Source organism: Varanus komodoensis, unplaced genomic scaffold, assembly GCF_004798865.1.
Source record: "Varanus komodoensis strain SLA01 unplaced genomic scaffold, ASM479886v1 scaffold145, whole genome shotgun sequence".
Lineage (NCBI taxonomy): Eukaryota > Metazoa > Chordata > Lepidosauria > Squamata > Varanidae > Varanus > Varanus komodoensis.
Window position 1 is genome coordinate 96073 of NW_025335425.1, and position 71592 is coordinate 167664.

Below are 71592 nucleotides of genomic sequence, written 5' to 3' on the forward strand. Positions count from 1 at the left end.
AGGAAGGAAAGAAACAAAGACAACCCTGTAAACTGAACACAATATCTTGGGAGGAACAATGAAAATAAGCATTCTCAAACACATGTAAGAATGCATTTGATATTACTTCCAAAGAAATTATACTCAGGTGGTAGTACAGAGGATCAGGGGGTCTGTTTCCATCAGGAACAGTTACATGTTGGTGCTTACAAATGCTGGAAGCCACTGCAGGTTCCCTTTGATGAAGGCTTTCTGATCCTAGATGGACTCGCCTACTCATTTCTCCATCTGTATCTGCCCCCTGTGTTCCAGAATCATTCAGCTTCCCCATTTTTCCCAACTCACACAACAAGGAAAGGCTTCTCCAACCACATTTAACCCTCCCTTGGTGGTAGGTTCAAAAGTTCTCCAGCACATTTTCCTTTAAAATGCAAACAAGGAGCCAAGGTTGGTCATGCAAGTCTCTCATATAGTCATTCCTCGTTTTCTCAGTCATGCTCCCAGCAGGAGAAATCAATTTCTGATCCTTTTTTAGCCTGTCCTGACCATCCTTCCTGCCCTGTGCAGTTTTGCCTTCTGCATTCGGGTAGTGGTTGAGTGTCCAAGAATGAGATGGATTGGGAAAAGGGCAGTCTCAAGTGGTGCCATCAGAACAAATCATAAGAAGGTGCGGAGGGTTGAGCAGAAGGAATCCACATTGCATTTATCCTTCAGATTTTCCCCTTGTTTTTCCAAATACTTAATTCTATCTTTTGGAGGACCCTCCACAGAATATCTATTGGGAAGCAGACTGGTGCAAAGGAGCCAGTAGACTGGTTTAGGCTCAGGGTTACCAGAAAAGCCCATCAAGCCATCTACATTGTAATAGTCAAAACAACCAGACTTGGCCACTGATGGTCTGAGTCCCTTTGGGCAGACAAACCAGCCTCTTAAGGGAGGTGGCCAAGCACTTTTTTGCCTATAGTTCCTGACTGTTTGATCCAAGAGACACAGGTGGCATGTGGGAGGTCGCAGGTGCCATTTTCTGTCCCTTCCACCAAAACCAAAGCAGCAGCAGCAACCATTGTGGGACTGGACAAAAGAAGCAAAAGGAGTACATTCATGCCCCCTTCTGTTCTATGATTCTAGGACTTTTCAAAAAGCTCTGTCCCCTAGCTTTTTTGGCTGACTTGACTTGGATGGTCCAGTTTGATTCTTTGTTTGTTTATTCACATTATATGCCACTTAAAACTGCTGAGACCTTCCTAGGTGGCTTACAATACATTAAACATTCTAAAACATGATAAACCACATTAAAAACCTATTAAAACACGAACAAATTAAAACATCTATAATAACAGTATAAAAAGGGCCACATCATTCAGGGGCTAAGCATTAACTTTTTCCTAAAAGATATGTCTTCACCTGGCACTGAAAAGAAAAAAAAAGACAGTTCAGCCCAGTTCAGGGGAACTACTACTGCAAAGATGCCGCCTAAAATATGATAGATCTGATCTAGCATTCTTTACCGTGTTCATGATGGTTCTATTAGAGTCACACTGCAGAAACACGAGTGCAAGACGGAAGGATTCGAGACACCATCCCCATTTGTCAGAAACCAAAATTTATGCATGTCGCAATTCCTAGCAAACCAATGGGGAAGAAATAGAGGTAGTGACAGATTTTATTTTTCTGGGCTCCAAGATCACCGCAGATCACTGCAGCCAAGAAATTGAAAGTCACTTGCTTCTGGGGAGGAAAGCTATGGCAAATCTAGACAGCATACTAAAAAGCAGAGACATCACCCTGCCAAAAAAAGTGCGTATAGTCAAGGCTATGGTTTTCCCAGTTGCAATGTATGGCTGTGAAAGTTGGACCATAAGGTAGGCTGAGCACCAAAGGACTGAGGCCTTTGAATTGTGCTGCTGGAGGAGACTCCTACGAGCACCTTGGACTGCAAGGCGATCAAACCGGTCAGTCCTAGATGAGATCAACCCTGAGTGCTCTTTAGAAGGCCAGATACTGAAGATGAAACTCAATTACTTTGGCCACCTAATGAGAAGGAAGGACTCCCTGGAGAAGAGTCTAATGCTGGGAACAATAGATGGCAAAAGAAGAAGGGGACAACAGAGGATGAGGTGGCTAGATGGAGTCACTAAAGCAGTTGGTGTGAGCTTAAGTGGACTCTGGGGTATGGTGGAGGACAGGAAGGCCTGGAGGACTGTTGTCCATGGGGTCGCGATGGGTCAGACATGACTTCACAACTAACAACAACAACAAAGCCTGATAGAAAAGCAAAACGAAGCACACAGGAGTTTCCCAGGTTACTCTCCCTACACTGTCTCTATAAAGAAGACTTCCTGCTAATAGCAAAGCATCTCTTAAGGAGAAACAGGAGTCGCAGTTATTGAGTACACAGGCTCACGCAAAGCTTCCACTCTTGGTTTTCTGCTTCTTTCCCTCACCTACAAAGTCCCTGCCATTCTGACCTACTGTCTTTCTTCCCTGATTCCTCACACAGCAAAATCCCAAGGTGGCATGACAGCTTTGAAATGGATCCCTGGAGAGGGCTGAGCAAGGGGGGGAAAAGGGAGATGGAGGCACTTCCCAATGCCAAATGCAAACCTGGAGGGGATATCCCAGTAGCATGTGGGGGAACAGGAGGGCTGAGGAGATCCTTGGGCCACACACCCTCCCTGCACCACCTCCTCATCCGTTCGTGGAGTTTCTGTGTGTGCAACCAGAAGCACTCCAGAGGAAGCCTTCGTGGCATCCAGGATGCCGGTTTCCCTCCAGAGACCTCAAATTGGCTGCCAGTGGATGATGGTCCCATTTCTGAACATCATGGTTGCCAGCCAAAACAGGAACTTGTGACTCTGGACTGGGACTATCTACATGGCTGTCTCGATGTGGCATGAATTTGGAAAACTTCTCAATAAGCAGGCTGTTACCTGTCAGCCTGGATGCTCTCCTGGATTATGACTGCTCTCTGAAGTGTTTTCTGGTTAATTTTCATGATGGAGTAATTCTATTAATATTCGTCACATTATTGTCAGTATTATTGTTAATATCATATTGTACTTATATCCTGTCCTTTTCCACAGATGAGAAAAACAGGCAATTTGTCTACTTCTCCTCTTGATCCTTTTCCTGACAACAAGACCCTGTCTGGTAGGTTAGCCTGAGAGTGGGCAACTGACCAAAAGTCATCCAGGGATCTTCAAGGATGAGCAGAGATTACACGTGGATCTCACAGCCCCCGTCCAGTTTATGGCACTGTGGATCCAATAGATGGATGCATAACCAAACTCCCTCTGCTTCATCTTGTCAAGCCATTGTTCAGGTTCTGCTTTTAGCCATGCCCATCCTAAAACTGGCTCCCTCTCCTGGAGACATCAGTGGGAAACACGCAGTCCCAGCACACACACCCCAAGGGTAACAGGATGCCAGAGATGGACAGTGACCTTTACTGGTAGCAAAGGAGAAACATTTTCCAAGAGAAATAGGAAAGGAGGGGAGAATGCAGAGGGAAATTGGCTTCTTTCCCAGTCCTTCAAGATAGCTGGGGTGGGACTAAGAGGATCGTTCCTCCAACAAGGACATTCTCTCATAATCAGAATCACAGTCTGCCCCATCTCTAGAGCACAAAGAGGGTCAAGAGGAAAATTATTCTGCCTTGTGAAGATAGCAGTTGTCTGGGCTAGAGATGGCCTGAGTGGGTCATCCAGGGACCCAGCAGAGCAGGCCAGAAATGGGGAGGAACAAAGTACAGCACAGTTTTGGCTGCCCCAAATTCCCTCACTACAGAGGACATAATGGGTGCAGGGTAGAATGGCAAGTGTGCGCTGCAGAAGCTCAACCTGCGAGGCCAATTACAGAGCACATGACCAAAGGAGTCATTTGATCCTGCTTGCCTCCAAGGGACTGCAGCAGAGAATTCCCAGAAGAATTCTCAGACGCATGCCTTTCTCCAGATGGATCCTTGCACATGGGACTGAGGAAAGTGTTCAGGGAGTCGCAGAGGTGCTCCAGCCAGGTGGCTTTATAATTGTGGAAATCATAATTCATTACTGGTCTCCTTGCTAAACCTCCTGGGGTCCCTTCCCCCAACACCATCCTGAGCCCACTGATGCACACATCAGATTGCAGAGGTGTGTCTTGCATCCAGCCAAACAAGTGAAGGCACAGAATCAGCTCCCATCCTGTTCAGAGCTGGGGAGAGGTTGAGAGCTGGGGAGGAGGCCTCCATGCAGAGCACTTCTCATTTCCTTCTGCTGAAGACGTGGCTGGCTAGACTCCTCCTCAGCTTGGAAAGAAAATCATGCTTCTAAGTATTCCTCTAGTTGATTGAAAAGGTAGTGGAGAGTCCATATCAAGTGCCTACTAAGATGATGCTATTTCGCCTGCTGCTGTTGCTGCCCCAACAGGCCTCCTGCAAGATTCTGGAGGCCAAATGCCCCTGGAGCTGGGATCAGGATGAGCTGCAGCCACGAAATTTCTACCAGCCAGGAGACTATGTCTTCAGTGCTGGCCTCTCTTTGGCACATGGCCATTTTAGACCACACACTTTCAAGAAACCTGCCTCTCATGGAAAGCTTTGGTAAATCATTGATCTGGTTCCCATGATATTAAAAAAGGCTGTGGCAGCTGGGCAGCATGGCTTGCAGTGGCATGCAAAGCCAGACCATTTTCTTCCAGGTGGTTTCTTTCTCATGAATACCTTGCCAGCAAACTGAAGGACAGCAAGAGCCAGGGGAGAGTCCAGGGCAATGGGAGAGCACTGAGCCCCATAACATGTGCCCCCTTTCTTTCCTCTGTTCTACCGATCTCCTTCAGTGTGATTGGCTGCACAAGCTGGACTGGGTTGCCATGGGTTATGTCCCTGTGCAGCAGGTCTCTTGTAATGAGGAATGGATCTGCTCTTGGATGGGAAAGAGGCCCACTCACCCACTGGATTCCCACCAGCAAGTCTGCTGGAAATGGCAGCTGGGCTTCACATTGGGTTGGGACCAGGCTGAGCATGTGGAAGCCCAAGAAGTAGGATGCAAAGGTTAATGCAACCTCAAATGGCAAGGACTCATCAAATGGGATGAGAGGGGGACCCATTTCTTTTCTTTTTCACAGGATGGGATCCACCTCTTACTGGAACGTCCTCTCCTTAGTGTTTGCCATTCAGGAGGTCAACCAGAATCCCAGCCTCTTGCCCAACATCACCCTGGGCTACAACATCTACGACAGCCTTAATGATGCTAGAATGACTTCGGATGCAGCCATAGACCTGATCTCGACTACCCAGACCCATGTTCCCAATTACAAGTGTGGCAAGCAAAATGATTTGCTGGCTGTCTTTGAAGCATTAGACTCAGATAACTCCATCCAGCTTTCCAACATGCTGGGCATCTACAATATTCCACAGGTGCGGGATATGGGGGAAGCAATTGGAGGTGCCATGTAGAGAAAGCAAAGATTCTCCAAATACTTTTGATGCCTGATAGCCCTCCAAGGATAATAGACAATCCTAATCAATCCTGGGATGAAAAGGGTAACAGCCCCCTTTGACCTACAAGAGGAACCATAATGGTGGTCTTAGGACCAGATGGAGAGTGAAAAATTCTGCACTTCAGGACCAATCATATCATGGACATCAAGGCTGGTTTTCTTCTACTTCCCTTGTATTACAGAAGGGAAAGGAGGGCTCTGAAACTCCAGGAAGAAGTCCACGGCATCTCTGTTGAACCAACTCTATGAACCAACTCAGACACTTTGTGTCCAATCACCCCTATGAACCCATTCTACTCAGATTCATCCTAGGAACATTATTCTCCAGGGTGGAGAATGAGATGCTCAAGAGTCCAGGCAACTCATGGCATCCATTTTTCAGGGTTGAAAATTTATGACGATTAAACATTGGACTTTTCTGAAATTGTTAGCATTGCTTCCTTTTGAGTAATGATTCATGCAGATAACTAAAGGTTAAGTAATTTAGTTTCATGAGATAAAAAACATTGATATGGTGTCTAAGTGAAACAGTGCATCACTCTCCTCTTTTTTTTTTTTTTTTGCAGGTCACGTATGCTTTCACTTCTCAGGTCCTGAGAGATAAAAGCCACTCCCGTTCCTTCTACAGGATGGTCCCTGAAGAAGGCATCCAGTATCCAGGAATTGTCAAACTGCTGCTGCATTTCGGGTGGAGGATGGTGGGTCTCTTTTCAGTGGACACTGAGAATGGAGAAAAGTTCATGAGAACCCTGAAACCGGAGCTCCTCAGGAATGGGATATGTGTGACTTTTTCACACAGCATCTCACAAATGAAATCGGGTAATATTCTAATTGATGTGCCATCACTGGAGGAGCTGGTTGAAATCAGAGTCTTCATTTATTTTGCAGAGATCTATATGCTGTTCTATGCAATTGAAATTGTAGAAATGTCTATTGAAATGTTGATGAAACCTGTTAATGGGAAAGTCTGGATCACCACAACTTTGTCCAACTTTGCCTTTGATTTCATTTATACTGGCATACCTTTTGCACATGTGTATACATATTTTTCTTTCATTCCCCAAACAAGAAAAGGGATGAACTATGATGGTTTTGATGATTTTTATATCTCTATGGAGGAATTCATGAACAGAGCATTCAAGTGCTCTTATTCAAGACATGTGCTGTCAGTGAAAGTGTGGACAAGATGCAGAGAGAAGGAGAAACCCGAGGGACTGCCCCAAGTGGAAAAGGAGAGAACACTGTCTCTGGACAGCTTCTTTTCTTACAACACAGTCCAGGCTGTGGTTCGTGCCTTGAACTTGGCTGTTTCCTCCAGATCCAAGAGGAAGCAGATGGAAGTTGGAGGAAAGTTTGATGTGAACCATCTTCATCCATGGCAGGTATTTGCTTCCCTTTCTAGTTATCTTTGCTGAATATTCTGATAAATTAACATCCCTTCATGCCTTGCCACAGTGAAGGGGTAGCATAGTGCAATGAATCTATGAGCTATGACATGCAGGGGCACCCAAGACGGACAGGTCATAGCAGAGAGGTCTAAAAAAACATGATGCACAGGAGAAGGAAATGGCAACCCACTCCAGTATATTTGCCATGAAAACCCCATGGATGGTACCAAAAGGCAAAAAGATATGATGCTGGAAGATGAGCTGCTCAGGTTGGAAGGTGTCCAATATGCTACTGGGGAAGAACAGAGGGCTAGTACTAGTAGTGCCATAAAGAATAAAGTGACTGGGTCAAAGCTGAAAGGACACTCAGTTGTGGATGTATCTGGTGGTGAAAAGAAACTCTGATGCTGCAAAGATCTATAATCCATAGGAACCTGGAATGTAAGATCCATGAATCAAGGTAAGGTGGGTGTGGTGAAACATGACATGACAAGACTAAACTTCGACATCTTGGGAATCAAAGAACACAAACAGACAGGAATGGGTGAATTTAATTCAGATGACCATCAGGTATACTACTGCAGGCAAGAATCCCTCAGAAGAAATGGAGTAGTCTTCATAGTCAATAAAAGAGTAAGAAAAGCAGTACTGGGATACAATCTCCAAAATGACAGAATGATCTCAGTTCGAATCCAGGCAAACCATTCAACGTCACAGTAGTTCATGTCTATGCTCCAAGCACCAATGCCGAAGAGGCTGAAGTTGACCAGTTCTATGAAAATATACAAAACAAGGACCAACACCAAAAAAAAAAATAATGTCCTTATCATCATGGGAGATTGGAATGCTAAACTGGGAAGTCAAAAGATAACTGGAATAACAGGCAAGTTTGGCCTTGGAGTAAAAAATGAAACAGGGCAAAGGCTAGCAGAGTTATGTCGAGAGAACATTCTGTTCATAGAAAGCACTCTTTTCCAACAACTCAGGAGACAATTCTACACCTGGACATCACCAGATGGTCAACACAGAAATCAGATTGATTATGTGCTCTGAAGCCAAAGATGGAGAAGCTCTATCCAGTCAGTAAAAACAATTGAGGCAGTGACACCTGAAGGGATGTTAATTAATTGGAATATACAGCAAAGATAACTAGAAGGGGAGCAAATACCTGCCATGGATGAAGATGGTTCACATCAAGCTTTCTTCCAACTTCCATCTGCTTCCTCTTGGATCTGGAGGAAACAGCCATGTTCAAGGCACAAACCACACCCCGGACCCAAAGAAAAAGAAATTCAAGAAAGCAAAATGGCTGTCTGAGGAAGCTTTACAAATAGCTGAGGAAAGACGGAAAGTAAAAAGAAAGGGAGAAAGGGAAAGTTATACCCAATTAAATGCAGAATTCCAGAGAATAGCTAGAAGAGCTAAGAAGGCCTTCTTAAATGAACAGCGTAAAGAAATAGAGGAAGGCAATAGAATGGGAATGATCTCATCAAGAAATTTGGAGATATAAAGGGAACATGTCTTGCAAAGATGGGCACCATAAAAGACAAAATTGGCAATGATCTAGCAGAGGCAGAGATTTAAAAGAGGTGGAAAAATTACACAGAAACACTTTACAATAAATATTTTGATGTCCCTGATAACCACGATGGAGTGGTCGCTGACCTCAAGCCAGACATCCTGGAATGTGAAGTCAAAAGGGCCGTTGGAAGTCTGAGCAACAACAAAGCTAGTGGAGGTGACAGTATTCCAGCTGAGTTATTCAAAATCCTAAAAGACAATGTAGTTAAAATGCTGCACTCAATATGTCAGCAAATTTGGAAAATTCAACAGTGGCCACTGGATTGGAAAAGGTCATCTTACATTCCAATCCCAAAGAAGGGCAATGCCAAAGAAGTTCAAACACACTGTACAATTGCACTCTTTTCTCACACTAGCAACATTATGCTCAAAATTCTACAAGCTAAGCTCTAGCAGTATGTGGACTGAGAACTACCAGAAGTATAGGCAGTGTTTGAAAGAAGCAGAGGAACTGGAGTTCAAATTGCCAACATATGCTGGATCATGGAGAAAGCTAGGGAGTTCCAGGAAACCATCTACTTTTGCTTCAATGATTATGCTAAAGCCTTTGATTTTGTGGATCATAACAAATTGGGGCAAGTTCTTAAAGAGATGGGAGTACCGGACCATCTTATTTTTCTCTTGAGAAACCTATATGTGGGTCAAGAAGCAACAGTGAGATCTGAACATGGAACCACTGAAGGCTCAAAATTGAGAAAGGAGTTTGGCAAGGCTGTATATTATGGTCCTGCCTATTTAACTTAAATGCAGAGCACATCATGAGAAAGGTGGGGCTAGATGAATGCTGGGAATGATCGATGGGAAAAGGAGAAAAGGAAAGCTGAGGTTGAGGTGGCTGGCTGGCTGGTCACTGGAGAGGTGTTTGTGGGCTTTGGTGTACTCCGGGGGATGGCGGAAGACAGGAGAACCTGGAGGAATATTGTCTGTGGGGTCATAAAGAGTCAGGCACGACTTTGTGACTGAACATGTACATTCGTAGGAAAAAGGCAGGATATAAATCAATCAATCAATCAATGACCATGACCATGACCTGATTAATTGAGCAATTCAAAAATCATAGCCTTGAATTTAGAATTTTAGAAATTGAGATGAGATTTTCTATATGCATAGGGCAACTGGAATACCCTCATTGCTGGCTCCTGTTTTTGTCCCTTCACCTGATATTCTGGGATGGAGTCCATCTAGTCCTGGTCCCTTGATTTCTTTCAAGCCATCCTGAAACAGGAAGATCTTACGGGTCCTTGCTCTCAGATTTTTTGGGATAACAATACTTGGGCTTGCTGATTTGTCTGGGGTGAGAACACAATCTGTGTTTAATATCCTGTGCCTCATTGAGCACAAGCTACACTTAGTTGAGTCTGGATTTCTGATACCAGAAAACATATTGGATCCTCACTTAACTGTGCAGTGGATGGTGCCCCAACTGATCATGGACCTTCCATACAAGCAAGCAAGCTCCCAGAGAAAGAGCAGAAAAGGAGAGTTTGGCAGTGGAGGTGTAGTGGAAGAGGAGAGCGAGGCAGGGGACTCTGCTGGTCACCTTCTGGGAAGAGAGGAGGAAGCGCATAATGTCACATCTTGAAGACCAAGTTTGAAGGCAGAGCAGTGGAGCTGCAACAGCTAAGTGTAATACAGGGCAGAAGAGCAACAGGGGGCTGTGGCCAAAGAAAAGAGTCCTGAGAAAAGGGGAAATGAGGAGGGAACTTCTTGGAAAAGGGGGATAGTCAGGAGCGAAGGAACTAGAAGAAAGCAAAGAAACCATGTGACTTCTTTCAGCTCCCCAAGAATCAGAATCGCAGACAATATGTAAACAATAGGGAAGCTCTAGTGGACAAAGCAGCAACTACAGGAAACCTGGGGTAAGGTGACTACACCATACAAGACTTCTTCCAGAAGGAACGTCAAACCCTGGTTTTTGGAAAGCTGGTTTTGAGAAACTCGGGGAAATCGACTTATAAAGGAAGAGGAAAGAAGGGCAGGCTACAAAAGAAGAATATGGGCGGGCAGTTGAGAATTGCAGGGATGGGATCAGGAAGGCTAAAGTGGAGAATGCATGGAAGCTAATGTGGGATGCTAAACGCCTCAAAAAGCCTTCTCCAGGTATGTCCAGTGGTTCAGGAATTCCCTGCTGATGGCAAACTGATGACAGAGGACAAAGGAAGTCCAAAGGTCCAGTTCTTTCTTTGACTCTGTCCTCTCCCAAAACAGGAATAAGGAACTCCCTGAGGAAGGGAGGGGCAAGCAGAAGGAACATGATGGGGGCTCAAGCCGGAAAGGCTACGGGTCAAAGATCTTCTACTCATAATGAAAGAGTCAGTCTCTAGACCCTGATTCATTTAACTTCATTTAAAAGTAAGAAAGGAGCTGGCAGAAGAAGTCTTGGAACAATGTTCTTACTTTATTTGAGTAATCCTGGAGGATGGTAGAAGTGCCAGATGGCTGCAGAAGTCCTAATTTTGACTTCATCTTGAAGAAGGGAAAGAAATAGTCCTCTTGGAACTACAGACCAGTCAATCTAAGTTCAGTTTTTGGGAAAATCTGGAGCAGATTATAATGCTGTTGATCTTCAGACATCTTGAAAACAATGCAGTGATGCCAAGAAACCAAAATGGAAATGTCAGGAAGAAAACCTGCCAGTTGAATCAGATTTCACTTTAGATTAGGTAATTTCGGTGGACTGTGGAAATGCCTGGGATCTCATGGATGTGGATTTCAGCAAAGCAAATTGCAAATCAGACCATGGACTTCCAGGAATGAAATCAGAAATGTGTCCATGACAATCATTATACCAAGCCACATTAAAGTGGAACCAGTTCTTAGCAAAAATTGGAGTATAAAATGTGTCCTGTCAAATGCTTGTGCTTTCTGTGTTGTTCCAGCTCCACCCTTTCCTGAGAGACCCCCAGTTTCACAATCAATCTACTGATGGGATGTATTTAGATGAGAACGGAGACCTGGCAGCCAACTTGGACCTTGTGAATTGGATAAAGTTTCTCAACAAGTCTATTGTAAGAGTGAAAGTTGGGAGTCTAGAAAGACGAGGGTTGCCTGGCCTCAAGTTCACTATTCAGCAAGGTCCTGTTGTGTGGCCCACATGGCAAGATCAGGTGAAGAAAACCATCCACTTCATTTCATTGTTTTAATTCCCCATCCCATAACATTCTGGCTATTCTGACATGAAGATGGTGTATTGAATATAGGTGATGCACCTAATTTGCAGGGAATGCTGAGCTGCTCCAGCCTCACAGGGTCACAAGGTGGGCTTTTGTTGCAGAATCCACTGAAATTATGGAGGTCCTCTTCTCTCCTTCCTTTCCAGCTCTGTCTCCCCAATCCACACTTTCATCAGCCCCAATTCATCTCCCTTGATACTTCTCTCTTGCTCAGCCAATGCCCCTGTCCAGGTGTGTGGAGAGCTGCCGCCCAGGATCCTTCAAGGTTGCTCGGGAAGGGGAACCTGTTTGCTGCTATGACTGCCTTCCCTGCCCAGAAGGAACCATCTCCACAGAGGAAGGTGGGTGAGAATGGAGGAAAAGGCAGTGTTACTGGGAGGGAAATATCCATCCAAGGTATGGGTTGCATTTGAGGGTGCAAAACCATTCTGCAAGAATTTAGGATGGGATTGTTGTTTCTGCAGTATTAGAGCAGAAAATCATGTTTGGGGTGTGGTTCACTCAAAGCCATGTCCTCCTTGGCCTTCTGTCCACTCCAGGTGTGTTAACACCTGATGCCAAACCTACCCTGCAGTCCTTCCACTCCTCTTTCACAGCAACGGACAGCTCCCTGTGCAGCTCCCCCAAGGAATATTCATAGAAATTGATTCATGGATGGGATCTGGGCCACATGGAAAAATGAGTCACCGGCAGGGAACATGGGGCTTACTAGCTTTCTGCCTTGCAGAACAACTGTTTCTAAGGGGATGGGCTTGGAAGGTGGAAGGATGGTTTATGGAGTGCAGCTGAAGACAGTGGAATGAAACTCTCTGTGGAAGAAAGAGGATTGAGCCAGGATTGGAGAAAGGTGGTGGCAGACAGATCTCAAGTTTTGATCGGTAGACTTTGGTGGGAATTTTACTCCTGTGGAGGGGTGCAGCAGAGATTCTTGGTAATTCTTGTCCCTTGATTCATACACAATATCCTGGACCCATGAGGGGAAAAAACAGGTTCTGTGTCTGACACACCAAATGAACACGGCTTAAACTACCACCTCATGGAAAGCCAAAGATTGGCAGGTGACTTGATTCCCTGGACTGAATCACCTTAGGAGAAGCAGTGACTAGGGGTTTACATACTGTGAAAACTGAAATGGAAAACTCCCAAGTCATTAAGGAATGGTGCAAACCTGGTCATATTTTATAGCGGCTTTAGTGTGGTCATTGCTAAACCATTTCACAAGGGAGTCTAAAGATGAATGCTGGAGAATGTCACCTTCCACGTGGGTTTCTTGGTGAGGCAACAAATGGCCATGGATCGGCCCCATCAGACTGCATGGCCTCCCTGCACTTCCAGGCATAAAACAGTCCTCAGTGCTTCATCCACATATGGTCACCCTACTGCATTGGGAGGAGTGAGGGATGCACTGCCGGCCAGGGTTATACATTTTCTAAAGTTTGAGCTTTCACATGATGGCTAAAAGGAATATACCACGACACATGCTAGTCCACTTTGAAAAGTGCTTCCATGTTGCTGGCTAACATAATTTATGTGAGGAAATTTCTTGACTTTGAAGAAGGAAGTGGCCCAGCAAGTTCATGACCTGAAGGAAAGCAAAATCTGTTGCCAATCACACCACAATGATGCCATTACTACTGCTACCAATGATTGTAATAGTAATAATAATAACAATACTGAAGCTCAGTCCAGACAAGATGGAGGTCCTATTGGTAGGCAGTTCGGGCTTGGGGTGGAGGACCTGGACATTGTCCAGCTTGGGAGTGCTCCTCGACCCAGAGCTGACTTTGGAAGCTCAAGTGTCGGCAGTAGCGAGGAGCGCTTTCCATCAGCTTCGGCTAATCCATCAGTTGCATCCCTACCAGGAAGACAACTGCCTAGCGACAGTGATGCATGCATTTGTTACTTCCCAATTAGACTTCTGTAACACGCTCTATGTGGGGCTGCCCTTGAAGATGATCTGGATACTTCAGATGGTGCAAAACAGAGTTGCCAGGTTGCTGACAGGGACTGGGCATTGTTCTCACATAACCTCAGTCCTTCATCAGCTTCACTGGCTCCCCATCGAAGTCCAGGCCCAATTCAAGGTGCTGGTCATTACCTATAAAGCACTAAACGGCTTGGAACTTGGTTATCTAAAGGAGCACCTGCATCCATACTTGCCCTCCCACTCCCTAAGATCGGCGGCAGAGGCCCTTCTCCAGGAAGATATTAGGAGGGTGAGTACCGGAGGAGGGTCTTCTCTGCGGTGGCGCCCCACTTATGGAATGCACTCCCCAGAGAGGTCACCTGGCGCCATCGTTATTTGTTTTCCGGCGCCAGGCCAAGACCTTTTCATTTAAATGTTATTTTAATTGATTGTTAATTTACTGATTGATTTTAACCTATTGCCTGGATGTTTCCAGTTTTTATGCATTTGTATTGTTATTTATTTGCTGGAAGTCGACCCGAGGCTCATGCAAATGGGGCGGCATACAAGATTCCCAAACAAACAAACAAACAAACAAAATACTGAATTGCACTGAATTAGTCAATTAATGAATAATAACAAGAACAATAATTACGAGTACTGAAGTAGGAATTAATGCATAATAACAAAAATAATGAATTGTACAAAGCAGGGACTGCTACAGATGTCAGGGTGCTGTTCCTTTCACTTCCAACAGATGCTGAACTTTGCCTGAAGTGTCCAGAAGACCAGCATCCAACCCAGGCCAGGGATCAGTGCATCACCAAGGCCGTCACCTTCCTCTCCTATGAAGAATATTTGGGGACCTTCCTTACTTTCTTGGCCTTACTTTTCTCGATAACCACAGTAAGCATTCTGGGAATCTTCAGAAAATTTCAAGAAACACCAGTAGTCAAGGCCAACAACCGAGACCTCTCCTACATCCTTCTTGTCTCCCTCTTGCTTTGCTTTTCATCCTCTTTCCTCTTCATTGGTCAGCCAAGAAGCATCACCTGCCTCCTCCGACAAACAGCCTTCAGCATCATCTTTACAGTAGCCATCTCCTCCCTCCTGGCCAAAACCATCACCGTGGTGCTGGCCTTCCTTGCCACCAAGCCAGGGAACTGGGCAAGGAACTGGTTGGGGAGGAGTTTGGCCAACTCCATTGTCATTTTGTGTTCCAGTGTTCAAGTTGTCCTCTCCACCATCTGGCTGGGGACATCGCCTCCCTTTTCTGACTCTGACAAGCACTCCCAGGCTGGACACATCATCCTGCAGTGTAATGAAGGCTCTGTGGCCATGTTCTATGCTGCCCTCGGCTACATGGGCTTGCTTGCTGCCATCTGCTTCACGGTGGCCTTCCTGGCCAGGAAGCTGCCTGGGGCCTTCAATGAAGCCAGGCTGATCACCTTCAGCATGCTAGTCTTCTGCAGTGTCTGGGTGTCCTTCGTGCCCACCTACCTGAGCACCAGGGGCAAGTACATGGTGGCTGTGCAGGTCTTCTCCATCTTGACCTCCAGTGCTGGGCTTCTGGGCTGCATCTTCCTCCCCAAGTGCTACATTATTTTAGTGAGGCCTCACCTGAACACCAAGGAGTATCTTATGTCGAAAAACAAAACATAATTTGCATTGCTATTGTTTGTCAGAAGTTCAAGGATTCTGACAATGGTGAAATCCTCACAAATCCATTTTGTGTACATGGGCAATATACAATTAAGTAAATAAATACATAAATAAATAAAATTATTTTGCAGTTTTCAGGACAAACAAAAGAGCATCCCTTTCAACCATGGGGAAGCAGCAAGTGAGATATATTTTCACTGTAATCTCATTAGAGATCTTTGTGTTTTATATTTTCTTGTTTCTACTAACAGTTTCTGATTTCAGTGTTCGATATCTCCATGCAATGTTTTGAAGTGTCACCAGACATATTTGATTTGCTTCTCAAACTTTTAAACAGTTTCTTCTGCGCCAGGAGAAATTTTGTTATGAGCAATGTGGGGGGTTAAATTTCCCTTCCCAAATCTTTTTGGACCTGAATTCAGGTCCAAATTCAGGCACAATTCTACCCAGTGTCCAATCAATTGTGCTACCTTCATAATTTTGTTGTGAAAAGGGACAGCACAAGGAGCATTGAGAACATTTTCTTTAAGAGTCATGAACAAAATTAAGAAATCGTCCATCCACGCATCCTAAGATGTTTATCTTAACCACACTCAACCACACTCTGGAAACATGGCACTCAGATGCCAAAGGAGGACAAAGCAGTCTCTGGCTTCCAGTTCTTCCTGCATCCATCTCCCCCAGCCTCCCTTTTGCTCCTGCCCTGTTGAGCAAGCTGCCTCATCCTGAGCAGGGCAGGTACCTGAAAGAGGAATTTTGCATATCCCACTGAGCTGTTAATGGAATGAGAAACAGCATAGATGGAAAGGCAGTTGTGGAAAAGGAAAAGGAAAAAGGAAGAGAGGGAGGGAGGGAATCTAATTTCTAAGGAAATTTGTGATACGTCATTTAGAATGGAAAAAAGCAGAGCAGCCCGTGGATGGAGGGATTTTGCACCCCCAAAGAGAACTCAATGGAGGGGGAAACTGCATTAATGTAAAGGCAGGTGTGGAAAAGAAAAAGGGATGGAGGGAGGGAGAGAGAGAAGAATAAAGCTTTTAGGAAGAAATGGGGCACATCACTTACAATAGAAGAAAATGAAATGTGTGCCAAAGAGAAGAAATATAGCCACCTTAAATGAATGAATGCATTGAAAAACCAGTTTTGTTTTTTATGGGAAGACATTTAATAGAGTTCACTTTCTGTGGTACTTGTCTTTTACAATTTCATGAAGTTTTTGGGGTGGGGGGCAGCTTACACAGTGAATAAACAAGAACTGAAATGGTGGAAAATCATGAGCCAGTGCCTTTTTAAGAGATATTCCCAAAGTCTCAGGGACCATCAGCAAGTGTGTGTATTGAAAAAGAACAGATTTTAAGGACTACAATTGAGGGATGAGAGAGTCTGAGCCAAGTGTTAAAACAGAGTCCTCACACACGAGTGAGCAACTGAAGGTGAACACCTGAGGGCTGCTAGTCCTGGGACTGAGATGTTTTAAAGAAGGCTCCCTTTGGTTCCTCTCCACTTGAGGACTGGGGGATGGCCTATGGAGCACCAAGCTGTAATATGTTTAGAAGAGGAAATCTGAGGAATGCCAGGCCCATCAGTTTAACATCTGTTCTGGAAAATTGCCTGAAAGCATTCTTAAAGAGCCAATCAGCAAGCACACAGAAGGACTAGCAATGCTGAAAATAAAATCATTAGAGCTTCTGCAAAAGGAAATCTCTCTAACCTCTTAGACCTCTTTGGCAGTGTCCACAAATACATGATGGGGGAAATCCGATAGACATTGTTTACATGAAATACAGCCTGACTTTTGAATGAGTCACCCACCAAAGTCTTCTGGGCACATGTAGCAGCCATGAGATAAAAGGCACGCGTTGTTGAGAAAGACCAAATAAATCCTCAGATCAGACAGTGGGTGGTCACTGAATGAAGGGATTCTTCCAGATTTCCTGACAACCTCTGAATTCTGGCCAGTGTATTGGTGGCCAAGTCACAACTCTGCAGGGCCTCCCTGCATTGCTCAGTTTAGTGCCCTAGAAAGGCTTCCCAGGTGGGCCTATGGGGACAATCCAGACTGGAGAAACTGTCACTTCCAAACCCCTGCGCAATCCAGCCATCCTGTTGTGCAAGGAATGAAATGTGCAACCCTTCTTTTCCCCTCACCTCTTAGTTAATTGTCCGGATATTTCCTGGGCATGCAGTGATTGTGCCGCCCAGAAGCCCCTTGTGTTTGATCTTCCCCCTCACCTCTTCTCCCTAGAACTGCTTTCCTTTTGCCTGGATGCCAAAGTTTGGGGGTGAGGGCTGTGAGCATCCCCACAAGGTTTCAGTGCTGGTTCCCCCAAGCCCCCTTCAAGTTCGTTCGTTCGTTCATTCATTCATTCGTTCATTCATTCATTTTAGTGAGTCTTTTTGGAGAAGCATGCTTAGTGTATTTGACTGTTGTCAGCTTGACCTTTCCCTTCATAGAATCAAGGAATGGTAGAGTTGGAATGAGCTGCAAGTCCATGGGGTCCAACCTTCAGCTATTGCAGGACGCTCAATCACACCATCCCATTCAGATGGCTGTGCAGATGCTTTTGGAATGTCTCCACTGAGGGCGAGCCCGCAACTTCCCCAAGGAAGCTCACAACTTGCTCTTGCCCATAGCCTCCAAAACTCCTGACTGCCTTTCTATAAATACAGAGTATAAGGTCTTCTTTTATTTCTGGGATGCCCACAAAGTGTGGCTGCTGGGCTCATTCCTACAGTGGTTTCACTGCTCCCAGTGATCCAAGTGGACTTGCCTTTCCACCATCTGTGCTGCCAGCAAGACATTTCCCCTCACTCTGAGCATCTTCCTGGGCTCTGGAGCCAAAGGTATCCTTCCTCTTTCCGGATTTGCTTCTAGCCTTGCTTCCCCTTCCCCTTCAGACAGCTATGGAGAATGCAGGAGAGGAACAGTGGTGGTGGTGCTGGTGAAGCAGCTCCCAAAGGGGTCCATGGGATTCCTAATGGAAAGGGGTGTGGTAGAGAGACAGAACCTTCCCAAGAAAGAACTCTGACTTGTGGCAGACCTGATCCAGTGTGCAACCCTACAGGAATGCATGTTGGGATGAAAGGGCCAAGAATGCCCAGGATGCTCCAGACAGTAACACTACCTTGGCATGCTCCAAGCTGTTCACTTTCTTTTTATCTAAACGTGCATCGGATTGCCCCTTAGGAACTGAAGTTTACAAGTATTTTTAATACAACCAAATGGGGAAGGATCATTAGGAGAACCAAGCCCACCACCAAACTATTTCAGTCCTACCACCTGTGGAGTCCTCCCCGAAGTTCATTGTGCTCTGAGCTCTGGTGAATGGAGCAGTGGCAACAGACATCCATGGTGCCTTCCAGGGAAATCATGCACACCTTTTCTTATATAGCAACCACATTCTCATAGAAGACATGTGGCCAGGACTTCTGGCAGGAGCATTGTCCGCTTATTGAGGAACACCATCCAGCTTCTTGTACTAATTTGGCTGCAGCACATTCTTCCCTTGTCTCATGTTGAAGGAAAGTCAAAAGTGGAAGATGAGGATGTAGACCAAATAGGGCTGTCAAGAACACTACATTTTGGAGGACCTTCATTTGTAGGGTTGTCAGAAGACAGACACCTGTTCCTGACAGAAAAGGGCCACCTGGCCCATCTGTAATCCCACCTGAACTTTATTCCATAGAATTCCTCTGGAAGTCACATCATCAGCATTATTTGGAATATTCAAGAATGGTTATTTTCATCATTCCTCACAAGATGTTATGTTCAACTTCCATGGTTGCCTTTCTTTGTTTCAGTCCTTTCTACCAGAAATGTAGCAAGAAAGAGGAAACATCAGTCGAGGGACCAAATAGATGCACCCTGACAGCCTGAGCATTGCCCGGTTGAAGCATGTCGGGGCAGCTTCTAACTACAGCTGCCTTTGCTCCTACTGCTAGAAATCACCTGTTGTTACTTTTGCTGTTGTTGCTGATGAGGCAGGAAGAGTTTGTAAAAGATGGATTTGTATGTATAAATCATGCACAGAAGTCATCCTGCTAGACTGACGCTTAGAGCACAGCCAAGGCAATGGACAAATACAAACAAAATGCATTTAGGTTGTCCAAAAAGTTCCCTTGATTTTGTATTGCAGAACACGGAAAGGAAAAGCAAGTGCTGGGAACCTGTGCAGGCTCCCTTTGAGGGATGCCTTTCCAAACCTGGAGGAGGGACATGGCTACTCATTCATTTCTCCAGCTGTACCTGCCCACTGGTCCATGGCCATGTTCCAGAATAATTCAGCTTCACCATTCACTGCAACTCACTCAGCAAGGAAAGGCTTCTCCCACCACATTTGGTGGTGGGATTAAAAGTTCTCCAGCATTTCTGAATGAAAGGCAAACAGGGAGCCAGTGTTGGCCATGGGACTCCCTCTTTCCTTTCCAGCCTTCCTGCCTTGCCCAGCTTCTCTTCTGCATTTGGGGAGAGCTTCTTTGTCCATACACTGGGGATAAACTGTTCTTTTTCTAGGAAAGTGTAACCTTGTCATCTGTTCTTTCTTCATCTCTTTCCCACAGTTTCCTAGACATTTATGCAGTTTCCCTTCCATGGTCCGCTCTGTGGAAGAGAAAGTTCTCCTTTCTTCATGTGCTGCTCTGCTGAAATTGTGGTGACTCTCAAGGCAAGGAAGGAGAAAGGCAGGCTAAGCTGACTGCACTAGACAAAAAGAGAAGAAGGACCCTTTGGGAGGTGGTGGCTCTGGCAGTGAAGGTGCTTCCTGTAGGGTTTTGCACTACTTTGAAGGAGTTCACTTGCAAGCAAGGGAGGTTCTGAAATAGGGGGTTCCATGTGCCAAGCATTTAAGAATGTGACCAAAAAAAAAGTGTTGATTAACCTTGTGGCTCTTCCTCCTCACAACAAAATTTTAAAAAGGAGTACAAATAATTAAACATTAGGAAGGGTGCTTAGCCCAGAATTCAAGCCCGGGTAGATTTTGGAAGGAAATTTGAGCTCCTAGCATTGCTCATGGCAACATTTCCCTGGGGTAGAAAAAACTTTAACAAATGAGAAAATGCACTCCAGTTTCCCCCTCAACTTCTTGTCAAATTTTAGCTAAAAAAATTAAAGAGGGAAGCTTGCCTGAAGCTTCCCCATGTTTGATAAGGATCCTCTTTTTAACCAGGAACTGAAAATTGCAAAAACAAATATTTAATTGTATATTTGTTGAATATCAATACTGCCCAAATACCAAAAATGGGTCTCTCAGCTGTTCAGAAATGTAGAATTTGGAGCTGTTGATGAAAAAGACTACAATTTACTCTTTGTTTTTCATCATGAGATGCTCCTTGGTATTCAGATCAGGCCTCACTAGAATGATGTAGCACTTAGGAGGAAGATGCAGCCCAGCAGACCAGCAGAGAACATGATCACAGAGCCTTCATTGCACTGCAGGATGATCTGCCCAGGCTGGGAATGCATGTCAGAGTCAGGAAAGCGGGGAGATGTCCCCAGCCAGATGGTGGAGAGAACGACTTGGACACTTGAGCAGGAGATGACAATGGAATAAGCAAGACCTGTCCCTAAACAGTTATTTGCCCTGTTTCCTGGCTTGGTGGCCAGGAAGGCCAGCACCACTGTGATTGTTTTGGCCAGGAGGGAAGAGATGGCCACTGAGAAGATGATGCTGAAGGCCGTTTGTCGGAGGAGGCAGGTGACATTTCTTGACTGGCCAATGAAAAGGAAAGGGCTGGTTGAGCAAAACAAGAGGGAGATAAGGAGTATGTAGGAGAGGTCCCAGTTGTTGGCCATGACTACTGGGGTTTCCTGGAATTTCCTGAAGATTCCCAGTATGGTTCCTGTGGCTATGGATAAAAGGAGAGCCAAGCAACTGAGGAACATCCCCAGATATTCTGCATAGGACAGGAAGGTGATGACCCTGGGGATGCAGTGATCCCGGGCCGTGTTTAGATGCTGTTCTTCTGGACACTTCATGCAATGATCTGCATCTGAAAAGAGAAACAGAGAAACACGGCCCTTATAGCCTGAGCAGTCCCTGTTCTTTCTATTCCATTCCCTTTTCCCTTTCCCCAACTGGACCATCAATTTGAGCATCCACCTCTGACCCTCCGTCTAACATGGGAATGGGGAATCTCTACTCAGAAGGGCTTGTAGAGTTTGGCATGTCTTGATTTTGAAATGGGAAAATAGTTAATTGGGTTCCCTTTCGGTGGTATCTTTCTCTTTTAGAGCTACATGCTGTTTTCAGGGTTGCGGGGGCTGCTTACTCAGTGAATAATCAGAAAAAAGGGCTAGAAAAACATGCCTGAAGATCTTTTGAAAGAGAAATTTCCAAGGCCTTAAGACTATCACAAGCTCTGTGCACCAAAAAGAGAATTGATTCTACAACCCTATTATCTTCAATTGAGGAAAGAGAGAGTCCCAGCCAAATTTTCAACAGTGAAAGATCTAAGGCTGCTACTCCTGGCTTTGAGGGAGATTTAAGGAAGCATCTCCATACTCCCCTGGAGGACTGGCCAATGGCCAATGTATCACACATTTTCAAAAGGGGAAGGAGTGCAAAGGAGGGAAGAGCAGATCAGTCAGTTAAAATTAAGTTCCGAGCAAATCACTTGAAAGCATTCTTGAATAGCCAATCAAAAGTACATTGAAGAGCTAGCAATGCTGAAAAAGATTCAACAGGTCTTCTGCAAAAGGAAAGCTCTCTAATGTGTTAGACTTCTTTGATGCTGTCTACAAACATATGAGGAAGGCCAATCTGGTAGACCTTCTTTACATGAACTTCCACATGACTTTTTCCAGTGTACCGTCCTGTGCTGAGGGAATTCTTGTGGCTATTCTCAGATTGTGCCCAGCAGCCATATCCCTCCACACATCCAGTCCTTGACCTGTCAGTGGAAGAAGATTGTTGCTGGGATTGTATCTCATTGAATGTGGGAATTGCTTTCAGGACATGGATTAACCATTTCCAACATCCCTTAGCAAAACGAAAATGCCTTCATAGCTGAGCCAAAGTCTCTGAGCAACGGAAGCAGCAATAGTCACCCTTTGCTGATGGAACCAGGCCACCTGGCCAATCTGTGCCACACCTGAACTTTCTTGCACATAATTCCTCTGGAAGTCACATCATATTGGAGCTGAGGAATATTTAAGAATTTTTATTTTCATTCATCCTCTGAAGGCGTGATGGTCATGTTCTAGGTTGCCTTTGTTTCTTTCTTCCTTTTAATGGAATCTTCGCAAGTAAGAGAGAGCGGCAGAGTTGCACAGTGACTCATGCTCAACTTCCAGCATGCCAGGGGCAGCTTCTCACCATATTCACTCTTTCTTCTGAGGCTAGAAGTAACTTCTGTTGTTGCTGATGTTATTCCTAAATTGATCAGAATGAGGGGCCAAGGTTGTAAAAGAAGGATTTGCAGGGAAAACCTTCACAAGTCATGCATAGAAGAAACACTGCTGCACTGACAACACACAGCAAGGGCAATGCACAAATTTGCAGAAAATACATTTAGCTCTTCAAAAAGGTTCCAAGCCTGGAGGGAGATGCCTACTCATTTCTTCTCAAGCGAAAGACCCCTTTGGGCAGGTGGAGGGCTCTGGCATAGCTGCTGCTATCTGTAGGGCTGTCCTTTGAAGGTGTTTGCTTGCAAGCAAGAGAGGGGTTACAATTGGGGGTACTGCAGCCCTCCCACACTGACCTCCATGTGCCACATTTTTTGGGTGGGCAGACTGGTAAATTTCCAAATGAGAGTGAAGGGACAATTTTCTTCATCTGAACATGTGACCACAAAGAGGGGTGGGGAGAGTTCTGAATTAACAAAGTGGCTGTTCATCTTTACAACAAAATTATAAAGGGAAGTACAATTAATTTAGAATCGCAAAGGATTTGTACCCTGAATTCAAGTATGAGTAGATTTGAGAAGGGAGATTTAAGCTCACCATTTTTTATTTATCTTTTTATAGTTTTTATATGCCGCCCGAATATTAAAAGTCTCTGGGCGGCTTATGAAAAACAAAAAACCATAAAGTAAAGCAACCATATTCAACAAACAACAGACAACACACTGCCTCCAATAAATGATGATAAACAACAGGGATAAAACCAATTAACTCTTTAAAATATTAATAAACTAAAAAGGTCATTGCAAAATTATCCATGGAGTAAAGAATGTATCAAGAAATAACAAGGGACAGTTCTGTCCACCATGTCAACTTCCTGTCCAGAAGGATTTCTCTAGTGACTCTTCAGAATATAATGTGAAAATGTCAAAGGAATGAAAACAGAAATTATTAGTAGAACCAAGAAAACGCAAAACACAGAACTTAGCTAATGATAGTAAAGTGGGAAGAGATCTTCCTACTGTTCCCACCTGTTTGAAATGGAGCCTCTTTTTTCCAGGTACTGAAAACTGCAAATGTTTTATTTCTTTATTTGTTACATTTCTGCTCGATCCATATATGCAAAATGGATCTCTGGGTGGTCCAGAAGTATCAGAATCTTGAGCAATAGAAAGATGAACAATGGAAATGCCATTTATGCTTTGTTCTTCATCATAAGATGCTACTGGGTAATCAGGTCAGACCTCACTAGAATAATGTAGCACTTGGAGAAGAAGATGCAGCCCAGCAGCCCACTGCTGAAGGCCAAGATGGAGAAGACATAAACAAATAAATAAACAAATAAAAACAAGCACTTATTTCTAAGCCAGTAAAATTACAATGGGAGAAATTCTGCAAGAGATAGAATTTATTGATTATGAACAAACTAATGAGTAAGAAAAGAATATTTCTGTGTTGGTACAGCACAATGTGAACTCAGCCCTTGGTCTTCACCATGAGATGCTCCTTGGTATTCAGGTCAGGCCTCACTAGAATAATGCAGCACTTGGGCAGGAAGATGCAGCCCAGCAGCCCAGCGCTGGAGGCCAAGATGGAGAAGACCTGCACGGTCACCATGTACTTGCCCCTTGTGCTCAGGTAGGTGGGCACGAAGGACACCCAGACGCTGCAGAAGACCAGCATGCTGAAGGTGATCAGCCTGGCCTCGTTGAAGGCCCCAGGCAGCTTTCTGGCCAGGAAGGCCACTGTGAAGCAGACGGCAGCCAGGAAGCCCATGTAGCCCAGGGCAGCATAGAACATGGCCACAGAGCCTTCGTTGCACTGCAGAATGATCTGGCCAGTCTGTGAGTGCATGTCAGAGTCAGGGAATGGGGGAGAAATTCCCAGCCAGATGGTGCAGATGATAAGTTGGATACTGGAAGAAGAGATGACAATAGAGATGGCCAAGCTCTTCCCCAACCAGTTCCTTGCCCTGTTTCCTGGCATAGTGGCCAGGAAGGCCAGTACCACAGTGACAGTTTTTGCCAGGAGGGAAGAGATGGCCACTGAGAAGATGATGCTGAAGGCCATTTGACGGAAAATGCAGGTGATGCATCTTGGCTGACCAATGAAGAGAAACGAGCATGGAAAGCAAAGCAGCAGGGATACAAGAAGGATGTAGGAAAGGTCTCGGTTGTTGGCCTTGACTACAGGGGTTTCTTGGAATTTCCTGAAGATTCCTAATATAAATCCTGTGGTGATGGTGAAAAGTAGGGCCAAGCAAGTGAGGAAGGTCCCCAAAGGTTCTTCATAGGACAGGAAGGTGATGACTTTGAGGATGCACTGATCACGGGCCTTGTTTGGATATTGGTCTTCTGGACACTTCATGCAATGTTCTGCATCTGCAAAGAGGAACATCTCCCTTTTATCTTGAGTAGTCCCTGTTCTTTCTATTCCGCCCTCATTATCTCTAATTGATTGTCTTCACATAGTACTTTTCATCATCCATGATACTCTAACCTGGGAATGGGGAATCTCCATCCACTAGGTCTTTTCTGGTTTTTTTTTTTTTCTGCAGGATGTTGTTGTACTTTTTTCTTCTAGGAGATTCCCCACGTTTTCCTGGCTGTTTTACTGGGGATTCAAGCAGGTAACCCAGCCAGTGGTCCGTGGCACTGAGCAAGTCATTGCAGAAACACACACTCATTTTGAATGGGGATCACATCTGTGGGATCATCTCCCAGGTACCTGAATGTGGATGGGGCCGCTCTGCAGATTTAGCAGGGAAGGATTCCAACCTGATCTGGCAGTAGGAACTTCTGAAATTCTGTAGGTGGGCAGGCGAAGCAGAATAGGACCAAAGTCCAGCTTTGGTAATGAGCCATATACATGGTTATATATAATTTAAGAGGCAACATTTCAAGTGTACAATACATACTATTTAATGTAAATCTATGTTTGCTTAATACATGGAACAAAGGGTGAATAGAGCCTGTGAGCTGATGAAGCATGAACTGAAGCTGCAATTTGGAAGTACAGTAAAACCTTGTATTGCAAGTAACTTCATCTGCAAGTGTTTTGCAAGATGAGGAAAAAGTTTTTCTAAATGTTAACTTGATGAGCATGCAATGTCTTGCAGTTCAAGTATTACACGTGCTTTGCCTGATGAGTGTCACGTCACAACTGAGTGCTGGTTCTCTCTCTCGCTGGGGGTGTGAGTACAGCATCATCTACCCTCCACTAGCGCGCCCATGATCGTGCCTGACTCCCCCCCCCAGTGTGCCCAAGATCACACTCACTCCCCCCCCCCAAGTGCACCTGCTTCAAATTTTTGTGATTAAAAAACAAAAAGTTGCAGAATGGATTAATCTCATTTACACTGAACCGTATGGGGAAATTCGCTTTGATATACAAGTGCTTTCGATTACAGGCATGTTTCTAGAGCAAGTTGTGCTTGCAATCAATGGTCTTACTGTATGGAATTTGTTAGTAATAGTGATAGTAACAGCCAACAACATGGTCTGCTTTGAAAGTGGACAATGACATAGAAACACAGAACCAGAGCAAGTCAGAAGGGGTCTCCCAGGCCATCTAGTCTGACCCCCGGCTCCAGCTAGCTCTGCTCACTACATGCCCACCATGTGCATGTCCAGCCTATCCTTGAACACCCTCACCAATGGGGCCTCAACCACCTCCTGTGGAAGCCCATTCCATAACCTCAGGGTCCTAACCATCAGAAAGTACTTCCTGGCACCTGTTCAGGTGCTTTCCTTCAGGACACTTCATGTAACGTTCTGCATCTGAAAAGGGAAACATCTCCCTTATAGTGTGAACAGTCCCTGATCTTTGTATTCCATTCTCAATACCCTTGCCTTGAATTGACCTTCAGCACATTGCGCATTTCAACATCCACATCTGATCCTCATTGTCACCTGGGAATGTGGCATCTCTGCTCAGTAGGGCTTTTCTGGGTTGTTGTACATCCTGTTCCCATGCTTTCTCTGGGAGATTCCCATTTTTATCCTGGATGCCTGATTCAGGATTAAAGCTGGGCACCCAGCTAGTGACACACAGCATTGGCCAAGTCTTTTTTGGCACACCACCCTCATTTTGTATGTGGATGACATCTCTAGTATTAAGTCCCAGGGATCTGTTTGTGGATTTGCTCCCCATTGTGGGGGGGGGGGGGCACTGGGCCAATGTAGCCTGCAAACATTTCAAACTGAGCTGATAGTAGGAGTTTCTGAAGTACTAAAAGTTTTTGGATGGGACAGAGTGGCAGCAAACACTAGCTGATGTACTGAGCCATATAAGTCCTGAAATTTAATTTAAGATAAACTTTTCAAGTGTAAAATGGATATTCTTTCATTTAAAATAATACTTGTTTAATGCATGGGACAAATGGGGAATGTGAGTTTTTGAAAAATGGTGCCTCTGAAATATCAGAGTCTAAGGGCAGCTTAAGAATTTGCTACATAGCACATGCATAGTTGAGGTATGGAATTTGTAGTAAAAGTAATAGTGACAGCCATCTGTCACCACTTGGCATGATGTGGTCTGCTTTAAAAGCAGACATTGATGGGTGTTCATACATGCTTCCTCACATGCCTGAATACACACCACCACTAGAAAATGCCAAGGAACTTCCTCTACCTCCTTCCAAAGGAAACTGAGCCCTGCCAGGATCTTCATCCCTTCTGTGTCTCACTGCTGAGAGGAGTGGCGAGGAAGGCCACTGTGAAGCAGATGGCAGCCTGGCCCATGTAGCTGAGGGCAGCATAGAACATGACCTCAGAGCCTTTGTTGCAATGCAGGATGATCTGAATTGCCTGGGAGTGCTTGTCTGAGTCACAGAATGGGGGAGAGGTGCTCAGCCAGATAGTGGAGAAAACAATTTGCACACTGGAGCATGAGGTAACAATGGAGTTAGCCAGACCCTTCCCAAGCCAGTTCTTTGCCCTGTTGCCTGGCTTTGTGGCCAGGAAGGTGAGCACCACAGTGACCGTTTTGGCTAGGAGGGAAGAGATGGCCACTGAGAAGGTAGTGCTGATGGCTTTTTGTCAGAAGAGGCACGTGATGCTTCTTGGTTGGCCTATGAAGAGGAAAGGGAATGTGAGTTTTTGAAAATATGGTACCTCTGAATAATCAGAGTCTAGGGACAGCTTAAGAATTTGCTACATAGCACATGCATAGTTGAGGTATGGAATTTGTAGTAAAAGTAATAATGACAGCCATCTGTCACCACTTGGCACGATGTGGTCTGCTTTAAAAGCAGACCTTGATGGGTGTTCATACAAGCTTCTTCGCATGCCTGAATAAGCACCACCACTGTAAAATGCCAAGGAACTTCCTCTACCTCCTTCCAAAGGAAACCGAGCCCTGCCAGGAGAAGTGGCATGAACCCGACAGGATGCTGCACGGAGGACTCATCCACCTGTGAAGTGCAGAAAGGCCATGCAGACTCATGGTGCTGATCCATGCCCACCTCACTGCCTGTCCTGCAACATGGCGGGGGCAGCATCCTCCACCATGAGGGTTCATGCTCCAGGGTGAGATAAATTACACAGGATGGATCCCCTTCTAGGAGTGCCCCAGGTTAAGCCTCTGTTGAAGATGACTGGGCTCCCAATATCTCGCTATGACTGGTGGGTTGTCAATGATGATTGTTGTATCTCATGAGTCACTGCTTCCCCCAAGGCAGTTCAGTCTCTGGCAATCTGCGGCTTCCCTGAAGGGGTTGTTCAAGCAAAGATACTTTCATTTGTCACTCAGTCCCAGGCCAGCTTTTTTATTCTGGTTCTGCATCTTGTCTACCACTCATGGCTCAAGAGGTGCAAAGAATTTCTAATACTGCTCCTCATGGGAATTGAATTCAATCCAAAGCCTTCCTTGCAAAGCTTAGAATGTGTATACCACGCCCTTCCACCTTTTTCAACTTTCTCTACTCCCTTCCCTGTTTCCACTGTCTTTTAGCAAAGCAGGTGGGGCTCGCCCTGGTAAGGCAGCTCTCTGTCATCTGAGGAATGACTGCTCCAGATTCCCCAAGTTCAAGTGGAACAAAGGAGCAGGGTGGATTGCACAGGGGCCTTTGCAGTCAGGATTGGAATGGTTCTGTCTTGTGCTGGAGCAGCTAATGTCTGAGGCCATGGAAGGGACCATGTACCATTATTGTGGCCCCCATAGAATTTTGGTAGTTCAGTCTATGGAAAGATTCAAACCAAAACTGACAGTGATCTCAGTGGGGTGGTGTAAGGTGGTGTCCTGCAACAACAGGGGATTTGATGCAATGGCCTTCCTGGCCCCTTCCAACTCAACTGTTCTATGATTCCAGAAGATGAAGGAGATCCCCTCTTGCACCAAGCTCTCCCAGGTCAAACAAGGCACTCTGCTTTCTAATTACATGCAAACTGCAATCCTGCAAGAGATGCTGTGGTATGGAGAGCCCAGACACGCAAGTGCAGTCCAGCACACAGTAGTCACTCCAGGGTCATCCTGCACAGCTTAGTTCCCCTAGAGAGGGTGGTAAAATACTGCAACAGGCAATGCTTGAGAGACTTGTAGTAAACCTGGTGTAGTGTTTAAGCCTGTGAGATTGGGAACTGGATGATCTGGTTCTGGTCCCCACTCCCCATGGATCTCTGGGTGACTTTGAGCCAGGCACATATCATCAGCCCAACTCATCTCAAAGAATGGAAAATTAGGTAAGCTGCTATGAGTCCTTTGAAAGGAAAAAGGGCTGGATATAAATAGGCCAAATAAATAAGTGACTATATACATGTTTTAACAACGTGCTCCATATTTGGTATAGGGGAAGACTCATTGTTTGTGCTGCTTTCCATGCCTAGTTTATACCTGTCCGCAAAGCAGATACCATTGGGGAATACTCCACCCATCATGGACTATATGCAAGCATGGAAGCCTCCCTCCCAATCCAGGATCTGCTGAAGCCCAGCATGCGCAGCTGGGCAACCCATCCCATGTCCTCCTTCACAAACCTCCTTGACATGCCTGATTATGCACCCTGCAGTGCAGGATCACCATCGCTCACATTCTCCTCTGGACTGAGCAACCCACTCCTACACCATCCCTGAGGAGAAGCCCTGGGTGTCATGATGGGTGATGTGGGGGGGGGGGTAGAATAGTGCAATAAAAAAAACCACCTGCAGGAGGAGAAGCATTTTTTTCTGGGGGGCAGGCAAGAGAAGAAGGGAAGAGGGGAAGTTGCTGGGTAATGGGGCACTTCCCAGCATAGCCCAGAATGGAGAAAAAGTGGCCAGCACTGATGCAATGAGGGAATGAGGGACTCTAGGATACAGAAAACAGCAGAAAGGGGATGATCCATCCAACACTGCCATGACTGAGTATGCTTTTCTGCTGTGAGGCTCCAGAAACAACCAACCCATCCAGGATTATATGCAAATGAACCTCGTAACTTGATCGAATCTTTTCCCTCCTCACTGAATTTTCCACTGCACTCACCCACCTTCCTGAGTGGAGATGGTCCCTTCCGCACAGGGAGCACAGTCATAGCAGCAAACGGGCTCTCCTTCCCGAGCCACCTTGAAGGATCCCGAGCGACAGCTCTCCACACACCTGGCCTGGGGCAGGGGCTGAGCAAGAGAGAAGGAGCAACAGGGAAGGGTGATTGGAGCTGAGGAGGTTGTGGACTGAAGAGACAGAGCTGGAATGCACAGACAGGAGAGGAGGTCCACGATTAGAGCAGATTCTATAGGTGAAGCTGAAGTAGCTGGACATTCTGGACAAAATGCATCACTTTTAAAGAAAGAAGGACCAGTAAGAGAAAGCGGTTGGGGTTGATGTAGTTGTGGACTGGGAAGTTAGGCCTGGAAAGGGTGGATAGGAGACGACATCCAGGATTTCAGCAAATCCCATACTTACACCTATTCTTGTGCAGCAAAAGCTGTTTTACACTTTCTCCCAGCTTTATTAATTGCCTCAGTTAAATATGCCTGTTCCTTCTCATGTTACTTAAGAAATGGGAAATGCATACTAAGTAATGAAGGGGATAGTTTTCTTCACCTGATCTTGCCATATGGGCCATGCAACAGGATCTCGGTGAATGGTGAACTTGGGGACAGGCCACCCGCGTCCTTCTAGACTCCCAACTTTCACTCTCATAACTGTCTCATTGGGAAACCGCACCCAGTTCACAAGGTCCAAGTCAGCTGCCAGGTCTCCATTCTCATCCAAATACACCCCTTCAATAGAACAATTGTGGAACTGGGGGTCTCTCAGGAAAGGGTGGACCTGGAAGAGCAGAGAAAGCACAAACATTGAGGAAAGAAGAAGCCACGTTATACAACCTAGTTTTCCCCATTTGGCTAGGGGATGCTTCCAGATTCATGTGGCTGCCAGTGTTCCGCATTATGGAAAAGGATTTCAACAGCAAGCCATGATTCCATCACAAACCCCCATGAACCACCTGGATTGGGCTATTATGCTGTCTGAACTGAATCAATGAAAGATCTAGAAGAACTTTAGCTAGAAAGAATTCCAAGCGCCATGACAATAGGGTCTACGTCCTGAGCAGTCAGGAGAAGGGATAAAAAGAGGGACTAGCAGAGGAAACTTCTCCATAGATATGCAAAATTTCTCAAGTTTTTATTGCAGGGCAATAATTGCAGAACTGAAAACACTGAAGGATCAACTGGGATCTCTGAGAAGGAGATGCAAATACCTGCCATGGCTGAAGCCCTTGCATGCTCAGCCTGTGTTCTCTTTCCTTCTGCAGTCTCTTGAATTTGGTGGTAAAAGCCACATCCAAGGCATGGGCCATAGCCTGGATGGTGCTGTAAGTGAAGAAGCTGTTCAGAGACAGGGCTCTCTCCACATCCAGTTTTGGCAGGGCCCTCAATATCTCCTTCTCTCTGCATCTTCTCCACACTTTCACTGTCTGAATATTCTTTGGATAGGCACATTCAAATGCTGTTCTCACAAATTGATGCATATCCAGATAAAAGTATTCAAAAACATCAAGATTTGGCCTTGGAGTTTTTTGTAGAATGAAGGAGAAGTACATATAGATATTCCGGAAATGCATATGCGCATTAATCAAGTCAAGGGAAAAGTCCGATAATGTTGTGGTGATGCAGATTTTCCCTGTAACAGGTTTCATCATACGTTCAGTTGCTTCTTCTATAATCTCTATTCCATACAACGAGGCATGGAGCTCTACAAAATAAACAAAGACATTGGTTTCTACCAACTTCATCACTGACTCATAACTGAGGCTAAGAGTACTTGATTTTAGTTCTGGGAAGCTGTGTGAAAAAATCACACAAATGCCATTCCTGAGAAACTCCGGTTTCAAGGTTCTCATGAACTTGTCTCCATTCTCAGTGTCCAGTGAAAAGAGACCAACCATCATCCACCGGAAATGCAGCAGCAGTTTGACAATCCCCGAGTACTGGAGCCCTTCCTTAGGGACCATCCGATAGGAAAATGGGGACTGGGTTTTATCATTCACAACCTGGGAACTGAAAGTATATGTGATCTGTGAAGGAAAGGAGGAGAAATGAATAAACTGTTTCATTTTGGCATTTGCAGATTAAACCACTTAACATTTATTTACCAGCATGCAACATCTTTCCTTATAATTTACTGGAAAAGGAAACATGGATGTGGAGAGTACCCTGAACTTTCTCAATGTTTCATCCCACTTATCTTTCAGTTGGGTATAATTGGTTTTCAGGGATGACCTAAGAAAGTTAGTTGTCCCCGCTCTTCTTGAGTGACTCCAAAGTGCAGAATTGTTAGCTCTACATAGAGAGCATGGTCCTAACAGTACCAAATGAGTACCTTTAACCCTTTTCATCCCAGGCTTGATCAGTATCGTCTCTTGTTCTGGGAGTGGCAGTGGTCATGGCAATTCTTAGGAAAATGTTCTGATCTTTATGTTGCACCTGGAATTTTTTCCCCAAACCTGCACCTGTGGGATTTTGTAGATGCCCAACATGTTGGAAAGCTGCATGGAGTTGTCGGAGTCTGATTCTTCAAGAACGGCCAGCAGATCATTTCGCCTGCCACACTTGTAGTTGGGAACATGGGCCTGGCTTGTTGAGAGCAGGTCTATGGCTGCATCGGATGTCAGTCTAGCATCATTGAAGCTGCCATAGATGTTGTAGCCCAGGGAGATGTTGGGCAAGAGCCTGGGATTCCAGTTGATCTCCTGGATGGCAAAGAAGAAGGAGATGATAATCCAGTAATATGTGTCTCTCAACCTGAAAGAAAGATAAGCCATAAATGGCTTAGGACCTGGTTATCTAAAGGACCGTCTGCACCCACATGTGCCTAGCTGGCCTCTGAGATCAATGCAGGGGGCCCTTTTGTGGGAGCCATCCCTCAAGGAAATAAGAGGGGTGGCTAACTGAAAGAAGGTTTCTTCTGCTGCTGCTCCCCATATTTGGAATGCTTCTTCCTAAAGCAGTTCAGTGGAATAGGCAACATATATATGCTTTTTTAAATAAATATTTGTTTAGATAGATAGATAGATAGATAGATAGATAGATAGATAGATAGATAATTGGTCATTTAGACAGATAAGTGGATGGGTCACCCTGCCATCCCATTCCACTTGAAATTCAGAGACTTCATTGCTTCTTTCGCTGTTGCCCTTTGATGTTGTATCTGTCTCTGCTTTGTGTTTCTCAGTCTTTCCATTTGCTCACAGTGGTCTCTTCCTGAAGCAAGAAGGCCAAGTGCAAATTCCTACAGAACTGCTGGTTCAGAGTTTTGAGGGGGGATCTGCATGTTTTCTGCCCAAGTCAGTATTAATTAGGCATTATATAACACATGCAGCCTGGGTGTGCAGTCCAGAGCTGGAGTTCAGCATGTGTAATAATTTCATGATGAAGGAGAAATCAATGACTGGATAGTAGAGACATTGGGAAGGTGGAATACCTTCTTCAGGCTGGTGCCCCTCATTTCTATTGGACCCAGTTCCTGAGCATCTCTGAACAGGAGTTTTGTGGCTGGCATGTTTGTGCAAAATAAGACATTTGAAAGAAAGTGCATGGCAAGCTGTGCTGCCCAACTGCCCATGGTCCTTTGTCCTATCGCATGAACCAGGCCAACAACTTACCAATTCTGTCCATGTGAGGCAGGTTTATTGAAAGTGTGTAGACTAAATTGGCCATCTGCCATAGGGATGGTGGCACTGAAGATGTAGTCTCCTGGCCGGTAGTAATTCAACGGCTGTAATTCACCCCGTTCCCAGCTCCAGGGGCATTTGGCATCTTGCATCCCACAAGAAGCTTCTGTGGAGAGCAGCAGCAGAAGGAAAAGAAGTCTCATTCTGGCTGCTCTTCCCTCTTTCAAATAATTATAGGAACACTAAGGAAGAGGAAGAGGAACCCAATACCCCTTGGAAGAACATGTTTTCTCTGGCTCTCCTGACAGAGATGAGCCTACAGCCAGTGGTTCACCTGAAAGGAATAAAGAGGAGTCAGCTGCGCAAAGACCTCCTGCCTTGCCTGAAAGCTTTTCCATAGCTCTGAGTGAAAGACCTCTTTGGTACCTGGGTGCAAGACACACCTCAACCTGCTTTGTTACCTCATCCTTGCATCAGTGGACTCTGAGGTGGTATTTCTGGGCAGAAGACCCAGGAGTTTGAGCATCAGTTCCCATGAGACACTAAGATTTCCATAATTAAAAAATTGAGAAAGTCTGAACACCTCTCCAAATTCCTGAACATTTTGCATGTAAACAGCTGGAGAAAAACATGATTGCAAGACCTCAATAATGCTGCTCCTTCATAGGAACCAGGATTGCTGGATTCTTGTCAGGGGCACGCTCTGGAATGAGCCTTGCCAGGGTGACCTGCTGGATCTCACACTTCCTACTTTCTTCCCAGTGGTGCCTCTGTTTCAGGCAGACTCTTCTCTTTAGTAGCGCAGCACAAAGGGTGCCCTTAATTTTGTTCCTTCCCATTTTGGAGAGGTCTCCATAGTTCCCTAGAGACTCAGGGACTCTCTAACTGGCACAGCTCCCAACTTCATGAAGCAGAAAGATATTTTTGTGTTACCCACCCTCAGCTGCAGGGAAAGGCAGTTGTGCTTCTGGCAAAAGGTTGCACCATTGGAGCCAGCCAAGTTGTTTGCAAGAGGAATGGTCCATGATGCAGAACTTTCCCTTCCCATTACTTGCCATGTCATGCTGGAAGGAGAGCATTCGTGCTTTTTCACCTTTTTCCTTTCTTCTTTGTTTTACCTGAATTTTCCAAAATCTTTCTCCTTCAGTATATTCCAGAATATAATAACCACCATCCATGATTTAATTCTTGTTCTGGAGGTGACCTGGCATGTAGTACTCCTGAGTGGGAGAAGTAGGAGCTGTGCCCACCTGGGTATCTGTTACAGCACCAGCCTCACCTGGAAGAGACAGGAAGGGGGTGTGGCCCTAGTCAATAGAGTCGCAATCTCTCTCACAAGGCTCCCAGTCCACTCAAAGACAGATCTCAAGTGTCTGCACCTTCCATTGGATGACCAAGACATATTAAGGACTCTTTTGGTGCACTGTGCACCCTTCTACCCAAAAGGCTCCCTGCCTGAGCTGACAGAGATCATCTTGGACCTGGTGTTGGGGACCACCAGGATGTTGGTACTGGGGGCCTTCAACTTCCATGCTGAGGTTGCTTTATGTGGGGCAGCTCAAGACTTCATGGTCACCATGAAAACAATGGATTTCTCTCAGCATGTCAGTTATCTTACACATGAAAAAGGTCAAACCCTTGACCTGGTTTTTTGTTTTGTTTTGGTTTGGTTTTTTTTGCTATGCAGGAAGATGCTGACCTGGAAGTGGAGGCCAGGACATTACACCTTTATTTATTTATTTAGAACATTTCTATGCCACCCCATTCGTAAAAAGCCTCGGGGAGGCTTACAAAACAAATAAATAATAATAACATTACCTTAAAAATCCAGAGAAATCTTGGCACAAATATAAAATCAATAAATACAATTAACAATTAAAATAACGTTTAAATAAAAAGGTCTTGGACTGACACCGAAAAACAATGAAAGTGCCAGGAGGACCTCTCTGGGGAGTACATTCCATAGGTGGAGTGACACCACAGAGAAGGCCCTCCTATGGGTACTCACCCTCCTAATATCTTTCACAGAGGATTCCCGTAGAAGGGCCTCTGCCACTGATCTCAATGGGTGGGTGGGCATATATGGACACAAGTGCTCCTTTAGATAACCAGGTCCCAAGCTGTTAAAGGCTTTATAGGTGATAACCAGCACCTTGAATTGGGCCTGGATTTCAATGGGGAGCCAGTGAACCTGACAGGGACTGGGGTTATATGAGAACAATGTCCAGTCCCTGTCAGCAACCTGGCAGCTCTATTTTGCACCAATTGAAGTATCCATACCATCTTCAAGGGCAGCTCCACGTAGAGCACATTACAAAATTCTAATCAGGAAGTTACCAATGCATGTGTCACTGTCGCCAGGCCATCGTTCTTCAGGTAGGGACACAGCTGATGAATTAGCCAAAACTGAAGGAAAGTGTTCTTTGCCATTGCTGCCCCTGAGCTTCTAGCAACAGCTCTGGGTCGAGGAGCACTCCCAAGCTGCAAACCCTGTCCCTAAGAGGGAGAGCAACCCCATTCAGGACAAGGTCCATGTCCCCTACCCCACAGCCTGAACCATGTACCAACAGGACCTCCATCTTGTCTGGATTGAGCTTCAGTTTATTGGCCCTCATCCAGCCCATTATCTCAACCAGGCACCAGTGCAGTACAGCCACTGCCTCACCTGGATTGGTTGAAAATGAGAGGCAGAGCTGGGTATCATCAGCGTACTGATGATTCCACAGCCCACACCTCCTAATGAACTCTGTTTCATGTAGCTGTTTCATGTAGATGTTGAATAGCAAGGTGGACAAATGGACCCCTTCGGAACTCTATGGCATAGCTGCTATGGCACAGACCAATAGTCCCCAAGCACCACCTTCTGGAATCGGCCATTGAGATAGGAGCAGAACCACCTCAAAGCAGTGCCTCCAACTCCCAATGCCGCTAGCCTATCCAGAAGGATACCATGGTCGATGGTATCGAAAGCTGCTGAGAGGTCCAGGAGGACCAACAGGGATGCACTCCCCCTGTTTTATTTCTGCACAGGTCATCATACAGGGCAACCAAGGCAGATTCAGTACCATACCCAGGTCTGAAGCTGGACTGAAATGGGTCCAGATAATCAGTTTCATCCAAGAGTGCTTGGAGTTGTACCACCACCACCCGCTCTAACACCATGCCCAAGAACGGGATGTTGGCCACTGGTCTGTAACTGGAGGCCATCTCTGGATCCAGGGATGCCTTCTTTAGGACTAGACGGACTACCACCTCTTTCAAAGGGGCAGGTACCAGGCAGTCCCTTAGAGAGGCATTGATGACCTCCAGGATCCAGGCCCTATCCCGTACTTGGCTTTGTTAAGTAGCCAAGATGGGCATGGGTCCAATAGGCAGGTGGTGGGATGTACTTGTCCAAGCACCTTGTCCACATCATCAGGCCACAACAAGTGAAACTCATCCATTAATTTTGGACCAGATGGCAACATTGGCACCTCCCCAGAAGGTTCTGTGTCACTAGTGGAGTCCAGCTCAGGACAAATCTGAGCGATGCTCTCCTTAAAATGCTTGGCAAAGTCGTCACAGTGGGCCGTTGAGGGTGGTATGGGGTCTTTCTTAGGGCCCAGATGTGCCAGTCCTTGTACCACCCAAAAGAGCTCTGCTGGACTGCATTGTGAGGAGGCAATGCAAGTGGAGAAGAATTTCTTTTTCGCCACCCTCACCACCACAGCATAGGCTTGATAATGAGCTCTCAAGTGTGTTCGGTCAGATTCATCCCGTGATTTCCTCCACCTACGCTCTAGACATCTCCTGACCTGCTTCATCACCCGTAGTTCAGATGTATACCAAGGGGAGGAACGGGCTGTTAGGTGGGAGAGGACGCTTAGGAGTGATCGTGTCAATAGCCCTGTTCATTTCCCCATTCCACAGTTCACCCAAGGCATCAACAGGAGCAAAAGCCTTATCAACTGAGAATTCCTCCAGGGCCTTCAGAAATCCATTCGGATCCATCTGGCTCTGGGGATGGACCAGCACAATCGGGTCTGCACCCTTACAGAGGGAAAGGCTGCTCTCGAGCTCAAACCTCACGAGGAAGTGATCTGACCATGACAGGGGTATCAGATATAAGTTCCTCAACCTCTTCCTGCCCCATCGAGAAAACCAGGTCCAGAGTGTGTCCACATTCATGGGTCGGACCAGTGACATGTTGAGACAGCCCCATGGCCATCACGGAGGCCACAAAGTCTTGAGCCGCCCCAGTCAGAACCATCTTGGTGTGGAGATTGAAGTCCACCAGGACCAACATCCTGGGAGTCTTCAACACCAAATCTGAGACTATCTAAAACAGCTCAGGCAGGGAAACTGTTGGGCAGAAGGGTACAAGGTACACCAACAGAATCCCCAATCTGTCTCGTTCACCCAACACCAAGTAGAGGCACTCTAGACCCGGCCTCAAGAGAACAGGAAGCCCCATGAGGGAAATAGAGGCTTGGTAAACCAAAGCAATCCCCCCTCCCCTCCCCTGCAGGTGTGGTCGTGCTGGGCCAGATACCCGGGCGGGCACAGTTGAGAGAGGGAGACATCCCCCCCCTCCTGCCCAGGTCTCTGTAATGCAAGCCAGGTCGGCCCCCTCATCCATGATCAGATCATGGATGAGTGATGATTTATTATGGACCAACCTGGCATTAAGCAACAGCACCGACAAGTCTGGGGGGCGGATGACAAGCCTACCTGGAACCCTCAGGCTGGGGGAATAACCAGAAGGAGGAACAGGTGTTAACCATCTGTCCCTCCTTCTTCTAGGTGGACTCGTTAGACCCAGATTGCCCATGACCACCCTAATGGCAGCGCCCACCTGCTCCCATGGAAACTCCATAGTCAAAGCCGGAGATGAATCCATTAAAATTAGAACTAAAAACACATTAAAAACCCTTAAAAACCCTTTAAAACACTCCCACAATGCCCCAACACAAATTACTATTCTCACGAGCCAGCAAACCCACAAAGTCCTTGGCCAGCTCAGCCCTTCCACAGCCCTTCCACAGTGAGTCATGCCGGCACTTGTCCCAGTGCCCAGCCCCCAATCCGGTATGGCTCTCACCGAGTGCCAGCAGGTGAGGAGGCGAGGACGGTCATGCAGATCTTGCCAGCCGCCAGCAAGATGGCGGTGTCCTCGGCGACAGCGGGTGATGTCGGGCCCATGCTCTGCAGTTTGGCCGGGGCGTCCATCGGCCTCGGGTCCAGCGATGGCCACCAAGGGCGGTGTCTGCTTTCCTCTGGTCTGGCAGAGTGCCTCATGGTGTTCGGCGGCAGTGGTGGCAGGGTGTCGATGGGGTGGGGGGTCCAGTTCCGGCCCCGGCCTGGCCACGTATGGCGAGGTATGCCAGTGCTCGTCCCCGTGCCTCGCCCTCAATCCGGTGTGGCCTTCACCCAGAGTCGGTGAGGGAGGAGGCAAGGGCAGCAGCGCAGAACTCCCCGGCCACCAGCAAGATGTCAGCATCCTCGATGATGGCAGGTAATGTTGGGCTCGTGCTCCGCAGTCCAGCCATAGCGTCTGCCGGCCTCAGGTTGTGGTCAGATCACCTCCTTCTGAGATTTAGACTGAGGGCCTCATTCTCCCTCTGAATTGTGTGGGACCTATCCAGCTAGACTGCCCCTTGAGTCTAATGGATCTTTATGGATATCTGAGGGCTCTGGGGAAATTTCCGGTTGACATGAGTGGCACTGCTGTCAATGCTCTGGTCAATTTATGGAATGTGGAAATGACCGGGTTGGTCATCAGGGCTATGCTATGGTGGGGAAGATGAAAACCTTCTCTCCATCCATTGCATCCTCACAGTGCCATCCAGTGGTACTTTTCCCAGTGCTGCAGGGCCTGTTACACTCTGGGCCCAAGTGTGATTCTTCTGCTCTGTTGGCAGCCCTCTGTGACTACTTTGAGCCACACTTCTGGCATAAGGTCACTCAGATTGTCATGCATTGAACTCCACAGCTGATTTAATCCTTGAATGGGAGGTGTCAAGAGTGCTGGGTGGTCCATCCTTGTTGGACAGGTTTCAATTATACTGGCCTGAGGATGTGGGCAAGGTGCTTGGACAAGTCCATCCCACCACCTGTTTACTCAAACCTTGCATTTCATGGATACTCATCAGAGTCAAGAATGGGATGTCTACCAGGTTACAGGACATTGTAAATGCCTCTCTAAGGGAGAGTCAGGTCCCCTCACCTTTGAAGCAGGTGGTGAGCAGACCCATCCTGAATAGGGCAAACATGGACCGAGGGTTGCCATTGATGGAATAGGCAGCTTATAAATATTTTGAATAAATATTTGTTTAAATTAATCATTTAAATAGATGATAGACAGATAAGATAGATAACTGGATAGGTCACCCTGCCATCCCATTTTTATTGAAACTCTCAGCATTCATGGATTCCTCAGCTGTTGCCTTTTGAGGTTGTATCTGTCTCCGCTTTGTATTTCTCAGTGTTTCATCTCATTCACACTGATCCCTTCCTGAAGTGAGAAGCACAAGTGCCAACTGTCACTTCACAAGAAAAACTTGAAAGCAGAAAGCATTAGTAGAAAAAAGAAATCAAAAAACAGAAACCTTAGCAAATTAGTTTAACTAGGAAAAGATCTTTCCTGATGCTACCCCATATTTGATATGGAACCTCTTTTTTTACCACGAACTAGAAAGTGCAAAATAATGTTGTTGGTTAGTTTAATTTCTGTACTCCTCATTTACATCCCTGGGCAGGACACAAATGTCAGAATCTTGATCTATGGAGGAACACTACCAAAGACATTTATGGTTTGCTTTTCATCATGAGATGCTCCTTGGTATTCAGATCAGGCCTCACTAGAATAATGTAGCACTTGGGGAGGAAGATGCAGCCCAGCTGCCCAGCACTGGAGGCAAAGATGGAGAAGACCTGCACGGCCACCATGTACTTGCCCTTGGTGCTCAAGTAGGTGGGCACAAAGGACACCCAGACACTGCAGAAAACAAGCATGCTGAAGGTGATCAGCTTGGCCTCGTTGAAGGCCCCAGGCAGCTTCCTGGCCAGGAAGGCCACTGTGAAGCAGATGGCAGCCAGGAAGCCCATGTAGCCAAGGGCAGCATAGAACATGACAACAGAGCCTTCGTTGCACTGCAGGATGATATGTGCAGGCTGGGAGTGCATGTCAGAATCAGGAAAGGGGGGTGAAATGCCCAGCCAGATGGTGCAGATGACAACTTGCACACTGGAACACAAAATGACAATGTAGTTGGCCAAACTCCTCCCCAACCAGTTTCTTGCCCAGTTCCCTGGCTTGGTGGCAAGGAAGGCCAGCACCACAGTGACTGTTTTTGCCAGGAGGGAAGAGATTGTCACAGAGAAGATGATGCAAAAGGCTGCTTGTCGGAGGGCGCAGGTGATGCTTCTTGGTGGGCCAATGAAGAGGAAAGAGCATGCAAAGCAGAGCAGGAGGGACACAAGGAGAATGTAGGAGAGGTCTTGGTTGTTGGCCTTGACTACTGGAGTGTCCTGGAATTTCCTGAAGATTCCCAGGATGCTTCCTGTGACTATCAAGAAAAGTAGGGCCAAGCAAGTGAGGAAGATCCCCAAAGATTCTTCATAGGACAGGAAGGCGTTGACCTTGGGGATGCACTGATCCCGGGCTTTGTTTGGATGCTGATCTTCTGGACACTTCAGGCAATGCTCTGCATCTGAAAAGAGGAACATCTCCCTTTTATCTTTAGCATCACCTGTTCTTTCAGTGCACCCTCATTATCCTCAGCCTGAATTAATCATCAGTACATAGACCTTTTCAGCATCCAAATTTGATCCTTACTCTAACTTAGGAATGGGGAATCTCCACTCAATAGGACTTTTCTGGTCTGCTGTACAAGCTGCTGTCATGCTTGCTTCTTCTGGGAGATTCCCCACCTTGAATGCCTGACTGGGGGCTCAAGCAGGCCACCTGGCCAGTTGCCTATAACTTCAGCAGATCCTTTTTGCAGGCCATGCTAGTTTCGCTTGAGGATGACAGCTGTATGTTCTAGTCCCACGGTATTAAAACATCTGATGTTCTGTAGGCGGGCAAGTGGAGCAGAATAGGAGAGATTCCCAGCTGCTATAATAAGCCATTTAAATGGTGATATTGATTTTAAAATACAAAATTTCTAGTGCAAGATACATGTTATTTCATGTAAAATTTCAGTTCCATAATGCAAGGATAAAATGGGAAATGGGGCCTGTGAGCCGCTGAAAATAAGGTGCCTTTCAATTGTAAAAGATTCAGTAAAGACAGAAGAATTTGCCTCATCAACCAGGCTTCTTGGAAGTATGGAAGTTGGCAATAGAATATCTAGAGATAGCCAAAAACGTGGTCAGCTTTAAAAATATTTCAGGATGGGATTCCATACATGCTTCTTTGCATGCCTGAATAAGCATAAACTTTGGAAAATGTCAATGTAAGGAGTTCCTGTGATCTCCGTATGAAAGAAGTCAAGCCTTGGCAGGAGCCCCATCCCCTCTGTACCTCACTGTTGAGATGCAAGGGGTGAACTCAAGACAATAAAACCCAGAGGACTCATCCACCTATGAAGTGCAGAAAGGTCATGCAGAAAGAGTGTTCCACTCCCTGCCCACTCTGCTTCCTCCCCCGCAACATGTCGGGGACGCCATCTTCCAGTGTGAGGGTTTCTGCTCCTTTACACACACCGATTCCTATTTTAGGAATTCCCTAAATAAAGCCTTTGTAGAATATGACTGTGCTATCACAATCTGGCTACAACTCACGGGTTGTCCAACATGATTGTTGTATCACAGGAGTCCCCTGTCAGTGTTTCCCCTAAGGTGGTTCTGTGCAGTCACTTATGCCTGGGAAGTGCAGAAAATCCATGCAGAATCTCGGGGCCGATCTCTGCCTACTCTACTACCTCTTCTACAACATGTTGGGCAGTTTCTGGGTAATGGGACACTTCCAAGCAAAGCCCTTGAAGGAAGAATGTATATTGGGTGCAAAACAAGTCGCAAGAAAAAGTGGCTACTGCTGCAGCAACAAGGGGTACAGAGAACACAATACTGTTTTGGCCCATGTAACCCTTCCAAGACTGAGTATGATTTCCTGCTCTGATGCTCCAGAAACAACCAAGCCATCTGGGATTCCATGCCAATTGACATTATTGCATGTTCGACTCTCTTCCCTCCTCTCAGACCATGCTTTTTCCTCCAAAATCACTCACCTTCCTGAGTGGAGATGGTCCCTTCTGGACATGGAACACAATCATAGCAGCAAATGGGCTCTCCTTCCCTGGCCACCTTGAGGAATCCTGGATGGCAGCCCTCCACACACCTGGACTGGGGTCGGGGCTGAGCATGGAAGGAAAACCATCAAGGAAAATTGATTGGGGCTCATGCAACAGTGGATTGGAGAGTAAGAGCTGTACAGGGTGGCTAGGAGAGGACCTCCCTGAGTTAGCTGATCCCATAGCTACACCTAACCCTGTGAAGGAAAAGCTGCTTGACATTCTCTCCCAGCTACATTCATTACCTCCATTACATGCACCCATTCCATCTCATGTTACTTAAGCAATGGGAAATAAAAACAAAGTTATGAAGGGGATGGTCTTCACATGATCTTTCCATCTTGGCCACACAACGGGATCTCGGTGAATGCTGAACTTGGGGCAAGGCAACCCCAGCTGTTCCAGACTCCCAACTTTCACTCTTACAACTGTCCTGTTGGAAAACTTAACCCAGTTCACTAGGTCCAAATCAGCTGCCACGTCTCCATTTTCATCCAAATACACCCCATCGATAGAATGATTGTGGAACTGGGGGTCTCTCAGGAACAGGTGGAGCTGGAAGAGCACAGAAAGCAGAAAAATTGCGGAAACAAGAAGCTGCATTGTGAGCCCCATTTCTGTCCTTCTGGCTGAGGGCTGGTTCCAGAAGATTTTGGCACACTTAGTTCCACATCATGTAGTCTAATTTCTTCCCTGGATGCCCTCACTCTCTTTACAAAGTTTGAAAACAGATGTTATTAGATGGAAACCCTAATTTTAGGAATCTGGGCCAGGCCGTTGGCAAAGAGAAAGGGAGGCCAGCTTCTTGAGGGGAATGAGGGCAGCAATCCTTCACAAACCTCTCCAGGAGTTCAGTTAATGGCACTCAGCTGGATTCACACCTGAGCAGGCTCACAGGAGGTTGCATTGAATCATAGAATCATGGAAAACTTTTCTAAATGCTGAAAATATTTTGTTTGTCAGGAGCCTTTAAGAAAATCTGAATTCTTGCCCCAGGAATCCAATGGCATGAGTTAATTAATAGAAAAAGACTGCAGCACAAAACTACCATAACTTTATCAATGATATGTGGAACGTAAAATACTGTCGAATCGTTTTGAAACATTGGCAGTTTGCTTCTCCAAAGTTTCATTTTCATCCTCTCCCTGACTTGGTGACTGGAAACTGGGTTGAAATACCATGCTCATTATATTCATTTCCCCATTCCTGTGAGTCCAGGTGTTCTCAAAGGGGCCCTTGATTCCTTGTGTTGAAAGTACTAGATGAACTGGGACAACCTGCTCTGCTCTGCTTGTCTGGGAAAGAGAATGTATGCGCGAATGAGCAATCCAGACAGAGTAAATGCCTAAGTGTGCAGTGAATGTAAAGTCCAATTCAGCTGAGCAAAGTTGCTCAAACACAGATGGCCAAGTGTTCTGAAGTCAGCCAAGACAGCAAGCCCAGCTTAGTTTACCAAAAACTACCCATGAAGAAAAGCCCTGATTTGATGCTGACTTGTGAAGTGCAGCTTGCTCAACATGTTTTGTTCGCTCCCCACTGAACTGACTGAAAATGATAAGCCATGCTTCAACAACAAGCCATGATTAAGCCATAAACATCCAAGAACACTGGGAATGAGTGTCTTATGCTGCCTGAGCTGAATCAATGAAAGAGTTGGAGGAACATGAGGGAGAAACAACTGGAGGGGCCATGACCAGTGAACTACACCTGGGAAGCCTGGAGAAGGGATGAAAAGAGGGCCAGCCGAGGAAGCTTTCCCAAAGATGCGTAAAATGTCTCAAATTATTATTTCAAAGCAACCACTTCAGAAATGATCAGGAGCAATCTCTGATAAGGAGAAAGAAATACCTGCCATGGCTGAAGTCTTTGTATGTCCTGTCTGCGTCTCCCTTCCATCCTCATCCTGTTGAATCTGGTGGTAGAAGCTGCATCCAAGGCCCAGGCCACAGCATGGATGGTGCTGTAAGTGAAGAAGCTGTCCAGAGACATGACTCTATCCATGACTGGTTGAGGCACGGCCCTCCATTTCTCCTTCTCTCTGCATCTTCTCCACTCCTTCACTGACTGCATATGCTTTAAATAGTCACACTGGAATGTTGTGTGCACAAAATGCTTCATAGCACGATAAAAAAGCGTAAAGTCATTAAGGTTTCTCCCTTGTTTTGTTCGTAGAATAAAGGAGAAATACATGAAGATATTCTGGTAATGCACAGGAGTATGAGTCAATTCAAGGGAAAAATCCCACAACGTTGTGGTGATGCAGATTTTGCCTGTAAGGGGTCTCATCACATTACCAATTGCTGCTTCTATAATCTCTATCCCATAGAAGAAGTGAAGCATCTCCACAAAATAAACAAAGACATTGGTTTGAACCAACTTCCTCATTGATTCATTGCTGAGGGTTACAGTACCCGATTTCATTTCTGGGAAGCTGTGTGAAAACATCACACAAATGCCATTCCTGAGGAGCTCTGGTTTCAAGGTTCTCATGAACTTATCTCCATTCTCAGTGTCCTGAGAAATCAGACCAACCATTGTCCACCTGAAATGCAGCAGCAGTTTGACAATCCCTGGGTATTGGATGCCTTCTTCAGGGAGCATTCGGAAGAAAAAAGGGGACTGGGTTTTGTCACTCACAGCCTGAGAACTGAAAGCATACGTGACCTGGGAAAGAAAGGAAAAGACTGATGGATCATTTCAGTTCAGGACCAGATCCGTATTCCAAATCTCGTGAGCTTAAACCAGTTAACATTTAATTACATGCATATAACATCATTCATAAATATTTTCTGAAAAAACATACTGTTTAAACATTGTAAGTTTTTGTTGCTGTTAGTTACTAAGTCGCGTCCGACTCATTGCAACCCCATTGATAACATTCCACCAGGCATTTCCTGTTCTCCACCATTCCCCAGAGTACACTAAAGCTAAAACTGAATGCTTCAGTGACTCCATCTAGCCACCTCATTCCCTGCCGTTCCCTTCTTCTCTTGCCATTGATTGTTCCCAGCATTGGGCCCTTCTCCAGGGAGTTCTTCCTTCTCATTAGGTGGCCAGAATATTTCAGATTCATCTTCAGGATCTGGCCTTCTAGAGAGCAGTCAGGGTTGATCTCCTCTAGGACTGAATGGTTTGATCGCCTTGTGGTCCAATGGACTTGCAGGAGTCTCCTGCAGCACCACAATTCAAGGACCTCAATTCTCCGGCGTTCAGCCTTCCTTATGGTCCAACTTTCACAGCCATACATTGCAACTGGGAAAACCATCGCCTTGACTATATGCACTTTTGTTGGCAGGGTGATGTCTCTTCTTTTCTGTATGCTGTCTAGATTTGCCATAGTTTTCCTCCCCAGGAACAAGCAAATTTTGCAACAATAAGCTCTTGATCTGAGCCACAGTCAGCTCCTGTTCTTGTTTTTACTGACTGTATAGAGCATAGATCCTCAAACTACAGCCTGGGGGCAAGATCTGGCCTGCCCTACCCATTTATCTGGTCTGCCATGCCTATTTTGACCCACCATGTGTGCCCACCAGCCACAGGTGGGCCCACCACAACCTACCTTGCCAGCGCACGGGAAGGTAGTGGTTTGCTCGCCCAAAGAAAACTATCTCCAAGCAAGCAAGCCACTGTCTTGTGCATCTGCCTCATGGTTCATGCCCCCCTGCCCGTGCATGCCCACACCCAACACCGGCTGCTTTCAACAGGACCCCTGGTAGAAAAGTTTGAGGACTCCTGGTATAGAGTTTCTCCATCTTTGTCTGAAGAGCATATAGTCAATAGGATTTCTGTGTTGACCATCTGGTGATGGCCATGTGTACAGTCATCTCTTGGGTTGTTGGAATAGAGTATTTGCTATGACCATCGTATTCTCCTGCCAAAATTCTATCAGCCTGTGCCCTGCTTCATTTTGTACTCTATGGCCCAACTTGCCAGTTATTCTGGTTATCTTTTGACTTCCTAATTTAGCATTGCAAATCCCCATGATGATAAGGACATCATTTTTTGGTTTCCATTCTAGAAGGTGTTGTAGGCCTTCATAGAACCGGTCAACTTCAGCCTCTTCAGCACCTGTGGTTGGGGCATAGACTTGGACTACTGTGATGTTGAATGGTTTGCCTTTGATTCAAACTGAGATCATTCTGTCATTTTGGAGATTCTATCCCAGTACTGCTTTTCCTACACTCTTATTAACTATGGAGGCTACTGCATTTCTTCCGAGGGATTCTTGCCCGCAGTAGTATAACTGATGGTCCTCTAAATTCACCCATTCCTGTCCTTTTTAGTTCACTGATTCCTAATACGTTGATTTTCAGTCTTGTCATCTCTTCTTTCACCACGTCCAGCTTGACTTGATGCATGGATCTTACATTCCAGGTTTCTATGGAGTATAGATCTTTGCAGCATCGGAGTTTCTTTTCACCACCAGATACATCCACAAATGAGTGTCCTTGTGGCTTTTACTCAGTTGCTTCCTTCTTTCTGGCGCTACTAGTACTAGCCCTCTGTCCTTCCCCAGTAGCACACAGGACACCTTCAGAATCGAAGGGCTCATCTTCCAGTGTCATATCTTTTTGCCTTTTAGTGGTGTCCGTGGCGGTTTCATGGCAAGGGTACTGGAGTGGGTTGCGATTTCCTTCTCCAGTGGATCAGCTTTTTTCAGAGCTCTCTGCTATGACCTGTCCATCTTAGGTGCCTCTTCATGGCATAGCCCATAGCTTCAATGAGCTACACAATCTCCTTCAACCCCAAGTTTGAAAAACGGATGCAGTAAGTACCCTGCACTGTTGAGCAAACTCTGAGGTTCCACCCTGGAACAAAGTTCCCAATCTTTCATTCCACTTTTTCCTGCAGTCAGGCCATGATTGGCTTTTGGGTTGGCCCAACAGTGTTAGGTTGTATGGCTATATGGAGTCCTTTTACCTCTGAACTATCTGCATGCAAAAGAGAAGGAATCTATCCTTTTTCGTGAGGATATGATGGACCCTGAAATTTTGACTTGCTCACTCTTGAGAGTTGGATGGTCCTAATAGTATAAAAGGGGCCCTGTTGCTCGGCATAGGGGGCTTTAAACTTTCTCAACCCAGGCTTCATCAGTATTGCCTCTTGTCCTGGGAATGGCATCATGCATGGCAACTCTTGGGAAAATTTCTGTACATTGCACCTGGAATTTCTTCCCCCAGCCCGCCTCTCACCTGTGGGATTTTGCAGATGCCCAACATGTTAGAAAGCTGCATAGAGTTGTCAGAGATTGATGCTTCAAGGACAGCTAGAAGATGATTTCGCCTGCCACACTTGTAGTTGGGAACATGGGCCTGCGTGGTCGAGAGAAGGTCTATGGCTGCATCGGATGTCTGTCTAGCATCATTATGGATGTCATAGATGTTGTAGCCCAGGGAGATGTTGGACAAGAGCCTGTGATTCTGGTTGACCTCCTGGATGGCAAAGAGGAAGGAGAGAATCTTCCAGTAATATGGGTCTCCAAATCTGAAAGAAGGTAAATGGATGGGTCACCCTGTCATCCCATTCTCCTTGAAACTCTTGGATTTCATGGCTTCTTCAGCTGTTGCCTTTTGAGGTTGTGTCTGTCTCTGCTTTTTTTTTTACATTCTTTCCACACACACACACACACACACACTAATCCCGTCTTGAAGCTGGAAGCCCAAGTGTGATTTCCTAAAGAATTCCTGCTTCGGAGTTTTGTGGGTGGGCAATGTCACCCACCCCTGATGCAATATCAACTGTCCTTTGTGTAATGCATGCAGTGCAGGTGTGCATTGCAGAGTTGGACGTCAGCAGGTTCAACCATTTCTCATGGAAGGAGAAACAAGTGACAGGATAGTACAGATGTTGAAAAGATGGAACACCTTTTCCAACCCGGCTCTCTCCAATTCTCTTTGACTCCATCCCTGAACATTGCTGGCCAGGAGTTCTGTGGCTGGCAAATTCATGAGAGAGAAGACAGCTGGGAAAAAATGCTCAGGCTCTCTGTGCCACTGCAAGCAGAGCTGCCCGGCTGCCCATGGCACTTAGACATGTCACGTGACCCAGGGAATGACTTACTCAAGCTGTGCATTTGAGGCAGGTTTGTTGAAAGTGTGTGGTGTAAACTGGAGTAGTTCTGCAGAGATGGTGGCACCAAAGACGTAGTCTCCTGCCCTGTAATAATTCTGTGGCTGCTGCTCAGCCCTGTCCCAAGTCCAGGGGCATTTGACCTCCTGCATCCCACAGGAGGCTTCTGCAGAGAGTAGCAGCAGGAGGAAGGGAAGTCTCATTCTGGCTGTTCTTGTCCCTTTCAAATAACTATAGGTATAATTAGGAAGAGGAATGCAAAAGCCCTCAGAAGAGCACTTTTTCTCTGTTTGTCCAGACAAAGATGAGTCTGCTTCCAATGGTTCACATGAGGGGGATGATGAGAAGTCACTGGGACAAGGAGCTCTTGGCTTGCCCAAAAGTTTATCCTATGTTCTGGGTGTCTGGCTGCAAGACACAGCTCAACCTACTCTGCAACCTCATCTTTATATATCAGACAAGATGGTGCGGGAGGACCCTTCTGACTGGATCTATTTCTATATAAGTTGACTCAGATGTGATATTTCTGGACAGGACATCCCAGGAGTATTAGCATGAGAGCAAAGAATGCATTATATTTTCCATAATTAGAAGATTACAAAGTCTGAACACCTCTGCAACTTCCTGAATGTTTCGCATGTAAACAGCTGCAGAAAAACATGATTGTGGGACTTTATTTATTTATTTATAACATTTTTATGCCGCACCCATTGCCGAAGCCTCGGGGCGGCTTACAAAAAGAATAAATAAACATAAGATAGAATATCACTAAAAATTCAGAGTATTTCAACCTAATTTGAAACCAATAAATAAACAGAACCCATTAACAATTAAAATATTTAAATAAAAAGGTCTTGACCTGGTGCTGAAAAACAAATAAGGACGGCGCCAGGCGGACCTCTCTGGGGAGTGAATTCCATAGGTGGGGTGCCACCAAAGAGAAGGTCCTCCTACAGGTACTCAGTCTCCTAATATCCTTCACAGAGGGGTCCCGGAGAAAGGCCTCATCTGCCGATCTCAGGGGGCAGGAGGGCATATATGAATGCAAGCGCTACTTTAGATAACCGGCTCCCAAGCCATTGAGGGCTTTATAGGTGATAACCAACACCTTGAATTGGGCCTGGACTTCAATGGGGAGCCAGTGAACCTGACAGAGAACTGGAGTTATATGAGAACAACGCCTAGTCCCCGTCAGCAACCTGGCAGCTCTTATTTGCACCAATTGAAGTATCTGGACCATCTTCAAGGGCAGCCCCACGTACAGCATGTTACAGAAATCTAATCGGGAAGTGACCAATGCATGTGTCACTGTCATCAGGCCGTCATTCTCCAGGTAGGGACGCAGCTGATGGATCAGCCGAAGCTGAAGGAATGCGCTTCTCGCCACCGCTGTCACTTGAGCTTCAAATGATAGCTCTGCGTCGAGGATCACTCCCAAGCTATGAACCCTGTCCCTAAGAGGGAGTGCAACCCCGTTCAGGACAAGGTCCAGGTCCCCCATTCCGAAGCTCGAACCACCTACCAACAGGACCTCCATCTTGTCTGGATTGAGTCTCAGTTTATTGGCCCTCATCCAGCCCATTACCTCAGCCAGGCACCGGTTCAGTACAGCCACCGCCTCACCTGGATTAGTTGAAAATGAGAGTTAGAGCTGGGTATCATCAGTATACTGATGATTCCACAGCCCACACCTCCTAATGACCTCTCCCAGCGGTTTCATGTAGATGTTGAATACCAAGGGGGACAAAATGGACCCCTGAAGAACTCCATGGCATAGCTGCCATGGTGCAGAGCCATAGTCCCCCAGTACCACCTTCTGGAATCGGCCATTGAGATAGGAGTGGAACCACTGCAAAGCAGTGCCTCCAACTCCCAATCCCGCAAGCCTATTCATAAGGTTACCATGGTCGATGGTATTGAAAGCTGCTAAGAGGTCCAGGAGAACCAACAGGGATGCACTCCCCCTGTCTCTCTCCCTGCACAGGTCATCATACAGGGCAACCAAGGCAGATTCAGTACTATACTCGGGTCTGAAGCCGGACTGAAATGGGTCCAGATAATCAATTTCATCCAAGAGAGCTTGGAGTTGTCCCACCACCACCTGCTCTAACACCTTGTCCAAGAACGGGATGTTGGCCACCTGTCTATAGTTGGCAGCCACCTCTGGATCCAGGGATTCCTTCTTTAGGACTGGCCGGACTACTGCCTCCTTTAAAGGGGCAGGTACCCGGCCATCCCTTAGAGAGGTGTTGACAACCTCCAGGATCCTGGTCCCAATCCCGTCCCTGGCTTGCTTGAGTAGCCAAGATGGGCAAGGGTCCAGTAAGCAGGTGGTAGGAAGTACTTGTCCAAGCACCTTTTCCACATCATCAGGCTACAACAAGTGAAACTCATCCACCAATTCTGGACCAGACGGTAACATTGGCACCTCCCCAGTAGCATCTGATTCACTAGCAGAGTCCAGCTCGTGATGAATCTGAGCGATTTTCTCCCTGAAATGCTTGGCGAAGTCGTCACAGCGGGCCTTCGAGTGTGGCACGAGATCTTTCTTTTGGCCAGGATGTACAATGTGCATTGTGAGGAGGCAATGGAAGTAGAGAAGAATTTCTTTTTTACCACCCTCACTACCACAGCATAGGCCCGATAATGGGCCCTCAAGTGTGTTCGGTCAGATTCATCCCATGATTTCCTCCACGTACATTCTAGATGTCTCCTAACTTGCTTCATTGCCTGTAATTCAGGTGTATACCTAGGGGATGAATGGGCTCTGCCAGGAGGGAGAGGACACCTAGGCGTGATTGTGCCAATAGCCCTGGTCATTTCCCCATTCCACAGTTCAACCAAGGCATCGACAGGAGCACCAGCCTTATCAACTGGCAAATCCCCAAGGGCCTTCAGGAATCCATTTGGATCCATTCGGCTCTGGAAGTAGACCTGCACAATCAGGTCTGCACCCTTACACAGGGAAAGGCTGCTTTCGAGCTCAATCCTCACAAGGAAGTTTGATCATCAACTTCACTGATGTTGCTCCTTCAGAGAAACCAGAAATGTGGGATTCTTGTCAGGGGCATGTTCTGTAATCAGCCTTGACAGCGTGACCTGCTGGGTCTCACACTTCCTAGTTGCTTCCCAGTGGTGCCTCTGTTTCAGGCAGACTCCCCTCTTTAGTAGTGCAGCACAAATGGTGCCCTTGATTTTGTTCCTTTCCATTTTGGAGAGTTCCCCATAGTCCCCTAGAGCCTCAACTCAGGGGCTCGCTAACTGGCACAGCTGCCATCTTCGCGAGGCAGAAATTTATTCTTAGTGTTACCCACCCTCAGCTGCAGGGAAAGGCAGTTGTGCTTCTGGCAAAAGCTTGCTCCAGTGGAACCAGTCAAGATGTTTTGCAAGAGGAATGGTCCGTGATGGCAGAACTTTCCTTTCCAATTTCTTTTCATATCATGCTGGAAGGAGAGCATTCATGCTTTTTCACCTTTTTTCTTTCATCTTTGTTGTATCTGACCTATTCAAAATCTTTCTCCTTCAGCATATTCCAGAAGAAAACACCGCTCATCCATGATTTAATTCTGGTTGTGGATGTGACCTGGTATATAGTACTCAAGAGTGGGAGAAGTGGGAGCTGTGCTCACCCAGGTATCTTTTCCAGCGTGAACCTAACCTGGAAGAGACGGGAAGGGGCTGTGGCCCTATTCAATAGAGTCAAAATCTCTCTCACAAGGCTTGCCATTCACTTAAAGACGGGTCTTAAGTGTCTGCAGCTTCTGTTGGGTGACCAAGATATATTAAGGACTCTTTTGGTGCACTGTGCACCCTTCTGCCCAAAAGACACCCTGCCTGAGCTGATGGAGGTTGTCTTGGAACCCTTGTTGAACCCCCAGGATGTTTGTTTTGGGGGCCTTCAACTTCCATGCTGAGACTGCTTTACGTGGGGTAGCTCAAGACTTCATGGTCACCATGACAATGATGTGGTTTTCTCAGCATGTCATACGTCTAACTCATCAAAAAGGTCAATCTCTCGACCTGGTTTTTTTTTTTTTTTTAATTTTACTGTGCAGGAAGATTGTGATGTGGAAGTGGGGGCCAGGACATTACCCCTTTGTCATGGTCAGATCACCTCCTTGTGAAATTTAGACTGAGAGCCTCCTTCTTCCTCCATAAGTCTGTGGGACCTACCCAATTGGACTTCCCTCAGAGTCTAACGGATCCTGCTGGGTACCTGAGGGCTCTGGAGGACTATCCAGTTATTATGACTGGCGCTTATGTAAATGCCCTGGTCAATTTATGGAATGCAGAAATGATCAGGGTGGTAGACATGATCACTCTTAAATGTCCTCTCCTGCCGAGCAGAGTCCACAAAGCACTTTGGTATACTTCTGAACTGCGGGTGACCAAGTGGACTGGGAGATGACTAGCGTGCAGGTGAAGAAAAAGCTGTGCTGAATCTGACCAAACACTTCGTAGAGCTCGTTATCAGGCCTATGCTATGGTAGTGAAGACGAAGTCTTCTCTGTTTCCATTGCATCTTCACAGTGCCATCCAGTGGAACTTTTCCAAGTCATGCAGGGCCTGTTGCACTCTGGGCTCAAGTGTGATACTTCTGCTCTGTTGGCAGCCCTCTGTGACTACTTTGAGCCACACTTCTGGCATAAAGTCACTCAGATTGCCATGCATTGAACTCCACAGCTGATTTAATCCTCGAATGGGAGGTGTCAAGAGTGCTGGGTGGTCCATCCTTGTTGGACAGGTTTCAATTATACTGGCCTGAGGATATGGGCAAAGTGCTTGGACAAGTCCATCCCACCACCTGTTTACTCAAACCTTGCATTTCATGGATGCTCATCAGAGCCAAGAATGGGATGTCTACCAGGTTACAGGACATTGTTAATGCCTCTCTAAGGGAGAGTCAGGTCCCTTCACCTTGGAAGTAGGTGTTGATCAGACCCATCCTGAATAAGGCAAACCTGGATCAAGAGGTGCCATTGGTGGAAAAGGGAGCATGCAAATATTTTAAATAAATATTTCTTTAAATTAATTAAAATATATGATAGATTAGATAGATAAGTGGATGGACCACCCTGCCATCCCATTCCTCTTGAAACGCTCAGCGTTCATGGATTCCTCAGCTGTTGCCTTTTGAGGTTGTATCTGTCTCCGCTTTGTATTTCTCAGTGTTTCATCTCATTCACACAGATCCCTTCCTGAAGTGAGAAGCACAAGTGCCAACTGCCACCTTCACAAGGAAAACTTGAAAGCAGAAAGCATTAGTAGAAAAAAGAAATCACAAAATACAAACCTTAACGAATTAGATTAAACTAGGAAAAGATTTTTCCTGATGCTACCCCATGTTTGATATGGAACCTCTTTCTTTACCAAGAACTAGAAAGTTCAAAAGAATTATGTTTGTTTGCTTGTTTAATTTATATACTACTCATTTACATCCCTGGGCACTACACAAATGTCAGAATCATGATCTATTGAGGAATAGTGGGCACAATGGAAACCCAGACACTGCAGAAGAACAGCATGCTGAAGGTGATCAGCTTGGCCTCGTTGAAGGCCCCAGGCAGCTTCCTGGCTAGGAAGGCCACCATGAAGCAGATGGCAGCGAGAAAGCCCATGTAGTGAAGGTCAGCATAGAATATGGCCTCAGAGCCTTCATTGCACTGCAGGACACTCTGCCCACTCTGGGAGTACTTTTCTGAGTTAGGGAATGGGGGAAGGCCAGCACCACAGTGACTGTTTTGGCCAGGAGGGAAGAGCATCACTGAGAAGATGATGCTGAAGAATGTTTGTTGGATAAGGCAAGTCACTTCCCTTGGTTGACCAATGAAGAGGAAAGAGGACATCAGGCAGAGCAGGAGGGAGATAAGGAGGATGCAGGAGAGGTCTCAGTTGTTGGCCTTGACGACTGGGGTTTCAAGGAATTTAATGAAGATCCCCAGCACGAATCCTGTGGTGTGGGATAAGAATAGGGCAAAGCAAACCAGGCTGATCCCCAGAGGTTCTTCATAGGTGAGGAGGGTGTTGGTCTTGGGGATGCATTCATCTTGGTCCTTGCTTGGGTGCTGATCTTCTGGGCAACGGCTGCACTGCTCTGCATCTTTATGGAATGGCAGTGGCCCTTCCTTGCCTGTTCTGCTAGGAACTCTGTGAGTATGGCCTCTGCTTCAATGAAGCCACTTCTTTCCTTTAGTGCACATCTGCTGGAGTGGAAAGTGCAGTTGCTCCATTCCAGATAAACCCAGTGCCACTTCTTCCCCAGAAACACCCACTGGGACCCCTCCCTTTGATTTTTCCCTGACCCACGAGGCAGCTGTGGATGGATGCTGGAGCAGGGGAGGACGGGCCCACTTGCTCACAGATTCTGGGCTCTCAGGCCCTGTCCAGGGGCCAAAGGATCAGGTCTTTCATGTCAGATTGGATACTGATCATGCTGCCATAAAATAGTGCGCAGGGAAAGGATTGAAACTTCCTTGTTTTCCTCACGCATGGAAAACAAAAGGATATATATGCAATGTGATCCTAAAAATGATAGTGATTGTAATGCTAAGAGCATTAAACAGGAGCATTTGGACATGCACATGGTGGGCATGTTGTGAGCAGAGCCATCTTGAGCCGGGGTCAAACTAGATGGCCCGGGAGGCCCCTTCTGACTCGCTCTGTTTCTATTTTTCTATTCTATCGCTACAATTAGCCAGAAGATGCTGCAGTGAGCACTTGTGGACCAGGTGGCCATCCAGGCTGCCAGGAAACAGACTGCCCATTCAGAGGTTTCCCAAACTCATGCCACATTGAGACAGCTGTGGAGATACAGCTGGCCTGAAGTCATGGGTCCTGGTCCTGGCAGAAATGGTGATGCGTAGAAATGGAACCATGTGCTCTTTGCAGCCAGTCTGAGGTCATGGGAGAGAAGCCTGCATCCTGGACACCCCAGCGGCTTCCTTTGGAGGGCTTTCTGTTGCCCAGGGACAGCCAGGCAGCCCTGCTGAGGAGCTCTCTGTGTGGATGAGGTGGTGGGACAGGGATGGGGACAACTCCTCTCAGGTCTTGCAAGGCAGTGGCTTCTGTTATGGAATCAATGCGTCTCCTATTTGTTCTTCACCCACAACTTCTGAACTGACTTCCCTGTGATGTTCACAATGAGAGTAAGGAAGAATGTGCTACAGCCAGACTATCCCAAGAATCTGGGTGCTCTTTGTGCGTAAGTGGACCATGCTCCTGCCAGATGGCCTGACCATGTTGGAAGTGCTGTAAGAGCCTGTGGTTGATATATAATAACAAACTTGCATGATTGCCAGGAAAGCACCAAGGATGTGCACAGCCCCTGCTCCATTCACAAGACCTCCGAACACAGTGCCCTTCAGAGTTAGAGTCACAGGGCTGGCGGGAAGTGTCCCTGGTGGTTCTCCTACCTCTCCGTTCTCTGCTGTGCTACATGAGAAATGCTTGCAAGCTCACTCTAGACTTTGCTTGAGAAGTAGCCCCATGTATGAACTGAAGCAGAAGATCTCTTCTGTGGTGCAACCTGGTGCTTGTGGCAGTTCTGCTCAGGGACTCTGATCCCTTCCCTTCCTGGGAAGACTCTGCCTCCCCACTATGTGGGAGCTCAGCTTCCTGGAGTGGTTTGGCTGAGCTCATTCTTCCCCTGCTTCATTTCAGATGGCTTCATCATTCACTGGAGAGACCAGTCCTGCTAGGAAAGTTGAAAGAAGAGGAGGAGGAGGAAGACCAAGTACAAGAGGAACCAATTGAAGACCAAGTACAAGAGGGACCAATTCCATCAAGGAGGCCAGAGTCTGGAACGGACAAGAGCTGAGCATGGCTGTCAAAGACAGGACTTTTTGGATAATGCTCATTCCTATCAGTGGCCATATGCAAGGAATCCTGGAGGGCACCTAGGAACAACAGTCTTCCTTCCCACAGAAACTTCTCCTGTCCTGTTTTCTCATTACAATCATATGAAGCTTCTTTGGTTCTGGTGTTTCCATCATGCCAGAGATGTGGGCTGTTCATGAAGAGGCTGCTGAGGGGATTCTTGTGGCTGTTCTCAGATTCTTCCTTGTCCAGGAACTCCCCAGGCATCCACTCTTTAATCTTACTGAGGGGGTACATGCAGGGATAATTGTAGCTCATTAATGATGGGAATTGCTTTCAATATATTCATTATGAGCACCCCACATTCCTCAGCAAGAAGAGACTGCCTTCAGAGTCAAGCAGACAGCCCTCTGCAATGACAATACCTGACATAAAACTGTTCAGGATGGAAAGAGTAAACCTGGCCAGATGATACTAGGACCTGAATTTTCTTGTATGGAATCCCTCTAGAAGCCACATCAAATACATTCTTGCAAATAATTGAGAACACTTCTTTTCATTGATCCTATGAAGCTGGGGGAAGCTGGTCTGCCACTTCTGCTGCTCATGTGCACCATGCATGGGCACAAAGGAGCTCTGAGGCTGTTTCAAAAGCCAAGGGAGAAGCTGTCATGTGTGGGATCTGGGCCACTTGGCAAAATGAGTCCCCTGCATTCATGGGAAGGTCTGCATGGGCTGCAGAGGATGAATTAGCACAGGATGTGAACTTCCCTGAACTTCTGCCTAGCACAACACCTTGATCCATGGGGACAGGATTGGGCAAGACCCAAATGCTTCACAAACAAGCAATGAGGACACAAGAAAGGGGGAGGACAGATGGGGCAGAGAGACCCCCAGCCATTGCTGCTGAGGCTTTGGGTGGACTTTCAGCGCTGGGCAGAGAAGTTACAGAACATTTTTTTCAATTTGTGTTCCATGCTTTTCATCAAAAGTCAGAGACTGTTGGGGTGACTTAAAATCATAGAATAATAATCGCTGCTTTTCTAAGACACCAAGTTACACCATCCTATGCTGGTGGCTATCTAGTTTTGCCTCAAATGCTTCCCTAGACTGAACCCCCTGAAATCTATGGAGGCCGCAGGATGGATGCACGGCCCCTTCCATGGCCTCAGGTGAGCTATACAGGAAGAATGAGCAGAGGTAATGGACTTTTCTGGCCTTACTTCTACAAAACAGCTTGATCCAGCAGGACAGGCTTGGGTTCTGAGAGGGTGACTTATCCGAGAACCTGAAGGCAATGCAAAGAAAGTCTTTCTGTGAAACTCTCCTTCGCAGTCAGTATTTAGAGCACAGGCAGGAGTCTTACCAGGGCAAACCTCACCTGCTTTGTGAATAGGCAAGGTGGCAAAAGGAAAGGGAAAGGAGAAAGCTGAAAAATGTGGAAGGGTAGAGCAGACACATCCCAAGCTGTGCCAGAAAATCTTTGGGTGCAATACGATCCTCATGAGGAGCAGCAGTAGATATTCTTTGCAAATCTCATCCAATGATTGGTAGACAATGCCCAGAACCCAGGACAAAAGAGCTGTCCTGGGACAGAGTGAAAAACACCATATCTTTGCTTGAACAACCTCCTCAAGGAAGCCATAGATTCCCAGACTGCCTTAAGTGCCTGCACTGAACCACCTTGGGGGAAACAGTGACTGGGGACTCCTGTGATACGACAATCATGTTAGACAACCCGCGAGTAGTAGCCAGATTGTGAGAGCCCAGTCATATTCTACAAAGACTTTACTTAGGGAATTCCTACAGTGGGATCCATTCTACAGAATTCATTTCACTGTGGAACAAAAACTCTCACACTGGAGGATGGAGTCCCCGACTTGTTGCAGGAGAGGCAGCAGATTAGGCAGAGATTGGCACCAAGCTGCTGCATGGCCTTTCTGTGCTTCACAGGTGGATGAGTCCTCCAGGTTTCAATATCATGAGTTCACCCTTTGTCTTTCAACCGTGAGGTGCGGAATGGATGGAGCTCCTGCCAAGGCTTGACTTCCTTCATAAGGAGATTAGAGGACCTCCTTACCTTGACATTTTCCAAAGTTTATGCTTATTCAGGCATGCAAAGAAGCATGGTTGGACTCCCATCCTGGAATATTTTTAAGGCTGACCACTTTTTTGGCTATCCCTAGATATTCTATTGCCAACTTCCATACTTCCAATAAGCATGGTTGACACTGCAAATTTCTCTGTCCTTACTGAATCTTTGTCAATTCAAAGGCACTTTATTTTCAGCAACTCACAGGCTCCATTTCCCATTATATCCATGCATTATGGAACTGCTATTTTACATGAAATAACATGTATCTTACACTAGAAATTTTGTATTTTAAAGTCAATATCACCATTTAAATGGCTTATTATAGCAGCTGGGAAGTTCTCCTATTCTGCTTCATTTGCCCGCATGCAGAACATCAGAAGTTTTAACACCCTGGGACTAGAACATACTTACAGCTGTCATCCTCATGCAAGACAAGCATGGCTTGCAAAAAAGGATCTGCTGAACTTATAGGCCACTGACCAGATCCTGCTTGAATCCCCAGTCAGTCATTCAGGACAAAACTGGGGAATCTCTCAGAAGAAGCAAGCATGGCAGCAGCTTGTACAGCAGTCCAGAAAAGTCCTATTGAGTGGAGATTCCCCATTCCTAAGTTAGAGTAAGGATCAAATTTGGATGCTGAAAAGGTCTATGTACTGATGATTAATTCAGGCTGAGGATAATGAGGGTGCACTGAAAGAACAGGTGATGCTAAAGATAAAAGGGAGATGTTCCTCTTTTCAGATGCAAAACTTTGCCTGAAGTGTCCAGAAGATGAACAACTAAACAAAGCCCGTGATCAGTACATCCCCAAGGTCAACACTTTCAGCATGGTGGTCTTCTGCAGTATCTGGGTGTCCTTTATGCCTGCCAAACCGAGCACAAATGGCAAGTACATGGTGGCTGTGCAGGTCTGGGCAGCTGGGCTGCATCTTCCTCCTCAAGTTCTACATCATCATAGTTACGCCTGACCTGAATACCACGGAGCATCTGATGAGGAAAAGCAAAGCATAAGTTGTATTTGTACTGTTCTGAACTAGCTAAAAGTTCAGACATTTGTGGACTGCCTACAGACCCATTCTGCTTCTTTGAAGTGTATAGAAGTAAATCAAATGAAAAAAGAAAGAAAATTCATTTGTATTTTTCAGTACCTGGGGAAATAAATCACCATTTCATACATGACAAAACAGCAGCAAGATCTTCCCCTTTTTCAATCTCATTGGTTAACTTTGATTTTTCTGTTTTATTGTTAATCAAGTAAGAGTTACTGTTATCAGTCATTTGATATTTTCATGTAATATTTTGATGTGCCACTAGACAAATTCTTTTTGACAGGAAGGTTAGACGGGGAACAGGAATGCAGCCTTCCACTAAAAAAAAATAAAAAATAAAAATACTATCTAGCCTGGGAGGAATTTTCTCATGAGCCATGTGAGGATCTCCCTTCCCAATTATCCGTGGACCTCAGTTCAGGTCACAAAATGTTACCCTGTGCCAAATCAAGTTTGTTTACATTCTTACTTTAGTTGTGAAGAGGAACAGGAATCATCAGGAACTAAGGTCAAGAAATTGTCCATCCTCTTACCCTCAGAAGTTTATCAGGACCTTCATCCGCACTCTGGAAATTGGGATGCAGATCTCAGTGGGGGAGATTTGCAGTGTTCCTGCACTTCAAAGCTAGAATTCTTCACTTCAATTGCTACAAGCTGACACCTTCAGAAGATGTTCTCAAGCTAACTAAAGTAAAGGCACCTACTCCCAGTGCCCTCCAAACTGTCCACGAAGGGTCTCTGGACTCCAGCTGCTTCAAGCCCCCCCCCCCACCAATCTCCTTGCTCCTTCCCTGCAGCATGAGCAGTCTCATCCCCAGCACAGCTGCACACTGAGGGAGGGATCCTGCACCTACCAATGTGCAGCCAATTGAAGGGGAAACTGCATAATGTAAAGGTAGATGTGGAAAAAGAAAAGGGAAGGAAGGAAGGAAGGAAGGAAGGAAGGAAGGAAGGAAGGAAGGAAGGAAAAGATACAATTTCTTTGCAAAAGTTGGGATACATCACTTACAGTGCAAGAAATTGAAATGTTTACCAATGAATTGAAATACAGCCATCCAAAAGAGAGAGATAGAGAAGGCAGTCAAGCAGGCAGTGATAATCCACATTTTAATGGGTAGACAGTTACATAGAAACTACAATAGAGGGATGGGAAAATCTCAAGTATTAAAATATGTTCCTATATAGGAATCAGCCAAAGAAGGTGAAAGCCTTAAGGCCACTAGTCCAGGGGTGGAGGGAGAGTTGAGAAAGCTTCCCTCTGGTGCCTCTCCACTCCAGACAATACAGAGGTCCTGTTAGGGACAGGGCACGTACTTTGTGAGTGCTCCTCGACATATTTTGGGAGTGCTGGAGAGATATTCATGGAGGTCCACGTGGCTGCTATGGTAAATAGTACTTTCCTCCATTCTTTATTGGCCCTCATCCAGTTCCTGAAAGACTGTTTCAGTCTTTCTGCTAAACCTCCTGGGGACCCCTCCCCCAAGACCATTCTGAACCCTCTGATGTAAACAGGAGATAGAAGAGCAAGCAGAGGTAGGACTTTCATCCAGGCAGGAAAGGGAAAGCTCATCATCAGCTGCAGTCCTGCTCAGAGCTCAAAAGCTGTTGAGGGCAGGGGAGGAGGCCTCATTGCAGGGTACCTTCTCTCATGTCCTTTGGCTGAAGCCTTGGCCAGCTGAGCTCCACTTCTGCTTTGGAAGCAAATTATTCTTCCAATTGTTCCCCTAATTGCTTGAAGGGAACATTATGTCAAGCACCAGGAAAATTGTGCTTTTCCTTCTGCTGTTGCTGCAACGCTCGGAGAGCTCCTGTGAGGTGCTGGAGGCCAAATGTCCCTGGAGCTGGGAACGGGATGAAATGCAGCCACGGAATTACTACCGGCCTGGAGACTATGTCTTCAGTGCCAACATCTATGCAGCAGATGTCTATTTCAGACCACACATTTTCAATAAACCCGCCTCTCAGGGACAACTTTCGTAAGTCATTGGCCTGGTTCACATAATAGGTGGAAGTCCCATCATCAACCAGGCAGTGTAGACTACAGTGGTATGCAAAGCCCAAGCATTTTCTTGCATGTGGCTGCTTTCTCATGAAGACCAAGCCAGAGAACTCATGGGAAGCAAGTGGGCACCAGCGGGAGGGCCCTGGACCCTTGAAAATGCACCCTCTTTCTAAATGCTGCACTCTCCTGCCTTCACTTTCCCTTCAGTGTGAATGACTGGGACTCCTCCCTGGGAGGTCCTTCTGAGCTGCAGGAGTCTTGTAATTGTGAATGGATCCAAACTCAAACTGGGAATAGGTCTGCCCGAACACTGGAATTCCACCAGCCATTCTGTGGAAATTGTGCTTGAGATCGTGCAGTGGTTGAGCATGTGGAAAACTTATAAGCAGAATGCAAGGGAATGCAAGTATCTGCACAATCTCAAAAGGTGAAAGGTGAAAGATTCATGAAATGGGATGGTAGCATGACCTGTTTCTTTTCTTTTTTTCAGGGTGGGAGACACACAGTATTGGAAGATCCTTTCCTTCCTGGTTGCCATTCAGGAGATGAATGAGAATCCCAGACTCTTGCCCAACATCACCCTGGGTTACAATGTCTATGACAGCCTTAGTGATGTTAGATTGACATCCGATGCAGCCGTAGACCTGCTCTCGACCTCTCAGGCCAATGTTCCCAACTACAAGTGTGGCAGGCGAAATCATGTTCTGACCGTCCTTGAAGCATCTGACTCTGACAACTCCATGCAGCTGTCCAACATCTTGGAAATCTTTAAAATCCCACAGGTGGGGGGTTTGGGGGAAGCAACTGAAGGTGCCATGCAGAGAAAGCAAATATTCTCCAAATAATTTTTGTACATGATATTCCTCCCAGGATAGTATACTATCCTAATGAATACTTGGACTAAAGGGTTCAAGCCCTCTGTAGCCCACACCGGGGACTCTTCAGGTACTGTTAGGAACAGATGTATAGTGAATAATTCTGCACTTGAGGGTCAATCATATCATGGACATGCACTTGAGTTTTCTTCTCTTTCCCATGCATCCACGGCATCTGTGCTCAACTAGTCCTATGAAACAATTCTACTCTGCTTTGTGGGATGAAGTTTTGGGAACTTTGTTCCAGGATGCAAAATCAGGAGTTGCTTTAGAGTCCAGGGTACCCACAGCATTCATTATCCTGTGTCGTAAACTGCTGATGCTGAAACAGTGTATTTTTCAGAAAATATTAAGCATTCTGTCCTTTTCAGGCATGTTTCATGCAGATAATAAAGTGATTTATTTCATGAGATGAGGAACACTGATTTGGTGATGAAATGAAAAAACCCGTCAGTGTCATCCCATTAGCCTTAGTCTTTTTCTTTCTTTCCCAGGTCACTTATGCTCTCACTTCTCAGGTCCTGAGAGATAAAAGTCAGTCCCGTTCCTTCTACAGAATGCTCCCTGAAGAAGGCATCCAATACTCAGGCATTGTCAAACTGCTGCTGCATTTCAGGTGGATGATGGTGGGTCTTTTATCTGTGGACAGTGAGAATGGAGATAAGTTCATGAGAACATTGAAACCGGAGCTCCTCAGGAATGGCATTTGTGTAATTTTTTCACACAGCATCTCAGCACTGAAATCAGCAAATATACAAATGAAGATGCAGTCAGCGGAGGAGTTGGTAGAAGTCAAAGTCTTCATTTATTTTGCAGAGATCTATTACTTGTTCTATGGAATAGACATGGTAGAAACAGCTATTCAAACAATGAAGAAACCTGCTAATGGGAAAGTCTGGATAACTACAACTTTATTGGACTTTGTCATTCCGTTGAGTTATACTGAATTAGATTTTAAGCATGTCTATGCATATTTCTCCTTCCTTCCCCAAGCAAGTAAAAGAATGAACTATGATGGCTTTGAAGATTTGTATTTCCATATGCAGGAATTCATGAATAGAGCATTCAAGTGTTCATATTCTAAGCATGTGCTGTCAGTGAAGGAGTGGAGAAGATGCAGAGAGAAGGAGAAACCGGTGGGTCTGCATCATGCATTAAAGGAGAGAACACTCTCTCTGGACAGCTTCTTCACTTTCAACACAGTCCAGTCTGTGGCTCATGTTTTGGATGCAACTGTTTCCTCCAGGTCCAAGAGGAAGTATATGGAAGGAAGAGGCAGGCTAGATTTGCAACTTCTTCATCCATGGCAGGTATTCCCTCTCCTTCTTAGTTATGGAATTCAGTATGTGGGAAATTGGGATGAGATTTTCCATATGCATGGGGCAGCTGGAAGATTACCTCTGCTGGTCCCTCTTTTTGTCCCTTCTCCTGGGCTCCCGGGGTGGTATCCATTGTGTCCAGGCATCTAGACATATTCTGAGCCATCCTGAAGCAGAACATAGAAGAAGGGTCCCAATCATATAGGTCCTTGCTCAAATTCCTTCAGTCAATAATACAGCATAATAACTATAGCTGCATGATAATGTAATTGTAGCGGTTGGGTGTGGGTTGTGACTGAACTATGGCTTCTTGTTAAAAGGGCCTATTAGCTTATCTCACCCCAGCAAACTTTGAAGAACACAACACAGCAGTAATCACTGGTTTCTTTTAATGGGTTGTTTGTGGTGAGCAAAAGAGTGCTTGCTGTGTTGGCTGGTGACAGGGGAGAAGGCAGTCCTTGTTTCAGCTGCTAATCACTGCTGAACACAAGCTACACTTATGTCAGTCTGGATTCCTGAACCCAGGATAAATCCAGGTTTCTATCTGAGCAGTGCAGGGAATGTGCAGAATTTTGCAACATGAAGAGTAAGGTAAAATCCAACATCCGAGCATATGGACCAAGAAAACTCCCCATTGGTGGTGACCTGCAATGGATGTGCAGTGTCTGTTTAATTGCCTGGGGTTTACATGGCCAACACATGCAAAAAGTGCAAGCTAGCAGCCATCTTAGAAGAAAAGGTGGGAGCGCTGGAGCAGTGAGTGAGCACCCTCATGGGAATAAGAAGATGACAAGGTCTGAGGCCAAGCAGGGCAGCTGCCACACTGTGAGTATTTTCAGAGCAGAAAAGCAAGAGTGATGCTTAAGAAGGGAATACTGGAGAGGGAACATCCAGGAATGGTGGGGAAATTCAGGAGTCAACGAAATGGACTATGTTCTGAACTACTGAAAGCACTGGAACCAAGCAACTGCTTTCAGCTCCTAAAGAAACAGACTCTTGGGCAGTACAGAACCAAGGGGAAAGACCTTGTGGGAAAAGTGGCAGCTAAAGGTACTCTCAGGGAAAAGGACAACACCATACGTGACTTCTTACAGAGGAAAATCCAGCTATGGTCTTCAGGAAAGCCCATTTCAAGACACTCAGATCAAAGCAAAGTCCATGCCAAATGATTGTAATGGGAAAAGAACTCTAAGATGGGTGGTGATTTTTAAGAAGTCAATTATAACTGCACAATTTCAGACTTTTCTTTCAATGTGAAAAGGTAGGCAGGAACAAAGGAAGGCTCTGTGTTAAAATGTCTCTGATGATGCTCCGAGAACCAAAAACTAAGGTAGTGGGGCAACTACAGGAAGGAAGGCTAGCCTGCAAAAGAGGAATAGAGGCAGGAAGCACAGAATTGCAGGGACGGCATCAGGAAGTCTAAAGTGGAGAATGAGTGGAGGTTAGTGAGGGATGATAAAAGCAACCTGAAGACTTCTCTGGATACATCCAGAGGAAAAGGCAGATGAAACATTTTGAGGTTTAGGTTGCCCCATCCCATGGCAAAATGATGACAGAGGACAAGGAAAGGCCAAAGTTCTCTGTTCCTTCTTTGACTGTCTTGTCCCAAAAGAGGAATAAGGAGCATCCTGTGGAAGAAATGCAAGGCAGAAGGAGCATGAAGGGAGCTCAAGTTTGATAGGCAAAGAGTCAAAGAACTACTCACAATCAAGGAGTCAGTCTTCAGGGCCTGGTAAGCTGCATCCATGAGTTAGAATGGAGCTGGCAGAAGAAGTCCAAGAACCATTTTCTTACTCCATTTGAGTCAGCATGGAGGATGGGAGAAGTGTCAGATGACTGTGGAAGGGCTAATTTAGCCCTCACCTTTAGGAATGGAAAGAAAAATCCCTCTTGGAATGACAGACCAGTAGATCTGAAATATGTCCTTCTGAAAATTCTGGAGCAGATCATACAGCTGTTGATGTTCAAATTCCTTGAAAACAATGCAGTGATGCCAAGAATTGTCAGAAAGAAAGTTCCAAGAAGGTTCAATACAACAAATCTCAGTTGGATCAGTTGTTGGCCATAAAAGCTTACTGCACATGTAGTTATCAAGGGCCCCTTCTCAGACCCAGGAAAGGAAAGAAGTGGGGCACTGCAGGGTTGAATCTCTTCAATATTTCTATTTATGATGTGAAAAAGGGACTGCAGATGACATTAAAGCAAAAAGCCTAGTTAATACCTTCATTCACAGAAATAAATTTCACAGGATCTCAGTAGAAAAAACAGGATGCGTTCAGAGGGGGACGGCAATTACGATGCATAGACTGGAAAGAAAGCTGTATGAGGAAAGATTGAATTAACTGGGCTTGTTTAGCCTTGAGCTGAAAAGACTGAGGGCAGGTGCGTTGGCATTCTTCATGTCCTGGAAGACTTTTCTCAATCAGAAAGGACAAAATCTCTTCTTGATCATCCCAGAGTGCAGCACATGGAATAATGTGTTCAAGTGACAGGAAGCCAGATTCCAGCTGAACCTCAAGGAGAACTTCCTGACAGAGCAGTACAGCAAGAGAAGTAATGACCGAGGGACTCTTTGGGCTCTCCACAACAGAGACATTCCAGATGCCTCTTGACAGCCATCTGAGAGGGGTGGTTTATCTTGGAGTCCTGCCCTGAGGAGAAGGTTGGACCTCATGGAGTTCTTGGCTCATTCCAAATCTCCCATTTTAAGATGCCCGTGAGTCTCCTCAGAAACAATTCCTATTATGTACACAAAAATGAAGTCGCTTTGTGAAGGACTCCAGCCTCTGGAGGTTAGCTGACCATTTGGTGCTTCTAAGGGTTCCTGACATATTGCCCACGGAGAAGCTAGTCTAACTCTCCCTGCAGTGAGGATGCTTCTATTCTCTCTTTTTGAAATTCCTAGAGTAGAATCCAGGAATGAAATCAAAATCCTTTCCATAATAGGCATCATACCCAGTAAACTCTTACAAGAAGTGGAGTATTAAATTTCTCTTCTCAAATGCTTTTACTTTCTCTGTTGCTCCAGCTCCATACATTCCTGAGAGACCCCCAGTTTCATAATCATTCCATTGAAGGGGTGTACTTGGATGAGAATGGAAACCTGGCAGTCAACTTGGACCTTGTCAATTGGGTGAAGTTTCCCAACTGGTCTGTTATAAGAATGAAAGTTGGGAGTCTTGAAAGACGAGGGTTGCCTGGAGCCAAGTTCACCATTCAGCAGGATCCCATTGTGTGGCCCAGATGGCAAGATCAGGTGAATAAAACTCTCCTGTTCATTCCATGTTTAAAATTTCCTATCCTTTAACTAACCTTCTGGCTAAATGGGAGTTCCAAATTATAGTAAATACAAAAATGAACAATCAGTAGATGTAATAGGTGTAGTGAATACAGGCTATGAATCTCATTTAGAGGGAATGCGCAGCTGCTTCAGCTTCACAGGATGGGGTTCAGTTATCAAATCCGCTGAAATCCTAGGGGTCCTCTCCTCTCCATCATTTCCGGCTCTGTCTCCCCAGTCCACAGCTTCATCATCCCTAACTCATCACCCCTGATGCTCTTTTTCTCCATCCTCAGCCCCTGCCCCAGGCCACGTGTGTGGAGAGCTGCTGCCCAGGATTCTTCAAGGTGGCTCGGGAAGGACAGCCTGTTTGCTGCTATGACTGTGCTCCCTGTCCTGAAGGTACCATCTCCACTCAGGAAGGTGGGTGATCACAGAGGAAAAGGGACTGTCTGGCAGGAAGGCAGAGGTTTGACCAGCAAATGAGGTGACTTTGGGAGTGCTAACCCATCCTGCTAAGAATACAGGCTGGCATGGTTGCTTCTGGAGCATCACCACAGAATACCATAGTAAGCATGGTTTTACTTGCTGTGCAGAAAAAAACATCTGTAAGAGAGAAAGTGGGTGAATACAGAAGGCAAGGGAGTGCCTTTCGGAGCTTGTCTTGCCTCTTCTGGAACAGCTGAAAAAGGACTTCTCCTCTTCATGGAGGGCTTCCCAACTGGAGTGGTTGCTGAGAGCAGAGGATTATACAAGCACTGGTTCCCCTGGTGCCTGGGGTATGGGGGATTCACACATGTACAGGATCATCTGCCACGCCGCACTGTCATTGATGCCACTGCCGCCGCTGCCGGACCTGAGGTGGACCGCCGAGCCGGAGGCCAGCTGATGCCACTCCAGTGGCCACCGCTGGGCCACCCCGGGCACGGAGGACGCCAGGGCCATGCCAGGGCCACGCCAGGCCCGCTGTCGACAGTGCGGAGGAGGGTGCAACCATCTTGCCACCGGGCGGGTTTCCGCGCCCCTCCCTGCTCCCCCCCCACCGGCATCGGTGAGAGCAATGCCGGATCGGAGTGGGGCACATGGGTGGGCACCAGCTTAACCCACCGGACATGGCCTGGGACCTGCGGCCTCTGGCCAGCGGCCGAAGGGCAGTGGCCAATGGGCAGTGCCACCATTTGTGGCCGTTCGTGGCCATGCGGGGCTGGGCTGGTGGGGGACTAGGTCAGTGGGGGGGATTTTAATTTTGTATTGGGGGGGAAATGGGGAGTTTTTGATTGTTTTAAAGTTTTATTGTATTTTAATCTGTTTTTATGGAGTCGTCCCTGGCCATGTCGATGCTTGAGTTTCCTGGGGAGCACGGGGGCGCCGCCATTGGGGTGGTCATGGGCAATGGACGTTACAGCAGTGGGGGCTTAATGTGTCCACGTAGAAAAAAGAGGGACAGATGGTTGACACCTGTCCCTCCTTCTGGTTCTGCCTCCAGCCAGAGGGTTCCAGGTAGTCCTGTCAACCACCCCTCGGGCCTGACGGTGCTGATGCTCAATGCCAGATCAGTCCACAATAAATCTTCCCTCATCCATGACTTGATTGTGGATGAGGGGGACGATCTGGCTTGCATAACGGAGACCTGGACGGGAAAGGGGGGGATGTCGCCCACTCCAAATGTGCCCGCCTGGGTATCTGGTTCAGCACCATCCACACCTGGAGGGGAGGGGAGGGCGGGTGGCTTTGGTTTACCGAGCCTCCATCTCACTCACAGGACTTCCAGTCCCTTTGAGGCCAGGGCTGGAGTGCCTCTACTTGGTGTTGGGCTACCGAGACAGATTGGGGATTCTGTTGGTGTACCGTGCACCCTTCTGCCCAACAGTCTCCCTGCCTGAGCTGACAGAGATTGTCTCGGACCTGGTGTTGAGGACCCCCAGGATGTTGGTCCTGGGGGACTTAAATCTCCATGCCTAGTCTGATCTGACTGGGGCGGATCAGGACTTTATGGCCTCCATGATGGTCATAGGGCTGTCTCAACAAGTCACCGGCCCGACCCATGAACATGGACACACTCTGGACCTGGTTTTCTTGAAGGAGGAAGGAAGAGGTGGTCTGAGGGTGAGGAATTTATGTCTGACACTCCTGTCATGGTCAGACCACTTCCTGATGAGGTTTGTAATCGAGAGCGGCCTCTCCCTCTGTAAGGGTGAGGACCTGATTGTGTGGGTCCGTCCCCAGAGCTGAATGGATCTGGATGGATTCCTGAAGGCCCTGGGGGAGTTTCCGGCTGACAAGACTGGTGCTCCTGTCGAGGCTCTGGTCCAACTGTGGAACAGGGAGATGACCAGGGCTGTTGACACGATCGCTCGTAAGCGTCCTCTCCCGCCGGGCAGAGCCCACTCTTCCCCTTGGTATACACCTGAATTGAAGACGATGAAGCAGGCTGCGAGTCGGCTAGAGAGTAGGTGCAGGAGATCAGGGGATGAATCTGACCGAAAACACTTAAGAGCCCATTATTGGGCCTATGCTGTGGCGGTGAGGGTGGCGAAAAGAAATTCTTTTCCGTTTCCATTGCCTCTTCAAAATGCCGTCCGGCGGAGCTTTTTCGAGTGGTGCAAGGCCTGGTTCATCCTGGCCCTAAGAAAGATCTGTTTCCACCCTCGAAGGCCCACTGTGACGACTTTGCCAAGCATTTCAGGGAGAAAATCACTCAGATTCGTCACGAGCTGGACACCACTAGTGACTCAGAGGTTACTGGGGAGATAGCAAAGCTGCCGTCTGGTCCAAAATTAATAGATGAATTTCAGTTATTGCGGCCTGATGATGTGGACAAGGTGCTTGGACGAGTACATCCCACCACTTGCCTATTGGACCCTTGCCCGTCTTGGTTAATAAATAATTCCAAGCACGGGATTGGGATCTGGATCTTGGAAGTGGTTAACGCTTCTCTGAGGGAGGGTCAGGTACCTGCCCCTTTAAAGGAGGCAGTAGTCTGACCGGTCCTGAAGAAAGTGTCACTGGATCCAGAGGTGGCCACTATTTATAGACCAGTGGCCAACATCCCGTTTCTGGGCAAGGTGTTGGAGCGGGTGGTGGCGGGACAACTCCAAGCACTCTTGGATGAAACTGATTATCTGGACTCTTCTGGACCTCTCAACGGCTTTCGATACCATCGACCATGGTATCCTTCTGGATAGGCTAGTGGGATTAGGGGTTGGAGGGACTGCTTTGCAGTGGTTCCGCTCTTATCTCATTGACCGATTCCAGAAGGTGGTGCTGGGGGATTATGGCTCTGCACCATGGCAGCTATGCCATGGAGTACCGCAGGGGTCCATTTTGTCCCCTTTGCTGTTTAACATCTACATGAAACCGCTGGGAGAGGCCATCAGGAAGTGTGGGCTGCGGAATCATCAGTACGCTGATGATACCCAGCTCTACCTCTCATTTTCCAGCAATCCAGGTGAGGCAGTGCCTGGCCGAGGTAATGGGCTGGATGAGGGCCAATAAACTGAAGCTCAATCCAGACAAGACGGAGGTCCTGTTGGTTGGCAGATTGGGCTTCGGAGAGGGTGAATTGAACCTAGTCCTGAATGGGGTTGCACTCCCTCTTAGGGACAAGGTCCACAGCTTGGGAGTGCTCCTCTACCCAGAGCTTTCACTGGAAGCTCAGGTGACAGCGGTGGCAAGGCGCACTTTCTTTCAGCTTTGGCTGATCCATCAGCTGCACCCCTACCTGGAGTACGACTGCCTGGCGACAGTGACACACGCATTGGTGACTTCCCGCCTTGACTTCTGTAGCGTGCTCTACGTGGGGCTACCCTTGAAGATGGTCCGGATACTTCAATAGGTTCAAAATAGTGCTGCTAGGCTGCTGATGGGGACCGGGCATTATGTTCACATGACTCCAGTCCTCCGTCAGCTTCACTGGCTTCCCATTGAACTCTGGGCCCAATTTAAAGTGTTGGGGATGACCTATAAAGCCCTAATCGGCTTGCGTCCTAGTTACCTGAAGGGGCATTTACGTCCATATATGCCCGCCCGCCCCCTGAGATCAACGGGAGAGGCCCTTCTCCGGGAACCCTGAGTGAAGGAAATTAGGAGGGTAAGTACTTGGAGGAGGGCTTTCTCTGCAGTGGTGCCCAATCTATGGAATGCGCTTCCCAGAGATGTCTGCCTGGCACCGTCAGTATTTGTTTTTTGGCGCCGGCGAAGACTTTTTTATTTAAACGT

General features: G+C 46.5%; 2 protein-coding genes across 2 annotated transcripts; one reads left to right on the plus strand and one right to left on the minus strand.

The window, feature by feature from the left end:
• The first annotated feature begins 5212 nt into the window (after positions 1–5212).
• LOC123020221 (vomeronasal type-2 receptor 26-like) lies at positions 5213–15167 on the plus strand. Its single transcript, XM_044423658.1, has 3 exons — positions 5213–5374; positions 6048–6276; positions 14263–15167. The coding sequence occupies exons 1-3, from the start codon at positions 5213–5215 to the stop codon at positions 15165–15167; spliced, it is 1296 nt and encodes a 431-aa protein (XP_044279593.1).
• An 8815-nt stretch (positions 15168–23982) lies between these two features.
• Positions 23983–38803, minus strand: LOC123020222 (vomeronasal type-2 receptor 26-like). Its single transcript, XM_044423659.1, has 5 exons — positions 38676–38803; positions 32535–32726; positions 31184–31295; positions 29969–30086; positions 23983–24887 (listed from the first exon to the last, which is right to left on the minus strand). The coding sequence occupies exons 1-5, from the start codon at positions 38801–38803 to the stop codon at positions 23983–23985; spliced, it is 1455 nt and encodes a 484-aa protein (XP_044279594.1).
• Positions 38804–71592: the final 32789 nt, after the last annotated feature.

Excerpts from the sequence above, each read along its gene's own strand:
- LOC123020221 (XM_044423658.1), top strand. The coding sequence starts at position 5,213 with ATGACTTCGGATGCAGCCATAGACCTGATCTCGACTACCCAGACCCAT. Across the intron at positions 5,375-6,047 it reads GCATCTACAATATTCCACAG|GTCCTGAGAGATAAAAGCCA; the intron begins GTGCGGGATATG and ends TTCACTTCTCAG. Across the intron at positions 6,277-14,262 it reads CATCTCACAAATGAAATCGG|ATGCTGAACTTTGCCTGAAG; the intron begins GTAATATTCTAA and ends CACTTCCAACAG.
- LOC123020222 (XM_044423659.1), bottom strand. The coding sequence starts at position 38,803 with ATGGACGCCCCGGCCAAACTGCAGAGCATGGGCCCGACATCACCCGCT. Across the intron at positions 32,727-38,675 it reads TCCTCACCTGCTGGCACTCG|GTTGAGAGACACATATTACT; the intron begins GTGAGAGCCATA and ends TCTTTCTTTCAG. Across the intron at positions 24,888-29,968 it reads GACCATCTCCACTCAGGAAG|ATGCAGAACATTGCATGAAG; the intron begins GTGGGTGAGTGC and ends TCCTCTTTGCAG.